Raw genomic sequence first — 72,089 nt, forward strand, 5'->3', positions numbered from 1 at the left:
ATGAAACCAGAACTCTGTAAAGTAATGAAACCAGAACTGTGTAAAGTAATGCAACCAGAACTCTGTAAAGCGATGAAACCAGAACTCTGTAAAGTAATGAAAACAGAACTCTGTAAAGTAATGAAACCAGAACTCTGTAAAGCAATGAAACCAGAACTCTGTAAAGTAATGAAACCAGAACTCTGTAAAGCAATGAAACCAGAACTCTGTAAAGCAATGAAACCAGAACTCTGTAAAGTAATGAAACCAGAACTCTGTAAAGCAATGAAACCAGAACTCTGTAAACTAATGAAACCAGAACTCTGTAAAGCAATGAAACCAGAACTCTGTAAAGCAATAAAACCAGAACTCTGTGAAGTAATGAAACCAGAACTCTGTAAAGCTATGAAACCAGAACTCTGTAAAGTCATGAAACCACAACTCTGTGAAGTAATGAAACCAGAACTCTGTAAAGTCATGAAACCAGAACTCTGTAAAGTAATGAAACCAGAACTGTGTAAAGTAATGCAACCAGAACTCTGTAAAGCGATGAAACCAGAACTCTGTAAAGTAATGCAACCAGAACTCTGTAAAGCGATGAAACCAGAACTCTGTAAAGTAATGAAAACAGAACTCTGTAAAGCAATAAAACCAGAACTCTGTGAAGTAATGAAACCAGAACTCTGTAAAGCTATGAAACCAGAACTCTGTAAAGTCATGAAACCACAACTCTGTAAAGCAATGAAACCAGAACTCTGTAAAGTAATGACACCAGAACTCTGTAAAGTGATGAAACCAGAACTCTGTAAAGTAATGACACCAGAACTCTGTAAAGTGATGAAACCAGAACTCTGTGAAGTAATGAAACCAGAACTCTGTAAAGTAATGAAACAAGAACTCTGTAAAGTAATGAAACCAGAACTCTGTAAAGTAATGAAACCAGAACTCTGTAAAGTAATGACACCAGAACTCTGTAAAGTGATGAAACCAGAACTCTGTAAAGTGATGAAACCAGAACTCTGTGAAGTAATGAAACCAGAACTCTCTAAAGCAATGAAACCAGAACTCTGTAAAGCAATGAAACCAGAACTCTGTAAAGTAATGAAACCAGAACTCTGTAAAGCAATGAAACCAGAACTCTGTAAAGCAATGAAACCAGAACTCTGTAAAGCAATGAAACCAGAACTCTGTGAAGTAATGAAACCAGAACTCTGTAAAGTAATGAAACCAGAACTCTGTAAAGTAATGAAACCAGAACTCTGTGAAGTAATGAAACCAGAACTCTGTAAAGCAATGAAACCAGAACTCTGTAAAGCAATGAAACCAGAACTCTGTAAAGCAATGAAACCAGAACTCTGTGAAGTAATGAAACCAGAACTCTGTAAAGTAATGAAACCAGAACTCTGTGAAGTAATGAAACCAGAACTCTGTAAAGCAATGAAACCAGAACTCTGTAAAGCAATGAAACCAGAACTCTGTAAAGCAATGAAACCAGAACTCTGTAAAGCGATGAAACCAGAACTCTGTGAAGTAATGAAACCAGAACTCTGTAAAGTAATGAAACCAGAACTCTGTAAAGCAATGAAACCAGAACTCTGTAAAGTAATGAAACCAGAACTCTGTAAAGCAATGAAACCAGAACTCTGTAAAGTAATGAAACCAGAACTCTGTGAAGTAATGAAACCAGAACTCTGTAAAGCAATGAAACCAGAACTCTGTAAAGCAATGAAACCAGAACTCTGTAAAGTAATGAAACCAGAAATCTGTAAAGCAATGAAACCAGAACTCTGTAAAGAAACCAGAACTCTGTAAAGAAACCAGAACTCTGTAAAGCAATGAAACCAGAACTCTGTGAAGCAATGAAACCAGAACTCTGTAAAGTAATGAAACCAGAACTCTGTAAAGCAATGAAACCAGAACTCTGTAAAGCAATGAAACCAGAACTCTGTAAAGCAATGAAACCAGAACTCTGTAAAGTAATGAAACCAGAACTCTGTAAAGCCATGAAACCAGAACTCTGTAAAGCAATGAAACCAGAACTCTGTAAAGTAATGAAACCAGAACTCTGTAAAGCCATGAAACCAGAACTCTGTAAAGTAATGAAACCAGAACTCTGTAAAGCAATGAAAACTCCTCTTCCTCTCCTTTTCTTTCTCTCAGCTCCTCTTCCTCTCCTCTTCCTCTCCTTTTCTTTCTCTCAGCTCTTCTTCCTCTCCTTTTCCTTCTCTCAGCTCCTCTTCCTCTCCTTTTCTTTCTCTCAGCTCTTCTTCCTCTCCTCTTCCTCTCCTTTTCTTTCTCTCAGCTCTTCTTCCTCTCCTTTTCTTTCACTCAGCTCCTCTTCCTCTCCTTTTCTTTCTCTCAGCTCCTCTTCCTCTCCTTTTCTTTCTCTCAGCTCCTCTTCCTCTCCTTTTCTTTCACTCAGCTCCTCTTCCTCTCTTTTTCTTTCACTCAGCTCTTCTTCCTCTCCTTTTCTTTCACTCAGCTCCTCTTCCTCTCCTTTTCTTTCTCTCAGCTCCTCTTCCTCTCCTTTTCTTTCTCTCAGCTCCTCTTCCTCTCCTTTTCTTTCACTCAGCTCCTCTTCCTCTCCTCTTCCTCTCCTTTTCTTTCACTCAGCTCCTCTTCCTCTCCTTTTCTTTCACTCAGCTCCTCTTCCTCTCCTTTTCTTTCTCTCAGCTCCTCTTCCTCTCCTCTTCCTCTCCTTTTCTTCCACTCAGCTCTTCTTCCTCTCCTTTTCTTTCTCTCAGCTCCTCTTCCTCTCCTTTTCTTTCTCTCAGCTCTTCTTCCTCTCCTTTTCTTTCTCTCAGCTCCTCTTCCTCTCATTTTCTTTCTCTCAGCTCCTCTTCCTCTCCTCTTCCTCTCCTTTTCTTTCTCTCAGCTCCTCTTCCTCTCCTTTTCTTTCTCTCAGCTCCTCTTCCTCTCCTTTTCTTTCACTCAGCTCTTCTTCCTCTCCTTTTCTTTCTCTCAGCTCCTCTTCCTCTCCTTTTCTTTCACTCAGCTCCTCTTCCTCTCCTCTTCCTCTCCTTTTCTTTCACTGAGCTCCTCTTCCTCTCCTTTTCTTTCTCTTAGCTCCTCTTCCTCTCCTTTTCTTTCACTCAGCTCTTCTTCCTCTCCTTTTCTTTCTCTCAGCTCCTCTTCCTCTCCTTTTCTTTCACTCAGCTCCTCTTCCTCTCCTCTTCCTCTCATTTTCTTTCACTGAGCTCCTCTTCCTCTCCTCTTCCTCTCCTTTTCTTTCTCTCAGCTCCTCTTCCTCTCCTTTTCTTTCACTCAGCTCCTCTTCCTCTCCTTTTCTTTCTCTCAGCTCTTCTTCCTCTCCTTTTCTTTCACTCAGCTCCTCTTCCTCTCCTTTTCTTTCTCTCAGCTCCTCTTCCTCTCCTTTTCTTTCTCTCAGCTCTTCTTCCTCTCCTTTTCTTTCACTCAGCTCCTCTTCCTCTCCTTTTCTTTCTCTCAGCTCCTCTTCCTATCCTCTTCCTCTCCTTTTCTTTCACTCAGCTCCTCTTCCTCTCCTTTTCCTTCTCTCAGCTCCTCTTCCTCTCCTTTTCTTTCACTCAGCTCCTCTTCCTCTCCTCTTCCTCTCCTTTTCCTTCACTCAGCTCCTCTTCCTCTCCTTTTCTTTCTCTCAGCTCTTCTTCCTCTCTTTTTCTTTCTCTCAGCTCCTCTTCCTCTCCTTTTCCTTCTCTCAGCTCCTCTTCCTCTCTTTTTCTTTCACTCAGCTCTTCTTCCTCTCCTTTTCTTTCACTCAGCTCCTCTTCCTCTCCTCTTCCTCTCTTTTTCTTTCACTCAGCTCCTCTTCCTCTCCTTTTCTTTCTCTCAGCTCTTCTTCCTCTCTTTTTCTTTCTCTCAGCTCCTCTTCCTCTCCTTTTCTTTCTCTCAGCTCCTCTTCCTCTCCTCTTCCTCTCCTTTTCTTTCACTCAGCTCCTCTTCCTCTCCTCTTCCTCTCCTTTTCTTTCTCTCAGCTCCTCTTCCTCTCCTTTTCTTTCTCTCAGCTCTTCTTCCTCTCCTTTTCTTTCTCTCAGCTCCTCTTCCTCTCCTTTTCCTTCTCTCAGCTCTTCTTCCTCTCCTTTTCTTTCACTCAGCTCCTCTTCCTCTCCTCTTCCTCTCCTTTTCTTTCACTCAGCTCCTCTTCCTCTCTTTTTCTTTCTCTCAGCTCCTCTTCCTCTCCTTTTCCTTCTCTCAGCTCCTCTTCCTCTCCTCTTCCTCTCCTTTTCTTTCTCTCAGCTCCTCTTCCTCTCCTTTTCTTTCACTCAGCTCCTCTTCCTCTCCTCTTCCTCTCTTTTTCTTTCTCTCAGCTCCTCTTCCTCTCCTCTTCCTCTCCTTTTCTTTCACTCAGCTCCTCTTCCTCTCCTTTTCCTTCTCTCAGCTCCTCTTCCTCTCTTTTTCTTTCACTCAGCTCTTCTTCCTCTCCTTTTCTTTCACTCAGCTCCTCTTCCTCTCCTCTTCCTCTCCTTTTCCTTCACTCAGCTCCTCTTCCTCTCCTTTTCTTTCTCTCAGCTCTTCTTCCTCTCTTTTTCTTTCTCTCAGCTCCTCTTCCTCTCCTCTTCCTCTCCTTTTCTTTCACTCAGCTCCTCTTCCTCTCCTTTTCCTTCTCTCAGCTCCTCTTCCTCTCCTCTTCCTCTCCTTTTCCTTCTCTCAGCTCTTCTTCCTCTCCTTTTCTTTCTCTCAGCTCCTCTTCCTCTCTTTTTCTTTCTCTCAGCTCCTCTTCCTCTCTTTTTCTTTCACTCAGCTCCTCTTCCTCTCCTTTTCCTTCTCTCAGCTCTTCTTCCTCTCCTTTTCTTTCTCTCAGCTCTTCTTCCTCTCTTTTTCTTTCACTCAGCTCCTCTTCCTCTCCTTTTCCTTCTCTCAGCTCTTCTTCCTCTCCTTTTCTTTCTCTCAGCTCTTCTTCCTCTCCTTTTCTTTCTCTCAGCTCTTCTTCCTCTCTTTTTCTTTCTCTCAGCTCCTCTTCCTCTCTTTTTCTTTCACTCAGCTCCTCTTCCTCTCCTTTTCCTTCTCTCAGCTCTTCTTCCTCTCCTTTTCTTTCTCTCAGCTCTTCTTCCTCTCTTTTTCTTTCACTCAGCTCCTCTTCCTCTCCTTTTCCTTCTCTCAGCTCTTCTTCCTCTCCTTTTCTTTCTCTCAGCTCTTCTTCCTCTCCTTTTCTTTCTCTCAGCTCTTCTTCCTCTCCTTTTCCTTCTCTCAGCTCCTCTTCCTCTCCTTTTCTTTCACTCAGCTCCTCTTCCTCTCCTCTTCCTCTCTTTTTCTTTCACTCAGCTCTTCTTCCTCTCCTTTTCTTTCACTCAGCTCCTCTTCCTCTCCTCTTCCTCTCTTTTTCTTTCACTCAGCTCCTCTTCCTCTCCTTTTCTTTCTCTCAGCTCCTCTTCCTCTCCTCTTCCTCTCCTTTTCTTTCACTCAGCTCCTCTTCCTCTCCTTTTCCTTCTCTCAGCTCTTCTTCCTCTCCTTTTCTTTCTCTCAGCTCTTCTTCCTCTCCTTTTCTTTCTCTCAGCTCTTCTTCCTCTCCTTTTCCTTCTCTCAGCTCCTCTTCCTCTCTTTTTCTTTCACTCAGCTCTTCTTCCTCTCCTTTTCTTTCACTCAGCTCCTCTTCCTCTCCTCTTCCTCTCTTTTTCTTTCACTCAGCTCTTCTTCCTCTCTTTTTCTTTCTCTCAGCTCCTCTTCCTCTCCTTTTCTTTCTCTCAGCTCCTCTTCCTCTCCTCTTCCTCTCCTTTTCTTTCACTCAGCTCCTCTTCCTCTCCTCTTCCTCTCCTTTTCTTTCTCTCAGCTCCTCTTCCTCTCCTTTTCTTTCTCTCAGCTCTTCTTCCTCTCCTTTTCTTTCTCTCAGCTCCTCTTCCTCTCCTTTTCCTTCTCTCAGCTCTTCTTCCTCTCCTTTTCTTTCTCTCAGCTCCTCTTCCTCTCCTTTTCCTTCTCTCAGCTCCTCTTCCTCTCCTCTTCCTCTCCTTTTCTTTCTCTCAGCTCCTCTTCCTCTCCTTTTCTTTCACTCAGCTCCTCTTCCTCTCCTCTTCCTCTCTTTTTCTTTCTCTCAGCTCCTCTTCCTCTCCTCTTCCTCTCCTTTTCTTTCACTCAGCTCCTCTTCCTCTCCTTTTCCTTCTCTCAGCTCCTCTTCCTCTCTTTTTCTTTCACTCAGCTCTTCTTCCTCTCCTTTTCTTTCACTCAGCTCCTCTTCCTCTCCTCTTCCTCTCCTTTTCCTTCACTCAGCTCCTCTTCCTCTCCTTTTCTTTCTCTCAGCTCTTCTTCCTCTCTTTTTCTTTCTCTCAGCTCCTCTTCCTCTCCTCTTCCTCTCCTTTTCTTTCACTCAGCTCCTCTTCCTCTCCTTTTCCTTCTCTCAGCTCCTCTTCCTCTCTTTTTCTTTCACTCAGCTCTTCTTCCTCTCCTTTTCTTTCACTCAGCTCCTCTTCCTCTCCTCTTCCTCTCCTTTTCCTTCTCTCAGCTCTTCTTCCTCTCCTTTTCTTTCTCTCAGCTCCTCTTCCTCTCTTTTTCTTTCTCTCAGCTCCTCTTCCTCTCTTTTTCTTTCACTCAGCTCCTCTTCCTCTCCTTTTCCTTCTCTCAGCTCTTCTTCCTCTCCTTTTCTTTCTCTCAGCTCTTCTTCCTCTCTTTTTCTTTCACTCAGCTCCTCTTCCTCTCCTTTTCCTTCTCTCAGCTCTTCTTCCTCTCCTTTTCTTTCTCTCAGCTCTTCTTCCTCTCTTTTTCTTTCTCTCAGCTCCTCTTCCTCTCCTTTTCTTTCTCTCAGCTCCTCTTCCTCTCTTTTTCTTTCTCTCAGCTCCTCTTCCTCTCTTTTTCTTTCACTCAGCTCCTCTTCCTCTCCTTTTCTTTCTCTCAGCTCTTCTTCCTCTCTTTTTCTTTCTCTCAGCTCCTCTTCCTCTCCTTTTCTTTCTCTCAGCTCCTCTTCCTCTCCTCTTCCTCTCCTTTTCTTTCACTCAGCTCCTCTTCCTCTCTTTTTCTTTCTCTCAGCTCCTCTTCCTCTCCTTTTCTTTCTCTCAGCTCCTCTTCCTCTCCTCTTCCTCTCCTTTTCTTTCACTCAGCTCCTCTTCCTCTCTTTTTCTTTCACTCAGCTCCTCTTCCTCTCCTTTTCTTTCTCTCAGCTCTTCTTCCTCTCTTTTTCTTTCTCTCAGCTCCTCTTCCTCTCCTTTTCTTTCTCTCAGCTCCTCTTCCTCTCCTCTTCCTCTCCTTTTCTTTCTCTTAGCTCCTCTTCCTCTCTTTTTCTTTCTCTCAGCTCCTCTTCCTCTCTTTTTCTTTCTCTCAGCTCCTCTTCCTCTCTTTTTCTTTCACTCAGCTCCTCTTCCTCTCCTTTTCTTTCTCTCAGCTCTTCTTCCTCTCTTTTTCTTTCTCTCAGCTCCTCTTCCTCTCCTTTTCTTTCTCTCAGCTCTTCTTCCTCTCCTTTTCCTTCGCTCAGCTCCTCTTCCTCTCCTCTTCCTCTCCTTTTCCTTCTCTCAGCTCCTCTTCCTCTCCTCTTCCTCTCCTTTTCCTTCTCTCAGCTCCTCTTCCTCTCCTCTTCCTCTCATTTTCTTTCACTCAGCTCTTCTTCCTCTCCTTTTCCTTCTCTCAGCTCCTCTTCCTCTCCTCTTCCTCTCCTTTTCCTTCTCTCAGCTCCTCTTCCTCTCCTCTTCCTCTCCTTTTCCTTCTCTCAGCTCCTCTTCCTCTCCTTTTCTTTCTCTCAGCTCTTCTTCCTCTCCTTTTCTTTCACTCAGCTCCTCTTCCTCTCCTCTTCCTCTCCTTTTCCTTCTCTCAGCTCCTCTTCCTCTCCTTTTCTTTCTCTCAGCTCCTCTTCCTCTCCTTTTCTTTCACTCAGCTCCTCTTCCTCTCCTCTTCCTCTCCTTTTCTTTCTCTCAGCTCCTCTTCCTCTCCTTTTCTTTCACTCAGCTCCTCTTCCTCTCCTCTTCCTCTCCTTTTCTTTCTCTCAGCTCCTCTTCCTCTCCTTTTCTTTCACTCAGCTCCTCTTCCTCTCCTCTTCCTCTCCTTTTCTTTCACTCAGCTCCTCTTCCTCTCCTCTTCCTCTCCTTTTCCTTCTCTCAGCTCCTCTTCCTCTCCTCTTCCTCTCCTTTTCTTTCTCTCAGCTCCTCTTCCTCTCCTTTTCTTTCACTCAGCTCCTCTTCCTCTCCTCTTCCTCTCCTTTTCTTTCTCTCAGCTCCTCTTCCTCTCATTTTCTTTCACTGAGCTCCTCTTCCTCTCCTCTTCCTCTCATTTTCTTTCACTCAGCTCCTCTTCCTCTCCTCTTCCTCTCCTTTTCTTTCTCTCAGCTCCTCTTCCTCTCCTTTTCCTTCTCTCAGCTCCTCTTCCTCTCCTCTTCCTCTCCTTTTCTTTCTCTCAGCTCTTCTTCCTCTCCTTTTCTTTCACTCAGCTCCTCTTCCTCTCCTCTTCCTCTCCTTTTCTTTCACTGAGCTCCTCTTCCTCTCCTCTTCCTCTCCTTTTCTTTCACTCAGCTCCTCTTCCTCTCCTCTTCCTCTCCTTTTCTTTCTCTCAGCTCCTCTTCCTCTCATTTTCTTTCACTCAGCTCTTCTTCCTCTCCTTTTCTTTCACTCAGCTCCTCTTCCTCTCTTCTTCCTCTCCTTTTCCTTCACTCAGCTCCTCTTCCTCTCCTTTTCTTTCTCTCAGCTCTTCTTCCTCTCCTTTTCTTTCACTCAGCTCCTCTTCCTCTCCTTTTCTTTCTCTCAGCTCTTCTTCCTCTCCTTTTCTTTCACTCAGCTCCTCTTCCTCTCCTCTTCCTCTCATTTTCTTTCACTCAGCTCCTCTTCCTCTCCTCTTCCTCTCATTTTCTTTCACTCAGCTCTTCTTCCTCTCCTTTTCTTTCACTCAGCTCCTCTTCCTCTCCTTTTCTTTCACTCAGCTCCTCTTCCTCTCTTCTTCCTCTCCTTTTCCTTCTCTCAGCTCCTCTTCCTCTCCTCTTCCTCTCCTTTTCCTTCTCTCAGCTCCTCTTCCTCTCCTCTTCCTCTCCTTTTCTTTCTCTCAGCTCTTCTTCCTCTCCTTTTCTTTCACTCAGCTCCTCTTCCTCTCCTCTTCCTCTCATTTTCTTTCACTCAGCTCCTCTTCCTCTCTTCTTCCTCTCCTTTTCCTTCTCTCAGCTCCTCTTCCTCTCCTCTTCCTCTCCTTTTCTTTCTCTCAGCTCCTCTTCCTCTCCTTTTCTTTCTCTCAGCTCTTCTTCCTCTCCTTTTCCTTCTCTCAGCTCTTCTTCCTCTCCTTTTCTTTCACTCAGCTCCTCTTCCTCTCTTCTTCCTCTCCTTTTCCTTCTCTCAGCTCCTCTTCCTCTCCTCTTCCTCTCCTTTTCTTTCTCTCAGCTCCTCTTCCTCTCCTTTTCTTTCTCTCAGCTCTTCTTCCTCTCCTTTTCTTTCACTCAGCTCCTCTTCCTCTCTTCTTCCTCTCCTTTTCCTTCTCTCAGCTCCTCTTCCTCTCCTCTTCCTCTCCTTTTCCTTCTCTCAGCTCCTCTTCCTCTCCTCTTCCTCTCCTTTTCTTTCTCTCAGCTCTTCTTCCTCTCCTTTTCCTTCTCTCAGCTCTTCTTCCTCTCCTTTTCTTTCACTCAGCTCCTCTTCCTCTCCTCTTCCTCTCTTTTTCTTTCTCTCAGCTCCTCTTCCTCTCCTTTTCTTTCACTCAGCTCCTCTTCCTCTCCTCTTCCTCTCCTTTTCTTTCACTCAGCTCCTCTTCCTCTCTTTTTCTTTCTCTCAGCTCCTCTTCCTCTCTTTTTCTTTCTCTCAGCTCCTCTTCCTCTCCTTTTCCTTCTCTCAGCTCCTCTTCCTCTCCTCTTCCTCTCCTTTTCTTTCTCTCAGCTCCTCTTCCTCTCCTCTTCCTCTCCTTTTCTTTCACTCAGCTCCTCTTCCTCTCCTCTTCCTCTCTTTTTCTTTCTCTCAGCTCCTCTTCCTCTCCTCTTCCTCTCCTTTTCTTTCACTCAGCTCCTCTTCCTCTCCTTTTCCTTCTCTCAGCTCCTCTTCCTCTCTTTTTCTTTCACTCAGCTCTTCTTCCTCTCCTTTTCTTTCACTCAGCTCCTCTTCCTCTCCTCTTCCTCTCCTTTTCCTTCACTCAGCTCCTCTTCCTCTCCTTTTCTTTCTCTCAGCTCTTCTTCCTCTCTTTTTCTTTCTCTCAGCTCCTCTTCCTCTCCTCTTCCTCTCCTTTTCTTTCACTCAGCTCCTCTTCCTCTCCTTTTCCTTCTCTCAGCTCCTCTTCCTCTCTTTTTCTTTCACTCAGCTCTTCTTCCTCTCCTTTTCTTTCACTCAGCTCCTCTTCCTCTCCTCTTCCTCTCCTTTTCCTTCACTCAGCTCCTCTTCCTCTCCTTTTCTTTCTCTCAGCTCTTCTTCCTCTCTTTTTCTTTCTCTCAGCTCCTCTTCCTCTCCTTTTCTTTCTCTCAGCTCCTCTTCCTCTCTTTTTCTTTCTCTCAGCTCCTCTTCCTCTCTTTTTCTTTCACTCAGCTCCTCTTCCTCTCCTTTTCTTTCTCTCAGCTCTTCTTCCTCTCTTTTTCTTTCTCTCAGCTCCTCTTCCTCTCCTTTTCTTTCTCTCAGCTCCTCTTCCTCTCCTCTTCCTCTCCTTTTCTTTCACTCAGCTCCTCTTCCTCTCCTCTTCCTCTCCTTTTCTTTCTCTCAGCTCCTCTTCCTCTCTTTTTCTTTCTCTCAGCTCCTCTTCCTCTCTTTTTCTTTCTCTCAGCTCCTCTTCCTCTCTTTTTCTTTCACTCAGCTCCTCTTCCTCTCCTTTTCTTTCTCTCAGCTCTTCTTCCTCTCTTTTTCTTTCTCTCAGCTCCTCTTCCTCTCCTTTTCCTTCACTCAGCTCCTCTTCCTCTCCTTTTCTTTCTCTCAGCTCTTCTTCCTCTCTTTTTCTTTCTCTCAGCTCCTCTTCCTCTCCTTTTCTTTCTCTCAGCTCCTCTTCCTCTCCTCTTCCTCTCCTTTTCTTTCACTCAGCTCCTCTTCCTCTCCTCTTCCTCTCCTTTTCTTTCTCTCAGCTCCTCTTCCTCTCTTTTTCTTTCTCTCAGCTCTTCTTCCTCTCCTTTTCTTTCTCTCAGCTCCTCTTCCTCTCCTCTTCCTCTCCTTTTCTTTCTCTCAGCTCCTCTTCCTCTCCTTTTCCTTCTCTCAGCTCCTCTTCCTCTCCTTTTCTTTCTCTCAGCTCTTCTTCCTCTCCTTTTCTTTCTCTCAGCTCCTCTTCCTCTCCTCTTCCTCTCCTTTTCTTTCTCTCAGCTCCTCTTCCTCTCCTCTTCCTCTCCTTTTCTTTCTCTCAGCTCCTCTTCCTCTCCTTTTCCTTCACTCAGCTCCTCTTCCTCTCCTTTTCTTTCTCTCAGCTCTTCTTCCTCTCCTTTTCTTTCACTCAGCTCCTCTTCCTCTCCTTTTCTTTCACTCAGCTCCTCTTCCTCTCCTTTTCCTTCTCTCAGCTCTTCTTCCTCTCCTTTTCTTTCACTCAGCTCCTCTTCCTCTCCTCTTCCTCTCTTTTTCTTTCTCTCAGCTCCTCTTCCTCTCTTTTTCTTTCTCTCAGCTCCTCTTCCTCTCCTTTTCCTTCTCTCAGCTCCTCTTCCTCTCCTTTTCTTTCTCTCAGCTCTTCTTCCTCTCCTTTTCTTTCACTCAGCTCCTCTTCCTCTCCTCTTCCTCTCCTTTTCTTTCACTCAGCTCCTCTTCCTCTCCTCTTCCTCTCCTTTTCTTTCTCTCAGCTCCTCTTCCTCTCCTCTTCCTCTCTTTTTCTTTCTCTCAGCTCCTCTTCCTCTCCTCTTCCTCTCCTTTTCTTTCTCTCAGCTCCTCTTCCTCTCTTTTTCTTTCTCTCAGCTCCTCTTCCTCTCCTTTTCTTTCTCTCAGCTCCTCTTCCTCTCCTCTTCCTCTCCTTTTCTTTCTCTCAGCTCCTCTTCCTCTCCTCCTCTTCCTCTCCTCTTCCTCTCCTCCTCTTCCTCTCCTTTTCTTTCTCTCAGCTCCTCTTCCTCTCCTTTTCTTTCACTCAGCTCCTCTTCCTCTCCTTTTCTTTCTCTCAGCTCCTCTTCCTCTCCTCCTCTTCCTCTCCTCTTCCTCTCCTCCTCTTCCTCTCCTTTTCTTTCTCTCAGCTCCTCTTCCTCTCCTTTTCTTTCACTCAGCTCTTCTTCCTCTCCTTTTCTTTCTCTCAGCTCCTCTTCCTCTCCTTTTCTTTCACTCAGCTCCTCTTCCTCTCCTTTTCTTTCTCTCAGCTCCTCTTCCTCTCCTTTTCTTTCTCTCAGCTCCTCTTCCTCTCCTCCTCTTCCTCTCCTCTTCCTCTCCTTTTCTTTCTCTCAGCTCCTCTTCCTCTCCTTTTCTTTCTCTCAGCTCCTCTTCCTCTCCTCCTCTTCCTCTCCTCTTCCTCTCCTCCTCTTCCTCTCCTTTTCTTTCTCTCAGCTCCTCTTCCTCTCCTTTTCTTTCACTCAGCTCCTCTTCCTCTCCTTTTCTTTCACTCAGCTCTTCTTCCTCTCCTTTTCTTTCTCTCAGCTCCTCTTCCTCTCCTTTTCTTTCACTCAGCTCCTCTTCCTCTCCTTTTCTTTCTCTCAGCTCCTCTTCCTCTCCTTTTCTTTCTCTCAGCTCCTCTTCCTCTCCTTTTCTTTCTCTCAGCTCCTCTTCCTCTCCTCCTCTTCCTCTCCTCTTCCTCTCCTTTTCTTTCTCTCAGCTCCTCTTCCTCTCCTCCTCTTCCTCTCCTCTTCCTCTCCTCCTCTTCCTCTCCTTTTCCTTCTCTCAGCTCCTCTTCCTCTCCTTTTCTTTCTCTCAGCTCTTCTTCCTCTCTTTTTCTTTCTCTCAGCTCCTCTTCCTCTCCTTTTCTTTCTCTCAGCTCCTCTTCCTCTCCTCTTCCTCTCCTTTTCTTTCACTCAGCTCCTCTTCCTCTCCTCTTCCTCTCTTTTTCTTTCTCTCAGCTCCTCTTCCTCTCTTTTTCTTTCTCTCAGCTCCTCTTCCTCTCCTCTTCCTCTCCTTTTCTTTCACTGAGCTCCTCTTCCTCTCCTCTTCCTCTCATTTTCTTTCACTCAGCTCCTCTTCCTCTCCTTTTCTTTCTCTCAGCTCCTCTTCCTCTCCTCTTCCTCTCCTTTTCTTTCTCTCAGCTCCTCTTCCTCTCCTCTTCCTCTCCTTTTCTTTCACTGAGCTCCTCTTCCTCTCCTCTTCCTCTCATTTTCTTTCACTCAGCTCCTCTTCCTCTCCTTTTCTTTCTCTCAGCTCCTCTTCCTCTCTTTTTCTTTCACTCAGCTCTTCTTCCTCTCCTTTTCTTTCACTCAGCTCCTCTTCCTCTCCTTTTCCTTCACTCAGCTCCTCTTCCTCTCTTTTTCTTTCACTCAGCTCCTCTTCCTCTCCTTTTCCTTCTCTCAGCTCCTCTTCCTCTCCTTTTCTTTCACTCAGCTCCTCTTCCTCTCCTTTTCTTTCTCTTAGCTCCTCTTCCTCTCCTCTTCCTCTCTTTTTCTTTCTCTCAGCTCCTCTTCCTCTCCTTTTCTTTCTCTCAGCTCCTCTTCCTCTCCTTTTCTTTCACTCAGCTCCTCTTCCTCTCCTTTTCTTTCTCTCAGCTCCTCTTCCTCTCCTTTTCTTTCACTCAGCTCCTCTTCCTCTCCTTTTCTTTCTCTCTCCTCCTCTTCCTCTCCTCTCCTTTTCTTTCTCTCAGCTCCTCTTCCTCTCCTCCTCTTCCTCTCCTCCTCTTCCTCTCCTTTTCCTCTCCTTTTCTTTCACTCAGCTCCTCTTCCTCTCCTCTTCCTCTCCTTTTCTTTCTCTCAGCTCCTCTTCCTCTCCTCTTCCTCTCCTTTTCTTTCTCTCAGCTCCTCTTCCTCTCCTTTTCTTTCTCTCAGCTCCTCTTCCTCTCCTTTTCTTTCTCTCAGCTCTTCTTCCTCTCCTTTTCTTTCTCTCAGCTCCTCTTCCTCTCCTTTTCTTTCTCTCAGCTCCTCTTCCTCTCCTTTTCTTTCCCTCAGCTCCTCTTCCTCTCCTCCTCTTCCTCTCCTCCTCTTCCTCTCCTCCTCTTCCTCTCACATTCCGCAGCTCTCAGGTCTGTTCGGCCTGAAGATGCAACTCTGTTTTCTCCTTTTTTTTATCATCTCATTTTTTCATTTCCCCTGCAGCTCCCTCGGGTCATTCCATGGGAAAAGAAACTTTTCCTGCGGCCCGGGGAGAAATCCGGTTATTTTAGGAAAACACGTCACTGCTTTGAGCCTCAGCCCAGAAACGCTGCCTTATTTCCACCCTCCGGCTCTCCGTCTTCTCCCTCGCTGGACTTGTTGCTCAGCGCCGAGGTGTTTACCTCCTATCCGGAGTCACGCTGCTCCCAAAGTGTAACGCGGCTCTCCGTGTTGTTCCTTGACCTCGCGCACGGTGCAACATGCCTACAGCAGCGGCGGCGCGCGGCCCGGACATGCCTCATCTCGCCAGCCGCGTACAACTTGTGGATCAACCTTGCGGCGTTCAGGGCTGTTGAGGAAACGTCTGCAAGCTTTGCAGCGTGACGCTACAGCGCCTCTTTTTGCCCGTTTCCCCCCTTTATGTCTCCGTCGCGGAGGGATGAAAGGCTGAATGGATGGAGGAAGACGAACCGCTGAGCCACAGGTATTCCTTTGAGGTGAAATGAATGACAAAACGGTGATTTTTGCATGAAAATCGCCTATTTTGCGTGAAATTGTTTGTTTTTCAAGCGCCTTCATTGTGAGCGCGCGCTTATTTCTGCAAGCGTCACCCCACGTTACAGCATAAACAATAAGCCATATGATAACCTTGAGCCTGTGCCACGCCGGAGGCGACGTGGAGACAACAGGCTCATTACGCACGAGACTTTCTGCCTCCCAAATCCTGACATTTCCCCATAAAACGACTGTTTCTTTTTGTTTTTTTTTTAGCATGTTTGTCTCTGAATAGCTGTGTCAGATTAATCCTGAGCATATGTGCGTGCGTGTGTGTTTTTATTCCCCCCCCAGTGAGAGAGAGCGCGCACACGCGTCAGCTCGGGGAGGGCAAAGCCTGTTTAAAATGCAGTGAATGTGACAGCTGAGTCCAGACTACAGCGGCGCGTGGACGGGAAAGGTGTGCGTGGAGAGGTGGGGGCACAAACATGCCAGCAGAGCCAGCCCACCCGCAGACGTGACGCCCCCGCCGCAAAAAAGAAGGAGAAAGACACGCGGAAAGACACGCGGAAACGCTCAGCTGGTTTCCAAAGACGCGCCGGAGGGGGACAGAGAGGACTGAGGTGCGGGAAGCGTCGCCCTTTACTGGGGGGGAAGATGACAGTGGTGCCCGCGGAGAACCTGGATGAGACTGTGGCACTGGCCGCGCTGTCAGCCCAGGATGTGTACGACCCGGAGAGAGCCGAGAACCAAGAGTGCTGCGAGCGCGTGGTCATCAACATCTCCGGGCTGCGCTTCGAGACGCAGCTGAAGACGCTCGCGCAGTTCCCCACCACCCTGCTGGGGGACCCCCGCAAGAGGATGCGCTTCTTTGACCCGCTGAGGAACGAGTACTTCTTCGACAGGAACCGACCCAGCTTCGATGCCATCCTCTACTACTACCAGTCCGGAGGGCGGCTGCGGAGACCCGTCAACGTGCCGGTGGACATATTCATGGAGGAGATCAAATTCTACGAATTGGGGGAAGAGGTGATTGAGAATTTTAAGGAGGACGAGGGCTTTATTAAGGAGGAGGAGCGACCGCTGCCCGCGAACGAGTTCCAGCGGCAGGTTTGGCTCCTGTTCGAGTACCCGGAGAGCTCCGGACCCGCCAGGGGCATCGCCATAGTTTCCGTTCTGGTTATCCTCATCTCCATCGTGATTTTCTGCCTGGAGACTTTACCCGAGTTCAGAGAGGACCCGAGAGCGTCCGACGACCTGTTGGCCGTGAACGGAACCGCGCGCGCAAAGAAGCCAAACCCGTTCACGGACCCGTTCTTCATCGTGGAGACGCTGTGCATCATCTGGTTCTCATTCGAGCTGCTGGTCCGGTTCCTCGCGTGCCCCAGCAAACCCGCTTTCTTCAGGAACATCATGAACACCATCGACATCGTGGCCATCATGCCGTACTTCATCACGCTGGGGCTGGAGCTGGCGGAGCACCAGGGCAACGGGCAGCAGGCCATGTCTCTGGCCATCCTGAGGGTCATCCGCCTGGTCCGGGTCTTCCGCATCTTCAAGCTGTCCCGGCACTCCAAGGGGCTCCAGATCCTGGGGAAGACGCTGCAGGCCAGCATGCGGGAGCTGGGGCTGCTCATCTTCTTCCTCTTCATCGGCGTCATCCTCTTCTCCAGCGCCGTGTACTTCGCGGAGACCGACGACCCGGACTCGGGCTTCAGCAGCATCCCGGACGCGTTTTGGTGGGCGGTGGTTTCCATGACAACGGTGGGCTACGGCGACATGTGTCCGGTCACCATCGGGGGCAAAATCGTGGGCTCCTTGTGCGCCATCGCGGGGGTGCTGACCATCGCGCTGCCGGTGCCGGTCATCGTGTCCAACTTCAACTACTTCTACCACCGGGAGACGGAGCACGAGGAGCAGTTCCAGTACACGCACGTGACCTGCGGCCAGCAGCAGCCGCAGTTCGGAGAGTTCAAGAAGAGCGAGAGCAAGCCGTCCCTGTCCAAGTCGGACTACCTGGACGGCGACGACGTGGACTCCATCAAATACACCAACTGCAGCCCCCACAAAGCCGGGAAGCTCACCGACGTCTGAGCGCCGCCGGGAATTACGCGGCAGCTGCGCGCGGAGGGCACCTCAGAGCGCGAGCATCTGCGCTCTGCTTTGAGTTTAGACTGGAGCTCCTTTTTTTTCCGGCCATCAGAGGGAATCATTTCAATCACAACCAGAGGATGGGATCTAAGAATTCACCCCCACTGAAACGGTCTTCCATCACGCGCCATAAGTCAGGAAAAAGCTTAGAAATGATCAGCATATGTAGCACTTTATGGTGGTGGTTGCTTTTTTTTATTTTAGTAAACGCGTCTGTTGCTCTAAAAATCCAGGTTTAAGGTTTACTTTCACTTTTCTGTCTGAAGCAGAGACTCAGCACAGGACCAAATCCATCCAGATGAGGCCTCGCTCACACACCTGTCAGCGCGTCATCACATGATGCGCGCGCAGCTGGAGGAATCACTGAGCATATCTCTATTTCCACTTCGTCTCCGATCGTTTAAAAACTGTTGTAAATAGCCTACAAGACAAATCGCAGGACTGTAGAGGCGTCACGCGATCAGGCGCAGCTTCTCCGGACCTACAGCACCACCGTGTGGCTGACGCGCGTGCTCAGCAGATGCAGTTTCTATAGCAACCTTCCAGACTTTTCCTTACCGTCTGCCACAGGAATGAAAGAAGGCAGGAACTGAAACGGTGGAGGCCACAAACCACCATGTTGTGGAAGCCTCCATGTTGTTGGATTCCTCCAGCTGAAGCGTCCCCCCCCCCCCCCCCCCCCAGAGAACATGACTAAATTATGGTCTGCAGCTAACTGAATTATTTTGTTCTTTTAAACTCTTAAAACGCTCATAAACTCCTGTTTATAGTAAAAAAATATTCAGATTCTTTTCTGAGGATAACAGAAAGACTTAAAAGCATCAATTTCAGTGGCTTATTGATGATAAAATAGTGTTTTTGATGTTTAGAGCGCGCCCTATAATAATATATTAGAGAAGGAAAATAATTAATTAGCGATATAAAAAGATCTGAAGGAAAACATTAAAATGCATAAATGTTCTGTTTGCTGTATGGCAACAAAAAATGGCCAAAATTTTGTTTTAAATTGATATTTATTCCGTGTGTTTATAAAACTAAAATAATCAACTCATAAATCTTAGAACTAAGAGCTTTTTAATCTTAAATCAAACGTATTTCAGTGTATTTAAACATTTCAGTATCAGGATAAAGTCTAAAATTCATGAAAAAAGCAAAAAAAGCTTTAAATTCTGGTGAGATGCACCTGAAATCTCAGTTTTCAGTGAATTCGTTGCATTAAATAAACATTAAATATTAAAAACCCAGAGAGTGAACACAGACCCCACAAACCCAAAATAAGACCTGCAGATGTTCTGAATGCAGATGTTTCAGCTGCAGGGGCTGAAAACGTGAAGTGATTCTGCACCTTTTTGCTTCCTGGTTGCATCTGACCCTGGAGGAGTCCGTGAAGCTGAGCTCTCTGAGACTGCAGCACCTTATCACCTGGACTCCAGGGACCAATCACCTGCTGGAACAGAGCAGAGGGTCTAACAAAGCGATGGAATTACTGTGTTCCCACTGTGAAGGTCCTGCTGGGAGGATTACGATCTGACGATGACTCTTCAGCTCAGACCGGCACCAGATTCTGGCCCAGAGGTGAGTGAACCTTCACAGTTAAACCAACATATGAAACGTGACAGATTTTTAGAGCCAACCACACTGACACAGCGTTTCTGGAACTGATAAGTGTTGGGTTTTAAGACTGTTTGTGAGTCAGGGTGCAGTGCCTCACTTTGTCCACTTGGTGGCAGCAGAACAGCCTGAAAACATCATGCGACTCCTCACGTGTTCAAGCTTCTCCGAGTCTTTGCTGCTGATTATGATCACGTGATCATAAAGAGCAGCTTTAATGTCTGAGACACAAATTCAACTTAGAGATGCTTCAAACTGAACTTTATTGTCCTGAAACTGGAGCAGAAACAACATCCTGAGAATCTCAGACATGAAAAATGTATCGCCTCAGTATAAATGTTCACACTGCTCTACAGTTTCCTTTTGTGGGATAACTTCTAAATGAAGTCATCATTATTAAAACAAAGGTACATGCTGCCAAGTTTTCTCCCAACACAGGCGTAAAGGTTTGAGAAAACTCTCCAGAACAACTGGATGAGCATGCAGGCCAACTTCCAGAGTTAAGACAAGTTAACTTCAGGAAATCACAGGAAAATTGACTGGAAAATGACAAGAAGCAGACACAAAGTGACAACAATGACACTCAAAATGTTCAGAAATATGCTAAACAAGAATAAAGTTGCCCTAAAGTACAACAAAGCGACTCCCAGACGAACCGATTCAGAATGAACCGAAGCACAATTAGATTCCAAATGACCAAAAGCTGTGAAAAAACATGTCAAAATCAGCTGGAAACAGGCTAATTACAAAGACAAACACATTCTGAGGTCATTCAGAACCCCATCCAGACAAAAACCGAGTCCAGACTCATGAACTCTGGAGGAAAAACACACCAAACTAACTTAGAGCAGGAAATATGAAGAGCTCAGCCCAACTATAGGCACAACATGACCAAAAAAGATCAGGCAGGTGGTGCAGCTGCCATGGACATTAACTTCAAACTCCCCAGAGACGTGAAAACAACGTAGAAATGACACAGTGTGAATATAGAGCTAAAAAATATCCACAGAGATACAAAACAAGAATGAAGAAGTTCTGAATTCTCCACCTTCAGAAAGACTAAACAGAGGTATAAACCTTCAGGATCACCGTTTGACTTCAGATTCCCAAAGAGTTGGGCTCAACAAATTCAGATAAAGACAGAAATGATCCAAAGACCCTCAAAACAACAACATGGTGACCCTGGGGAGACATTTTAAAGTTGTTTTTCAGAGAGACATCTTCAACCAGACAGAAACTGACCACAGAGTCCCAAAATGGCCACAAAAGACCGCCTCAGGCTCACCAAACAGCCTCAAAGACAACCACAGATCACCTCACATCTTTATAAGTAAGACTCAGGATGCTGTAGAGTCTGAGTCATTAAAGTCTCTGATGTTTTATTTACAGCAGAATCCCAAATCTGACGAGAAACGTCACAAAACACATGAAGTGTCACTGTCAACAAAATCACCAGAAACAAACACAAAATCACTGAAATCACCAGAAACAAACACAAAATCACCGAAATCATCAGAAACAAACACAAAATCACCAGAAAATAACACAAAATCACTGAAATAATCAGAAACAAACACAAAATCACCTAAATCATCAGAAACAAACACTAAATCACCAGAAACAAACACAAAATCACTGAAATCATCAGAAACAAACACAAAATCACCAGAAACAAACACAAAATCACCAAAATCACCAGAAACAAACACAAATCACCAGAAACAAACACAAAATCACCAGAAACAAACACAAATCACCAGAAACAAACACAAAATAATCAGAAACAAACACAAAATCATCACAAACAAACAAATAATCATCAGAAATAAACACAAAATCACTGAAATCATCAGAAACAAACACAAAATCACCAGAAACAAACACAAAATCACCGAAATCACCAGAAACAAACACAAATCACCAGAAACAAACACAAAATCACCAGAAACAAACACAAAATCACTAGAAACAAACACAAAATCACCAGAAACAAACACAAAATCACCAAAATCAGAAATAAACACAAAATCATCAGAAACAAACACAAAATCACTTAAATCATCAGAAACAAACACAAAATCACCAGAAACAAACATGAAATCACCAGAAACACAAAATCACCGAAATCACCAGAAACAAACACAAAATCACCAAAATCATCAGAAACAAACACAAAATCACCTAAATCATCAGAAACAAACACAAAATCACCAGAAACAAACACAAAATCATCATGCAAAAAACATCAAAACACATGCAGTGTCACTTTCGGCCTGCAGGGGGCAGCAGCTGCTCCGTGCAGCTGCCAGGGCACAGCTGGACCTTCACTGCATCACTCACTGTGTGCAACACCTGTGAGACTTAATGCGTCAAATCAAGTTTAAAGTAAAGTTTATACACAGAAAGGTGAGCGTCACAAAATCACCAGATAAAAACAAAATCACTGAAATCATCAGAAACAAACACAAAATCACCAGAAACAAACACAAAATCACCAAAATCACCTGAAACAATCACACAATCACCAGAAACAAACACAAAATCACTGAAATCACCAGAAACAAACACAAAATCACCAGAAACCAACACAAAATCACCAGAAAAAAACAAAATCACTGAAATCATGAGAAACAAACACAAAATCACCAGAAACAAACACAAAATCACTGAAATCACCAGAAACACAAAATCACCAGAAACAAACACAAAATCACCAAAATCATCAGAAACAAACACAAAATCACCAGAAACACAAAATCACCAGAAACAAACACAAAATCACCAGAAACAAACCGAAAATCACAGAAATCACCAGAATCAAACACAAAATCACCAGAAACAAACATAAAATCACTGAAATCATGAGAAACAAACACAAAATCACCAGAAACAAACACAAAATCACTGAAATCACCAGAAACACAAAATCACCAGAAACAAACACAAAATCACCAAAATCATCAGAAACAAACACAAAATCACCAGAAACACAAAATCACCAGAAACAAACACAAAATCACCAGAAACAAACCGAAAATCACAGAAATCACCAGAATCAAACACAAAATCACCAGAAACAAACACAAAATCACCAAAATCATCAGAAACAAACACAAAATAACCAGAAACACAAAATCACCAGAAACAAACACAAAATCACCAGAAACAAACCGAAAATCACAGAAATCATCAGAAACAAAATCACTAGAAACAAACACAAAATCACTGAAATCACCAGAAACACAAAATCACCAGAAACAAACACAAAATCATCAGAAACAAACACAAAATCACCAGAAACACTAAATCACCAGAAACAAACACAAAATCACTGAAATCATCAGAAACAAACACAAAATCACCAGAAACAAACACAAAATCACCAAAATCACCAGAAACAAACACAAATCACCAGAAACAAACACAAAATCACCAGAAACAAACACAAATCACCAGAAACAAACACAAAATAATCAGAAACAAACACAAAATCATCACAAACAAACAAATAATCATCAGAAATAAACACAAAATCACTGAAATCATCAGAAACAAACACAAAATCACCAGAAACAAACACAAAATCACCGAAATCACCAGAAACAAACACAAATCACCAGAAACAAACACAAAATCACCAGAAACAAACACAAAATCACTAGAAACAAACACAAAATCACCAGAAACAAACACAAAATCACCAAAATCAGAAATAAACACAAAATCATCAGAAACAAACACAAAATCACTTAAATCATCAGAAACAAACACAAAATCACCAGAAACAAACATGAAATCACCAGAAACACAAAATCACCGAAATCACCAGAAACAAACACAAAATCACCAAAATCATCAGAAACAAACACAAAATCACCTAAATCATCAGAAACAAACACAAAATCACCAGAAACAAACACAAAATCATCATGCAAAAAACATCAAAACACATGCAGTGTCACTTTCGGCCTGCAGGGGGCAGCAGCTGCTCCGTGCAGCTGCCAGGGCACAGCTGGACCTTCACTGCATCACTCACTGTGTGCAACACCTGTGAGACTTAATGCGTCAAATCAAGTTTAAAGTAAAGTTTATACACAGAAAGGTGAGCGTCACAAAATCACCAGATAAAAACAAAATCACTGAAATCATCAGAAACAAACACAAAATCACCAGAAACAAACACAAAATCACCAAAATCACCCGAAACAATCACACAATCACCAGAAACAAACACAAAATCACTGAAATCACCAGAAACAAACACAAAATCACCAGAAACAAACCGAAAATCACCGAAATCACCAGAAACCAACACAAAATCACCAGAAAAAAACATAAAATCACTGAAATCATGAGAAACAAACACAAAATCACCAGAAACAAACACAAAATCACTGAAATCACCAGAAACACAAAATCACCAGAAACAAACACAAAATCACCAAAATCATCAGAAACAAACACAAAATCACCAGAAACACAAAATCACCAGAAACAAACACAAAATCACCAGAAACAAACCGAAAATCACAGAAATCACCAGAATCAAACACAAAATCACCAGAAACAAACACAAAATCACCAAAATCATCAGAAACAAACACAAAATAACCAGAAACACAAAATCACCAGAAACAAACACAAAATCACCAGAAACAAACCGAAAATCACAGAAACAAAATCACTAGAAACAAACACAAAATCACTGAAATCACCAGAAACACAAAATCACCAGAAACAAACACAAAATCATCAGAAACAAACACAAAATCACCAGAAACACTAAATCACCAGAAACAAACACAAAATCACTGAAATCATCAGAAACAAACACAAAATCACCAGAAACAAACACAAAATCACCAAAATCACCAGAAACAAACACAAATCACCAGAAACAAACACAAAATCACCAGAAACAAACACAAATCACCAGAAACAAACACAAAATAATCAGAAACAAACACAAAATCATCACAAACAAACACATAATCATCAGAAATAAACACAAAATCACTGAAATCATCAGAAACAAACACAAAATCACCAGAAACAAACACAAAATCACCGAAATCACCAGAAACAAACACAAATCACCAGAAACAAACACAAAATCACCAGAAACAAACACAAAATCACTAGAAACAAACACAAAATCACCAGAAACAAACACAAAATCACCAAAATCAGAAATAAACACAAAATCATCAGAAACAAACACAAAATCACTTAAATCATCAGAAACAAACACAAAATCACCAGAAACAAACATGAAATCACCAGAAACACAAAATCACCGAAATCACCAGAAACAAACACAAAATCACCAAAATCATCAGAAACAAACACAAAATCATCAGAGAGGCACAGAAAATGAAGAGATGCAAAAATCACCAACAATAGCTTAAAAATAGCAGATAAAGTTGCATTGACCACACAGAGATGTGAGATGACTGCAGAATGAAAAAAGACAGATAAACTGATCCTAACAGTGATGATGTCACAGAGCCTGAAAACGGAGCAGAATGAAAAAAGACAGATAAACTGATCCTAACAGTGATGATGTCACAGAGCCTGAAAACGGAGCAGAATGAAAAAAGACAGATAAACTGATCCTAACAGTGATGATGTCACAGTGCCTGAAAACGGAGCAGAATGAAAAAAGACAGATAAACTGATCCTAACAGTGATGATGTCACAGTGCCTGAAAACGGAGCAGAATGAAAAAAGACAGATAAACTGATCCTAACAGTGATGATGTCACAGTGCCTGAAAACGGAGCAGAATGAAAAAAGACAGATAAACTGATCCTAACAGTGATGATGTCACAGTGCCTGAAAACGGAGCAGAATGAAAAAGACAGATAAACTGATCCTAACAGTGATGATGTCACAGTGCCTGAAAACGGAGCAGAATGAAAAAAGACAGATAAACTGATCCTAACACAGTGATGATGTCACAGTGCCTGAAAACGGAGCAGAATGAAAAAAGACAGATAAACTGATCCTAACAGTGATGATGTCACAGTGTCTGAAAACGGAGCAGAATGAAAAAAGACAGATAAACTGATCCTAACAGTGATGATGTCACAGTGCCTGGAAACGGAGCAGAATGAAAAAAGACAGATAAACTGATCCTAACAGTGATGATGTCACAGTGCCTGAAAACGGAGCAGAATGAAAAAAGACTGATAAACTGATCCTAACAGTGATGATGTCACAGTGCCTGAAAACGGAGCAGAATGAAAAAAGACAGATAAACTGATCCTAACAGTGATGATGTCACAGTGTCTGAAAACGGAGCAGAATGAAAAAAGACAGGTAAACTGATCCTAACACAGTGATGATGTCACAGTGCCTGAAAACGGAGCAGAATGAAAAAAGACAGATAAACTGATCCTAACACAGTGATGATGTCACAGTGCCTGAAAACGGAGCAGAATGAAAAAAGACAGATAAACTGATCCTAACACAGTGATGATGTCACAGTGCCTGAAAACGGAGCAGAATGAAAAAAGACAGATAAACTGATCCTAACACAGTGATGATGTCACAGTGCCTGAAAACGGAGCAGAATGAAAAAAGACAGATAAACTGATCCTAACAGTGATGATGTCACAGTGCCTGAAAACGGAGCAGCATGAAAAAAGACAGATAAACTGATCCTAACAGTGATGATGTCACAGTGCCTGAAAACGGAGCAGAATGAAAAAAGACAGATAAACTGATCCTAACAGCGATGATGTCACAGTGTCTGAAAACGGAGCAGAATGAAAAAAGACAGATAAACTGATCCTAACAGTGATGATGTCACAGTGCCTGAAAACGGAGCAGAATGAAAAAAGACAGATAAACTGATCCTAACAGTGATGATGTCACAGTGCCTGAAAACGGAGCAGAATGAAAAAAGACAGATAAACTGATCCTAACAGTGATGATGTCACAGTGCCTGAAAACGGAGCAGAATGAAAAAAGACAGATAAACTGATCCTAACAGCGATGATGTCACAGTGCCTGAAAACGGAGCAGAATGAAAAAAGACAGATAAACTGATCCTAACAGTGATGATGTCACAGTGCCTGAAAACGGAGCAGAATGAAAAAAGACAGATAAACTGATCCTAACAGTGATGATGTCACAGTGCCTGAAAATGGAGCAGAATGAAAAAAGACAGATAAACTGATCCTAACAGTGATGATGTCACAGTGCCTGAAAACGGAGCAGAATGAAAAAAGACAGATAAACTGATCCTAACAGTGATGATGTCACAGTGCCTGAAAACGGAGCAGAATGAAAAAAGACAGATAAACTGATCCTAACAGTGATGATGTCACAGTGCCTGAAAACGGAGCAGAATGAAAAAAGACAGATAAACTGATCCTAACACAGTGATGATGTCACAGTGCCTGAAAACGGAGCAGAATGAAAAAAGACAGATAAACTGATCCTAACAGTGATGATGTCACAGTGCCTGAAAACGGAGCAGAATGAAAAAAGACAGATAAACTGATCCTAACAGTGATGATGTCACAGTGCCTGAAAACGGAGCAGAATGAAAAAAGACAGATAAACTGATCCTAACAGTGATGATGTCACAGTGCCTGAAAACGGAGCAGAATGAAAAAAGACAGATAAACTGATCCTAACAGTGATGATGTCACAGTGCCTGAAAACGGAGCAGAATGAAAAAAGACAGATAAACTGATCCTAACAGTGATGATGTCACAGTGCCTGAAAACGGAGCAGAATGAAAAAAGACAGATAAACTGATCCTAACAGTGATGATGTCACAGTGCCTGAAAACGGAGCAGAATGAAAAAAGACAGATAAACTGATCCTAACACAGTGATGATGTCACAGTGCCTGAAAACGGAGCAGAATGAAAAAAGACAGATAAACTGATCCTAACAGTGATGATGTCACAGTGCCTGAAAACGGAGCAGAATGAAAAAAGACAGATAAACTGATCCTAACAGTGATGATGTCACAGTGCCTGAAAACGGAGCAGAATGAAAAAAGACAGATAAACTGATCCTAACAGTGATGATGTCACAGTGACTGAAAACGGAGCAGAATGAAAAAAGACAGATAAACTGATCCTAACAGTGATGATGTCACAGTGTCTGAAAACGGAGCAGAATGAAAAAAGACAGATGAACTGATCCTAACACAGTGATGATGTCACAGTGCCTGAAAACGGAGCAGAATGAAAAAAGACAGATAAACTGATCCTAACAGTGATGATGTCACAGTGCCTGAAAACGGAGCAGAATGAAAAAAGACAGATAAACTGATCCTAACACAGTGATGATGTCACAGTGCCTGAAAACGGAGCAGAATGAAAAAAGACAGATAAACTGATCCTAAGAGTGATGATGTCACAGTGCCTGAAAACGGAGCAGAATGAAAAAAGACAGATAAACTGATCCTAACAGTGATGATGTCACAGTGCCTGAAAACGGAGCAGAATGAAAAAAGACAGATAAACTGATCCTAACAGTGATGATGTCACAGTGCCTGAAAACGGAGCAGAATGAAAAAAGACAGATAAACTGATCCTAACAGTGATGATGTCACAGTGTCTGGAAACGGAGCAGAATGAAAAAAGACAGATAAACTGATCCTAACAGTGATGATGTCATAGTGCCTGAAAACGGAGCAGAATGAAAAAAGACAGATAAACTGATCCTAACAGTGATGATGTCACAGTGCCTGAAAACGGAGCAGAATGAAAAAAGACAGATAAACTGATCCTAACAGTGATGATGTCACAGTGCCTGAAAACGGAGCAGAATGAAAAAAGACAGATAAACTGATCCTAACACAGTGATGATGTCACAGTGTCTGAAAACGGAGCAGAATGAAAAAAGACAGATAAACTGATCCTAACAGTGATGATGTCACAGTGCCTGAAAACGGAGCAGAATGAAAAAAGACAGATAAACTGATCCTAACAGTGATGATGTCACAGTGCCTGAAAACGGAGCAGAATGAAAAAAGACAGATAAACTGATCCTAACAGCGATGATGTCACAGTGCCTGAAAACGGAGCAGAATGAAAAAAGACAGATAAACTGATCCTAACAGCGATGATGTCACAGTGTCTGAAAACGGAGCAGAATGAAAAAAGACAGATAAACTGATCCTAACAGTGATGATGTCACAGTGTCTGAAAACGGAGCAGAATGAAAAAAGACAGATAAACTGATCCTAACACAGTGATGATGTCACAGTGTCTGAAAACGGAGCAGAATGAAAAAAGACAGATAAACTGATCCTAACAGTGATGATGTCACAGTGCCTGAAAACGGAGCAGAATGAAAAAAGACAGATAAACTGATCCTAACAGCGATGATGTCACAGTGTCTGAAAACGGAGCAGAATGAAAAAAGACAGATAAACTGATCCTAACAGCGATGATGTCACAGTGTCTGAAAACGGAGCAGAATGAAAAAAGACAGATAAACTGATCCTAACACAGTGATGATGTCACAGTGTCTGAAAACGGAGCAGAATGAAAAAAGACAGATAAACTGATCCTAACAGTGATGATGTCACAGTGCCTGAAAACGGAGCAGAATGAAAAAAGACAGATAAACTGATCCTAACAGTGATGATGTCACAGTGCCTGAAAACGGAGCAGAATGAAAAAAGACAGATAAACTGATCCTAACAGTGATGATGTCACAGTGCCTGAAAACGGAGCAGAATGAAAAAAGACAGATAAACTGATCCTAACAGCGATGATGTCACAGTGCCTGAAAACGGAGCAGAATGAAAAAAGACAGATAAACTGATCCTAACAGCGATGATGTCACAGTGCCTGAAAACGGAGCAGAATGAAAAAAGACAGATAAACTGATCCTAACAGTGATGATGTCACAGTGCCTGAAAACGGAGCAGAATGAAAAAAGACAGATAAACTGATCCTAACAGTGATGATGTCACAGTGCCTGAAAACGGAGCAGAATGAAAAAAGACAGATAAACTGATCCTAACAGTGATGATGTCACAGTGTCTGAAAACGGAGCAGAATGAAAAAAGACAGATAAACTGATCCTAACAGTGATGATGTCACAGTGCCTGAAAACGGAGCAGCATGAAAAAAGACAGATAAACTGATACTAACAGTGATGATGTCACAGTGCCTGAAAACGGAGCAGAATGAAAAAAGACAGATAAACTGATCCTAACAGTGATGATGTCACAGTGCCTGAAAACGGAGCAGAATGAAAAAAGACAGATAAACTGATCCTAACAGTGATGATGTCACAGTGCCTGAAAATGGAGCAGAATGAAAAAAGACAGATAAACTGATCCTAACAGTGATGATGTCACAGTGCCTGAAAACGGAGATAAACTGATCCTAACAGTGATGATGTCACATTGTCTGAAAACGGAGCAGAATGAAAAAAGACAGATAAACTGATCCTAACAGTGATGATGTCACAGTGTCTGAAAACGGAGCAGAATGAAAAAAGACAGATAAACTGATCCTAACAGTGATGATGTCACAGTGCCTGAAAACGGAGCAGAATGAAAAAAGACAGATAAACTGATCCTAACAGTGATGATGTCACAGTGCCTGAAAACGGAGCAGAATGAAAAAAGACAGATAAACTGATCCTAACAGTGATGATGTCACAGTGCCTGAAAACGGAGATAAACTGATCCTAACAGTGATGATGTCACATTGTCTGAAAACGGAGCAGAATGAAAAAAGACAGATAAACTGATCCTAACAGTGATGATGTCACAGTGCCTGAAAACGGAGCAGAATGAAAAAAGACAGATAAACTGATCCTAACAGTGATGATGTCACAGTGCCTGAAAACGGAGCAGAATGAAAAAAGACAGATAAACTGATCCTAACAGTGATGATGTCACATTGTCTGAAAACGGAGCAGAATGAAAAAAGACAGATAAACTGATCCTAACAGTGATGATGTCACAGTGTCTGAAAACGGAGCAGAATGAAAAAAGACAGATAAACTGATCCTAACACAGTGATGATGTCACAGTGCCTGAAAACGGAGCAGAATGAAAAAAGACAGATAAACTGATCCTAACAGTGATGATGTCACAGTGCCTGAAAACGGAGCAGAATGAAAAAAGACAGATAAACTGATCCTAACACAGTGATGATGTCACAGTGCCTGAAAACGGAGCAGAATGAAAAAAGACAGATAAACTGATCCTAACACAGTGATGATGTCACAGTGTCTGAAAACGGAGCAGAATGAAAAAAGACAGATAAACTGATCCTAACAGTGATGATGTCACAGTGCCTGAAAACGGAGCAGAATGAAAAAAGACAGATAAACTGATCCTAACAGTGATGATGTCACAGTGCCTGAAAACGCAGCAGAATGAAAAAAGACAGATGAACTGATCCTAACAGTGATGATGTCACAGTGCCTGAAAACGGAGCAGAATGAAAAAAGACAGATAAACTGATCCTAACAGTGATGATGTCACAGTGCCTGAAAACGCAGCAGAATGAAAAAAGACAGATAAACTGATCCTAACAGTGATGATGTCACAGTGTCTGAAAACGGAGCAGAATGAAAAAAGACAGATAAACTGATCCTAACAGTGATGATGTCACAGTGCCTGAAAACGGAGCAGAATGAAAAAAGACAGATAAACTGATCCTAACAGTGATGATGTCACAGTGCCTGAAAACGGAGCAGAATGAAAAAAGACAGATAAACTGATCCTAACAGTGATGATGTCACAGTGCCTGAAAACGCAGCAGAATGAAAAAAGACAGATAAACTGATCCTAACAGTGATGATGTCACAGTGTCTGAAAACGGAGCAGAATGAAAAAAGACAGATAAACTGATCCTAACAGTGATGATGTCACAGTGCCTGAAAACGGAGCAGAATGAAAAAAGACAGATAAACTGATCCTAACAGTGATGATGTCACAGTGCCTGAAAACGGAGCAGAATGAAAAAAGACAGATAAACTGATCCTAACAGTGATGATGTCACAGTGCCTGAAAACGGAGCAGAATGAAAAAAGACAGATAAACTGATCCTAACACAGTGATGATGTCACAGTGTCTGAAAACGGAGCAGAATGAAAAAAGACAGATAAACTGATCCTAACACAGTGATGATGTCACAGTGTCTGAAAACGGAGCAGAATGAAAAAAGACAGATAAACTGATCCTAACACAGTGATGATGTCACAGTGTCTGAAAACGGAGCAGAATGAAAAAAGACAGATAAACTGATCCTAACAGTGATGATGTCACAGTGTCTGAAAACGGAGCAGAATGAAAAAAGACAGATAAACTGATCCTAACAGTGATGATGTCACAGTGTCTGAAAACGGAGCAGAATGAAAAAAGACAGATAAACTGATCCTAACAGTGATGATGTCACAGTGCCTGAAAACGGAGCAGAATGAAAAAAGACAGATAAACTGATCCTAACAGTGATGATGTCACAGTGCCTGAAAACGGAGCAGAATGAAAAAAGACTGATAAACTGATCCTAACAGTGATGATGTCACAGTGCCTGAAAACGGAGCAGAATGAAAAAAGACAGATAAACTGATCCTAACAGTGATGATGTCACAGTGCCTGAAAACGGAGCAGAATGAAAAAAGACAGATAAACTGATCCTAACAGTGATGATGTCACAGTGCCTGAAAACGGAGCAGAATGAAAAAAGACAGATAAACTGATCCTAACAGTGATGATGTCACAGTGTCTGAAAACGGAGCAGAATGAAAAAAGACAGATAAACTGATCCTAACAGTGATGATGTCACAGTGCCTGAAAACGGAGCAGAATGAAAAAAGACAGATAAACTGATCCTAACAGTGATGATGTCACAGTGCCTGAAAACGGAGCAGAATGAAAAAAGACAGATAAACTGATCCTAACAGTGATGATGTCACAGTGTCTGAAAACGGAGCAGAATGAAAAAAGACAGATAAACTGATCCTAACAGTGATGATGTCACAGTGCCTGAAAACGGAGCAGAATGAAAAAAGACAGATAAACTGATCCTAACAGTGATGATGTCACAGTGCCTGAAAACGGAGCAGAATGAAAAAAGACAGATAAACTGATCCTAACAGTGATGATGTCACATTGTCTGAAAACGGAGCAGAATGAAAAAAGACAGATAAACTGATCCTAACAGTGATGATGTCACAGTGTCTGAAAACGGAGCAGAATGAAAAAAGACAGATAAACTGATCCTAACAGTGATGATGTCACAGTGCCTGAAAACGGAGCAGAATGAAAAAAGACAGATAAACTGATCCTAACAGTGATGATGTCACAGTGCCTGAAAACGGAGCAGAATGAAAAAAGACAGATAAACTGATCCTAACAGTGATGATGTCACAGTGCCTGAAAACGCAGCAGAATGAAAAAAGACAGATAAACTGATCCTAACAGTGATGATGTCACAGTGTCTGAAAACGGAGCAGAATGAAAAAAGACAGATAAACTGATCCTAACACAGTGATGATGTCACAGTGTCTGAAAACGGAGCAGAATGAAAAAAGACAGATAAACTGATCCTAACAGTGATGATGTCACAGTGCCTGAAAACGGAGCAGAATGAAAAAAGACAGATGAACTGATCCTAACAGTGATGATGTCACAGTGCCTGAAAACGGAGCAGAATGAAAAAAGACAGATAAACTGATCCTAACAGTGATGATGTCACAGTGTCTGAAAACGGAGCAGAATGAAAAAAGACAGATAAACTGATCCTAACAGTGATGATGTCACAGTGCCTGAAAACGGAGCAGAATGAAAAAAGACAGATAAACTGATCCTAACAGTGATGATGTCACAGTGCCTGAAAACGGAGCAGAATGAAAAAAGACAGATAAACTGATCCTAACAGTGATGATGTCACAGTGCCTGAAAACGGAGCAGAATGAAAAAAGACAGATAAACTGATCCTAACAGTGATGATGTCACAGTGCCTGAAAACGGAGCAGAATGAAAAAAGACAGATAAACTGATCCTAACAGTGATGATGTCACATTGTCTGAAAACGGAGCAGAATGAAAAAAGACAGATAAACTGATCCTAACAGTGATGATGTCACAGTGTCTGAAAACGGAGCAGAATGAAAAAAGACAGATGAACTGATCCTAACAGTGATGATGTCACAGTGCCTGAAAACGGAGCAGAATGAAAAAAGACAGATGAACTGATCCTAACAGTGATGATGTCACAGTGCCTGAAAACGGAGCAGAATGAAAAAAGACAGATAAACTGATCCTAACAGTGATGATGTCACAGTGTCTGAAAACGGAGCAGAATGAAAAAAGACAGATAAACTGATCCTAACAGTGATGATGTCACAGTGCCTGAAAACGGAGCAGAATGAAAAAAGACAGATAAACTGATCCTAACAGTGATGATGTCACAGTGTCTGAAAACGGAGCAGAATGAAAAAAGACAGATAAACTGATCCTAACAGTGATGATGTCACAGTGCCTGAAAACGGAGCAGCATGAAAAAAGACAGATAAACTGATCCTAACAGTGATGATGTCACAGTGCCTGAAAACGGAGCAGAATGAAAAAAGACAGATAAACTGATCCTAACAGTGATGATGTCACAGTGTCTGAAAACGGAGCAGAATGAAAAAAGACAGATAAACTGATCCTAACAGTGATGATGTCACAGTGCCTGAAAACGGAGCAGCATGAAAAAAGACAGATAAACTGATCCTAACAGTGATGATGTCACAGTGCCTGAAAACGGAGCAGAATGAAAAAAGACAGATAAACTGATCCTAACAGTGATGATGTCACAGTGTCTGAAAACGGAGCAGAATGAAAAAAGACAGATAAACTGATCCTAACAGTGATGATGTCACAGTGCCTGAAAACGGAGCAGAATGAAAAAAGACAGATAAACTGATCCTAACAGTGATGATGTCACAGTGCCTGAAAACGGAGCAGCATGAAAAAAGACAGATAAACTGATCCTAACAGTGATGATGTCACAGTGCCTGAAAACGGAGCAGAATGAAAAAAGACAGATAAACTGATCCTAACAGTGATGATGTCACAGTGCCTGAAAACGGAGCAGAATGAAAAAAGACAGATAAACTGATACTAACAGTGATGATGTCACAGTGCCTGAAAACGGAGCAGAATGAAAAAAGACAGATAAACTGATCCTAACAGTGATGATGTCACAGTGCCTGAAAATGGAGCAGAATGAAAAAAGACAGATAAACTGATCCTAACAGTGATGATGTCACAGTGCCTGAAAACGGAGCAGAATGAAAAAAGACAGATAAACTGATCCTAACAGTGATGATGTCACAGTGCCTGAAAACGGAGCAGAATGAAAAAAGACAGATAAACTGATCCTAACAGTGATGATGTCACAGTGCCTGAAAACGGAGCAGAATGAAAAAAGACAGATAAACTGATCCTAACAGTGATGATGTCACAGTGCCTGAAAACGGAGCAGAATGAAAAAAGACAGATAAACTGATCCTAACAGTGATGATGTCACAGTGCCTGAAAACGGAGCAGAATGAAAAAAGACAGATAAACTGATCCTAACAGTGATGATGTCACAGTGCCTGAAAACGGAGCAGAATGAAAAAAGACAGATAAACTGATCCTAACAGTGATGATGTCACAGTGCCTGAAAACGGAGCAGAATGAAAAAAGACAGATAAACTGATCCTAACAGTGATGATGTCACAGTGCCTGAAAACGGAGCAGAATGAAAAAAGACAGATAAACTGATCCTAACAGTGATGATGTCACAGTGCCTGAAAACGGAGCAGAATGAAAAAAGACAGATAAACTGATCCTAACAGTGATGATGTCACAGTGTCTGAAAACGGAGCAGAATGAAAAAAGACAGATAAACTGATCCTAACAGTGATGATGTCACAGTGTCTGAAAACGGAGCAGAATGAAAAAAGACAGATAAACTGATCCTAACAGTGATGATGTCACAGTGCTTGAAAACAGAGCAGAATGAAAAAAGACAGATAAACTGATCCTAACAGTGATGATGTCACAGTGCCTGAAAACGGAGCAGAATGAAAAAAGACAGATAAACTGATCCTAACAGTGATGATGTCACAGTGCCTGAAAACGGAGCAGAATGAAAAAAGACAGATAAACTGATCCTAACAGTGATGATGTCACAGTGCCTGAAAACGGAGCAGAATGAAAAAAGACAGATAAACTGATCCTAACAGTGATGATGTCACAGTGCCTGAAAACGGAGCAGAATGAAAAAAGACAGATAAACTGATCCTAACAGTGATGATGTCACAGTGCCTGAAAACGGAGCAGAATGAAAAAAGACAGATAAACTGATCCTAACAGTGATGATGTCACAGTGTCTGAAAACGGAGCAGAATGAAAAAAGACAGATAAACTGATCCTAACAGTGATGATGTCACAGTGCCTGAAAACGGAGCAGAATGAAAAAAGACAGATAAACTGATCCTAACAGTGATGATGTCACAGTGCCTGAAAACGGAGCAGAATGAAAAAAGACAGATAAACTGATCCTAACAGTGATGATGTCACAGTGCCTGAAAACGGAGCAGAATGAAAAAAGACAGATAAACTGATCCTAACAGTGATGATGTCACAGTGCCTGAAAACGGAGCAGAATGAAAAAAGACAGATAAACTGATCCTAACAGTGATGATGTCACAGTGTCTGAAAACGGAGCAGAATGAAAAAAGACAGATAAACTGATCCTAACAGTGATGATGTCACAGTGCTTGAAAACAGAGCAGAATGAAAAAAGACAGATAAACTGATCCTAACAGTGATGATGTCACAGTGCCTGAAAACGGAGCAGAATGAAAAAAGACAGATAAACTGATCCTAACAGTGATGATGTCACAGTGCCTGAAAACGGAGCAGAATGAAAAAAGACAGATAAACTGATCCTAACAGTGATGATGTCACAGTGCCTGAAAACGGAGCAGAATGAAAAAAGACAGATAAACTGATCCTAACAGTGATGATGTCACAGTGCCTGAAAACGGAGCAGAATGAAAAAAGACAGATAAACTGATCCTAACAGTGATGATGTCACAGTGCCTGAAAACGGAGCAGAATGAAAAAAGACAGATAAACTGATCCTAACACAGTGATGATGTCACAGTGCCTGAAAACGGAGCAGAATGAAAAAAGACAGATAAACTGATCCTAACAGTGATGATGTCACAGTGCCTGAAAACGGAGCAGAATGAAAAAAGACAGATAAACTGATCCTAACAGTGATGATGTCACAGTGCCTGAAAACGGAGCAGAATGAAAAAAGACAGATAAACTGATCCTAACAGTGATGATGTCACAGTGCCTGAAAATGGAGCAGAATGAAAAAAGACAGATAAACTGATCCTAACAGTGATGATGTCACAGTGCCTGAAAACGGAGCAGAATGAAAAAAGACAGATAAACTGATCCTAACAGTGATGATGTCACAGTGCCTGAAAACGGAGCAGAATGAAAAAAGACAGATAAACTGATCCTAACAGTGATGATGTCACAGTGCCTGAAAACGGAGCAGAATGAAAAAAGACAGATAAACTGATCCTAACAGTGATGATGTCACAGTGTCTGAAAACGGAGCAGAATGAAAAAAGACAGATAAACTGATCCTAACAGTGATGATGTCACAGTGCCTGAAAACGGAGCAGAATGAAAAAAGACAGATAAACTGATCCTAACACAGTGATGATGTCACAGTGCCTGAAAACGGAGCAGAATGAAAAAAGACAGATAAACTGATCCTAACACAGTGATGATGTCACAGTGCCTGAAAACGGAGCAGAATGAAAAAAGACAGATAAACTGATCCTAACACAGTGATGATGTCACAGTGCCTGAAAACGGAGCAGAATGAAAAAAGACAGATAAACTGATCCTAACAGTGATGATGTCACAGTGCCTGAAAACGGAGCAGAATGAAAAAAGACAGATAAACTGATCCTAACAGTGATGATGTCACAGTGCCTGAAAACGGAGCAGAATGCAGACGAATGAAAACCTTTCATTCTTTCAGGCTGAGATGAAGGCGATGTTCAGGAAAGGAAACCATGTTCACAGCCTGTTGTTTGACCGTCTTACGTAACCCGGCATCATGTCACACTGACAGCCTGCCCCCGGGGGGCTTTTTACTCCAGTGGACCCCCCCATCCTGCTCCTCCTGCTCTGTGTGTCCTGGTGAACATATTCAGGCAGCCGGAGGTAAACAGGTTTCCCCGGACAGAGCAGAGCTTCACTCTGACAGCTACTGTTAGCACTGCTGAGGGGGGGGGGGGGTCTGTTTCACACCCCCATGCAACGACTCTCTTTTCCACTTCAGACAAACCAGAACACATGAAAGCAGCAGGAGGTAGGAGGTGGAGGTAAAGATGGATGCAGGAGGCTCTGAGTTAAACCTGCTTTGTGTTTATTATTGAGCCACCTGATGACATCATCCTGATGACATCATCCTGATGACATCATCCTGATGACATCATCCTGATGACATCATCCTTCACCACAGCAGAGGAAATGTGGCTGAAAGCTCTGCTTTGAGTTGGGATTTTATCCAAAATGTGTTGCATGGTTGGAGCAGGTTTCAAGATACCCAACAACAACAAACCCCCCCCCCCCCCCCCCCCAGATAAAAGCAGGCAACGGGTTTGCTTTCCCAGAGGAGTGACTGGCTCCTCCTGCAGGACGCTGGGCAGAAGAAGCAGTTAACAGGCCAACAAACGGCTGAAACTGGTGCTGGAATAACGAAAAGCTTCCAGATCTTTCAGACCCACCCTGCTTTACCCCTTGCCTTGTTCATGTTGTTAATTCCAAGCATGTTTTCTGTAAACTGAACCAGAAAAGTGCCAAAATTAGTTAAAAAACGGCTGCAGTCAAGCACACATTCGAACATAAATGAATTTCCTGACTGACTGCTCTTCGAAGGCTTCGTGTCAGCACCCTGCTCAAATAAAAAAGAGCCTCAGATCGTTGCATCACACTGAAACAGTTTGCCTTGAGATCCACCAGAGGGCGCTCCAGTATCTGCTCGAGCTAAAGCATATCCTGGTAACCTTTCAGTCAAATAACTCAAAGCTAAATTCGCTGCGTTGCTACCAAACATGGAGGGAACCAGGAAGTAACCAAATAATCTGATCTGGCACCGTAAATGTTGTAGTGACGAACAAAGATGAGGCAGTTTGTAAACTTGGTCAGGTTTTTCCACCTGTTGGGCAGCAGAAATAAGACTTATTTAGGAAAATACACACAAAGAAAGCGACTGCATGTGTGCATCAAATGAAAAGAGAATGAAAGGAAGTCAAGTAATCACAGCAGTCCTCATAAACGGGGGCAAAATAACCTTTTATATTAAGAAAGGTTAAGAATAGTACTTAAAATATTAATAATATCAATATCAACTTCTTTAGTGTTGCCACGGTAACGCCAGAAACAAACACAAAATCACCAAAATCATCAGAAACAAACACAAAAATAACCTTTTATATTAAGAAAGGTTAAGAATAGTAATTAAAATATTAATAATATCAATATCAACTTCTTTAGTGTTGCCACGGTAACGCCAGAAACAAACACAAAATCACCAAAATCATCAGAAACACAAAATCACTGAAATGATCAGAAACAAACACAAAATAAACCTTTTATATTAAGAAAGGTTAAGAATAGTACTTAAAATATTAATAATATCAATATCAACTTCTTTGGTGTTGCCACGGTAACGTCAGTTTAGGTTTCCCCTTAAAGCTGAGGTTAAATTATTCCCCATTAAGGTGAAATGTCACCTTTTACGGAGGTGTGGGCCCTATAAAGCTGGCAGGTAGCTGCTGGACATGCCAGAACAGGAGGATTAAACCTTACACACCTGGTGTGTTCAATGTTTGTGTGTACATTTGTGTTGTGTTCCAGCCTGAAATGAATGACGAGCCCTGACGTCTGCGGGGGGGGGGGGGTCCATTTATCACCCGTGTCATGTGACATGTCCATTCAGGTCGAAGGTTGCCGTTATTTAAAGACACTTGATGAATTACAAGCACGAGGGCCTTAAACTATCAGTGACAGCAGCTGCTGGGCTCCCGTTTCCACGGCGACGGGATCACAACATCCACATAACATCACGCTGAAGGGTTTAAGACTGTTTACACCGCGGCTGGACGTCCCAGAGGGGTTCACCTCAGCTCTCTGCAGCGCCCCCTGCTGAATAAAACAGCCTCCAAACAGCCAGACATGCCTTTCAGACCAGAAGAGGTTAAAAACACCCCAAATACACACTTTCTACTCCAGTATTTAGGGAATTTTCCACAGGTTTACAAATTATTAACCATAAAAACTGTCACGTGCACTTTTAAAGGCGTCTGGTTGCGTGATGCTCACCTCAGACGTCACCAGACATTAAAAACAGAAGTTAAAGGAACAGAAACAGAGGCAGGTGACCACAGACACCTACTGGCTCTCAGATGTTGCCATGGAAACTGCAGATACTGCACTCTGAGTGGCTGGAGTCGTTCCACAGCTCCTCCTGCAGGAAGTTATTCTGACACCCATCAGTGTACATGATTATAATCAATCAATCAATCAATCAATCAATCAATCAATCAATCAATCACTTTTCATACAAAAATAATTGGAACACAAAGTGTTTTACATATAATACCAATAATATTAGATACAAATAATCAGATAAAAGTCAATATCTGTTAACAAACATAATTTCTACACCTCAGACCTGCAACATCCCATAAAAGATCAGAAAACAGTGAATCTTTTCCCACTTTGTTTCCTTCTGCCAACACTTAAAGCCGCTCTGACTCTGAGGAAACCAGGTGAAGCAGAGTTCCTGCTGTTATTTTGTCCCATTCTTCCTTAAACAGGTCTGAATACCAATAATGACCAAATTACACCAAATAATGATCAAAATATACCAAATAATGACCGAATTACACCAAATAATGATCAAAATATACCAAATAATGATCAAAATATACCAAATAATGATCAAAATATACCAAATAATGACCGAATTACACCAAATAATGACCAAATTATACCAAACAATGACCAAATTATACCAAATAATGATCGAAATATTCCAAATAATGACCAAACACTTTGTGTCCTTCTGCCAACACTTAAAGCCGTTCTGACTCTGAGGAAACCAGGTGATGCAGAGTTCCAGCTGTTATTTTGTCCCATTCCTCCTTAAACAGGTCTTAAGGTGTGCAGCAGTGCGGGGGGGTGGTTGTTTCTCTGCTGGGGACAGGTCAGGACTGCAGGCAGCCAGTCCAGCACCCGTACCTCTTCTTCCTCAGCCAGGCCTTTGGACTGTGGCAGAATGTGGTTTTCCATGGTCTGCTTGAACAATGCTGGGACGTCCCAGGAAAAGATGTGGCCTTGAAGGCAGCATATGTTGCTGTAAAATCTCAGGGAACTTTTCTGCATTAATGCTGCCGTCACAGAAGTGGAAATGAGCTTTGCCCCCTGATCCAACCCCATACCATCACAGAGCCTGGCTGCAGGGACTGGCTGCTGACAGCAGGCTGGATGCTGCTTTTGCTCTTTGCTCCATTTCTTCCAACAAAGATGTGGAATACTGATGGGTCTGACCACAGCACACGTTTCCACCGTGTGACGGTCCATCCCAGACGCCTCCGAGCCCAGAGAAGTGGACGAGGTTAACATCAGGCTTCTTTTCTGCACAGTAAAGCTTGTGAATGGAACTCTGTATTGTGGTGCTTGACAAAGGTTTCCACAGTAATCCCTTGTCCATGTGCTTCTATCAGCTGCTGATGAATGACGGTTCTTGATGCAGCGTCTGAGGGGTCAGAGGTCACGGGGTCCAGCTTAGGCTTGCTCCCTCGTCCTTTACACCGAAACTCCTCCAGGTTCCCTGAATGCTTTAATGATATTCTGCTCTGTAGAGGCAGAAATATGCAGATCCCTTCCAGTCTTTCTCTGAGGAACTTTGTTTTAAACACAAACTGGAGCTTCTCTGCCCAGTCATCAGTCTTATGGAAAAGAAGGAGAACCATATGAACCTAAACTTTACGTTCTACATGCCATCTGTAGCTACGGCTTCTCTTCCTGGAGAACAGCAGTTTTAGTGGTTACTCCACGGATGATGTGCAGTCATGCTGAAAGACGCCAGCTGATAATACCTGGCAGGATGTGCAGGGAAGCTCAACACAACAGAGAGCAGTTTACTGGATTACTTTACAAATGACACGCAGAACACAGCTGGTTCCTCCGCTGCTGTTTACAGTCCAGCTCACCAGCTGCCTGCTTGTCCTGGTTCAACTTCAGTTTCTGTCTGGAGAAGCTTTCCGCACTTTTCCCGCCTGAGTCATGAGTTTGGCAAGGCTCCTGGGTGTGTTTGCACTCAAAAGGCCCCCAGCTCTCCTGTGGGAGCTTGGGTGTCCCCCAACGTCAGCCTTATCCTAAAAGCTACTGTCACAGCTCCTCATTACTTTCTATCTGAAGGTGTTTTCTGCTGACCGATTGAGTTCATTTATTAGCTCCATTCCTCTGATTTACTGCAGCTTTGTTTTGTTCAAACAACTTTGATCCAGAGAAATCTGCTCACGAGTTTCAGGTTTGGATGCTATACTTCAGGTTTGGATGCTATACTTCAGGTTTGGATGCTATTCTTCAGGTTTATACTTCAGGTTTGGATGCTATACTTTAGGTTTGGATGCTATTCTTCAGGTTTGGATGCTATTCTTCAGGTTTAGATGCTATACTTCAGGTTTGGATGCTATACTTCAGGCTTGGATGCTATTCTTCAGGGTTTGGATGCTATACTTCAGGTTTGGATGCTATACTTTAGGTTTGGATGCTATTCTTCAGGTTTGGATGCTATTCTTCAGGTTTGGATGCTATTCTTCAGGTTTATACTTCAGGTTTGGATGCTATTCTTCAGGTTTAGATGCTATACTTCAGGTTTGGATGCTATACTTCAGGCTTGGATGCTATTCTTCAGGGTTTGGATGCTATACTTCAGGTTTGGATGCTATACTTCAGGTTTGGATGCTATACTTCAGGTTTGGATGCTATTCTTCAGGTTTGGATGCTATACTTCAGGTTTGGATGCTATTCTTCAGGTTTGGATGCTATACTTCAGGTTTGGATGCTATTCTTCAGTTTTGGATGCTATACTTTAGGTTTGGATGCTATACTTCAGGTTTATACTTCAGGTTTGGATGCTATTCTTCAGGTTTAGATGCTATACTTCAGGTTTGGATGCTATACTTCAGGTTTATACTTCAGGTTTGGATGCTATTCTTCAGGTTTAGATGCTATACTTCAGGTTTGGATGCTATACTTCAGGTTTATACTTCAGGTTTGGATGCTATTCTTCAGGTTTGGATGCTATTCTTCAGGTTTATACTTCAGGTTTGGATGCTATTCTTCAGGTTTAGATGCTATTCTTCAGGTTTGGATGCTATTCTTCAGGTTTATACTTCAGGTTTGGATGCTATTCTTCAGGTTTAGATGCTATTCTTCAGGTTTGGATGCTATTCTTCAGGTTTATACTTCAGGTTTGGATGCTATTCTTCAGGTTTAGATGCTATACTTCAGGTTTGGATGCTATACTTCAGGCTTGGATGCTATTCTTCAGGGTTTGGATGCTATACTTCAGGTTTGGATGCTATACTTCAGGTTTGGATGCTATACTTCAGGTTTGGATGCTATTCTTCAGGTTTGGATGCTATACTTCAGGTTTGGATGCTATTCTTCAGGTTTGGATGCTATACTTCAGGTTTGGATGCTATTCTTCAGTTTTGGATGCTATACTTTAGGTTTGGATGCTATACTTCAGGTTTATACTTCAGGTTTGGATGCTATTCTTCAGGTTTAGATGCTATACTTCAGGTTTGGATGCTATTCTTCAGGTTTGGATGCTATTCTTCAGGTTTATACTTCAGGTTTGGATGCTATTCTTCAGGTTTAGATGCTATACTTCAGGTTTGGATGCTATACTTCAGGTTTATACTTCAGGTTTGGATGCTATTCTTCAGGTTTGGATGCTATTCTTCAGGTTTATACTTCAGGTTTGGATGCTATTCTTCAGGTTTAGATGCTATTCTTCAGGTTTGGATGCTATTCTTCAGGTTTAGATGCTATACTTCAGGTTTGGATGCTATACTTCAGGCTTGGATGCTATTCTTCAGGGTTTGGATGCTATACTTCAGGTTTGGATGCTATACTTCAGGTTTGGATGCTATACTTCAGGTTTGGATGCTATTCTTCAGGTTTGGATGCTATACTTCAGGTTTGGATGCTATTCTTCAGGTTTGGATGCTATACTTCAGGTTTGGATGCTATTCTTCAGTTTTGGATGCTATACTTTAGGTTTGGATGCTATACTTCAGGTTTGGATGCTATACTTTAGGTTTGGATGCTATACTTTAGGTTTGGATGCTATACTTTAGGTTTAGATGCTATTCTTCAGGTTTGGATGCTATACTTTAGGTTTGGATGCTATACTTTAGGTTTGGATGCTATACTTCAGGTTTGGATGCTATACTTTAGGTTTGGATGCTATACTTTAGGTTTGGATGCTATACTTCAGGTTTGGATGCTATTCTTCAGGTTTAGATGCTATTCTTCAGGTTTAGATGCTATACTTCAGGTTTGGATGCTATACCTCAGGTTTGGATGCTATACTTCAGGTTTGGATGCTATTCTTTAGGTTTGGATGCTATACTTCAGGTTTGGATGCTATACTTCAGGTTTGGATGCTATACTTCAGGTTTGGATGCTATACTTCAGGTTTGGATGCTATACTTTAGGTTTGGATGCTATACTTTAGGTTTGGATGCTATACTTCAGGTTTGGATGCTATACTTCAGGTTTGGATGCTATACTTCAGGTTTGGATGCTATACTTCAGGTTTGGATGCTATTCTTCAGTTTTGGATGCTATACTTTAGGTTTGGATGCTATACTTCAGGTTTGGATGCTATACTTCAGGTTTGGATGCTATTCTTCAGGTTTGGATGCTATACTTCAGGTTTGGATGCTATTCTTCAGTTTTGGATGCTATACTTTAGGTTTGGATGCTATACTTCAGGTTTGGATGCTATACTTTAGGGTTGGATGCTATACTTCAGGTTTGGATGCTATACTTTAGGTTTGGATGCTATACTTTAGGTTTAGATGCTATTCTTCAGGTTTGGATGCTATACTTCAGGTTTGGATGCTATACTTTAGGTTTGGATGCTATACTTCAGGTTTGGATGCTATACTTTAGGTTTGGATGCTATACTTTAGGTTTGGATGCTATACTTCAGGTTTGGATGCTATACTTTAGGTTTGGATGCTATACTTTAGGTTTGGATGCTATACTTCAGGTTTGGATGCTATACTTCAGGTTTGGATGCTATACTTCAGGTTTATACTTCAGGTTTGGATGCTATTCTTCAGGTTTGGATGCTATTCTTCAGGTTTATACTTCAGGTTTGGATGCTATTCTTCAGGTTTAGATGCTATTCTTCAGGTTTGGATGCTATTCTTCAGGTTTATACTTCAGGTTTGGATGCTATTCTTCAGGTTTAGATGCTATTCTTCAGGTTTGGATGCTATTCTTCAGGTTTATACTTCAGGTTTGGATGCTATTCTTCAGGTTTAGATGCTATACTTCAGGTTTGGATGCTATACTTCAGGCTTGGATGCTATTCTTCAGGGTTTGGATGCTATACTTCAGGTTTGGATGCTATACTTCAGGTTTGGATGCTATTCTTCAGGTTTGGATGCTATACTTCAGGTTTGGATGCTATTCTTCAGTTTTGGATGCTATACTTTAGGTTTGGATGCTATACTTCAGGTTTGGATGCTATACTTTAGGTTTGGATGCTATACTTTAGGTTTGGATGCTATACTTTAGGTTTAGATGCTATTCTTCAGGTTTGGATGCTATACTTTAGGTTTGGATGCTATACTTTAGGTTTGGATGCTATACTTCAGGTTTGGATGCTATACTTTAGGTTTGGATGCTATACTTTAGGTTTGGATGCTATACTTCAGGTTTGGATGCTATTCTTCAGGTTTAGATGCTATACTTCAGGTTTGGATGCTATACCTCAGGTTTGGATGCTATACTTCAGGTTTGGATGCTATTCTTTAGGTTTGGATGCTATACTTCAGGTTTGGATGCTATACTTCAGGTTTGGATGCTATACTTCAGTTTTGGATGCTATACTTTAGGTTTGGATGCTATACTTTAGGTTTGGATGCTATACTTCAGGTTTGGATGCTATACTTTAGGTTTGGATGCTATACTTTAGGTTTGGATGCTATACTTCAGGTTTGGATGCTATTCTTCAGGTTTAGATGCTATTCTTCAGGTTTAGATGCTATACTTCAGGTTTGGATGCTATACCTCAGGTTTGGATGCTATACTTCAGGTTTGGATGCTATTCTTTAGGTTTGGATGCTATACTTCAGGTTTGGATGCTATACTTCAGGTTTGGATGCTATACTTCAGGTTTGGATGCTATACTTCAGGTTTGGATGCTATACTTTAGGTTTGGATGCTATACTTTAGGTTTGGATGCTATACTTCAGGTTTGGATGCTATACTTTAGGTTTGGATGCTATACTTTAGGTTTGGATGCTATACTTCAGGTTTGGATGCTATACTTCAGGTTTGGATGCTATTCTTCAGGTTTGGATGCTATACTTCAGGTTTGGATGCTATTCTTCAGTTTTGGATGCTATACTTTAGGTTTGGATGCTATACTTCAGGTTTGGATGCTATACTTCAGGTTTGGATGCTATACTTTAGGTTTGGATGCTATACTTTAGGTTTGGATGCTATTCTTCAGGTTTGGATGCTATACTTCAGGTTTGGATGCTATACTTCAGGTTTATACTTCAGGTTTGGATGCTATTCTTCAGGTTTGGATGCTATACTTCAGGTTTTAATGCTATACTTCAGGTTTGGATGCTATTCTTCAGGTTTGGATGCTATTCTTCAGGTTTGGATGCTATACTTCAGGTTTTGATGCTATTCTTCAGGTTTGGATGCTATTCTTCAGGTTTATACTTCAGGTCTGGATGCTATACTTCAGGTTTGGATGCTATACTTCAGGTTTGGATGCTATACTTCAGGTTTGGATGCTATTCTTCAGGTTTGGATGCTATACTTCAGGTTTGGATGCTATACTTCAGGTTTGGATGCTATACTTCAGGTTTAGATGCTATACTTCAGGTTTGGATGCTATACTTCAGGTTTGGATGCTATACTTCAGGTTTGGATGCTATACTTCAGGTTTGGATGCTATACTTCAGATTTGGATGCTATTCTTACCTTGGCTCTGCATCTTCAGCATGATTCTTGATGGGATGATGGAGGATGGCCTTGAGTGTGTGCACTGGGATTACTCATGTTGTGGGGACAATAATCTTTTCACACAGTCCCACTGTGGCATCAGGTGGATTTGAATATCCTTTATAGATGGGATGTGGGGATGGGTAGATCTTTAGGTTTCATATTTAGAATAAACAAATCATACAAACATTTAAAATAAGCACCAAGTCAATCAAAAAGAGACAGAATACTGATACTGACTTGGAAAAACAACAAAGAAACCAGAGAAAAATATGCAAAACAACCCAAAAGAGAGACAAAACATCTAAAATAATAATAAAAAAAGACCACAAATATTATCAAGACACCAACTCTCCAGTAGAAACACCAAAAAACAAGCCCAGATGCAACATAACCAAAAGTAAAGGTGTGTGAGACGACTATACATGATGCAAACCGTAGAAACACAGAAGCAGGCCAGGCAGCCACAACACAAACAAGGTGTGTTTAAAAGCGACCTTTAACCTCAGAGCTACTAAGTGATGTGAAAATGAAAAATATCTACCACTTTGTAATAAACTGCCTCTTTTTCTGCAGTGAAGAGATCAAACCATAAGAGTACGACACCCCTGCTGTCACGCCGACCCTCTGCTCCTCTGCCGAAGGTGAGATACAACGAACCCTGGATGAAAACTTTCACAGGAGCAACAACAAACCTTTCCGTTCCAAGACCGATCTTTGCACAGAGCGAAACAAAGACTCTGAGGTACGAGGCAAACCTTACTTGAATCACCGGCTACATCCTCTGCAACATGTCCTGCATATCCACGAATAGATATTCTTTGGAAGTTGCTCCTGCCTCTGCAGAGAAAAGAACTTGTGAGTCCTGTCTGTACGTCGCTTATCATAATCAAACCAAATCATTTAACAGCATGCTTGGAAAGTAGAGCATGTGGCACAGAAGAAAATGTGGGAACAGCATCAACAGCTCATCGATAGTATGAAATATTTCTGTTTCACAGATGAATCTCTATTTTTTAAAGTATCATACTGTATATGTTTTCTATGAAGAGGAATTGGTTAACTCGGTGAATTATTTTGTAGATTTTTAACATTTTTGCGAATATGTTTGGATTTGTTTTTGTTCATTTTTGCCTTGGTAAAAACAAAGCAGCTTCCACAGAAACGTCTGCCCCTACGTGAAGAATGTCGGTGCAGGAAAAGGGCAGAAGAAGACCGTAAAATGCATAAATCACAGATTATCTGAATGTTTCTGGCTGTGTTTCTGATCAGAATGCTGTATATCTGTTGTATCAATAACATCTACCTCAGTGTCCGCTCGTTATCGACTGAAGCTTTAACACCTGAGAGACGTTGGCGTAACACCTGAAGTTCAGTGAACCCAAACTGCCGATTCACACCTTCAGTCGGAACAATGAACAGGTGATCGAGACGCAACATCTGAGGTAGAGCTGAACATATCCAGCCTGAGTGAAACAGCCTTTTTTGCACATTTTGTTAACTTATTTGTGGATTTTTAAGTGCATGTGATGGAATGTGAGCGTTTCTGCATCAGTTGTTGATTTGAGATGACGCAGTCCGGCAGTTTTAACGGGACTTTCAGGCGTAGAACTGGTGAAAGGAAACTCTTCTTCTGGTTTCCCAGAGTCAGAAGCTATAGTTTTAAAGAGGTTAAGTTCAAATATGGACTACTTTGGGAGCTGGTACATGGGGATTAGCTGGAGGTGGAGATGTTTTCTTGAGTTTCATCACAAAGTTTCTTGAGCCATTGGCCTCTAATCTGGTTTTAGCAGCAGTTGGCGTCAGAGCTGCTGCTGTTGAAATGATCCAGACGGGAAAAACTACTGAACTGAAACACTGAAACAACAGAAATAAGCCTGAAAGTAATAAGCTGTGCTCTCGTCTGAATAGAAATGGAACATTGGAGTACGGTCGTATATTTGGGAGAAGTGAAATCTTTTTAAACGTTTTAGCAAATAAATGGTGTTCAGCATGTCAAAAGCACAAATGCAATCCCACTTTTCCTTTGCTCCATTTGGTGCTTTTAAACACATTCTTCTGCAGCTTTGCTGAGCAGTGGATCCATTTCTTATTGCATCCATGGTTCTGACTCTGGTAACCGGAGCTATAAAATAGTTTTCTCCTCTAAACAAACTAATAATCCCTGTTCAGTTCATGCTTTGCTGAACAACACGGTGCTTCAGTACTGCAGCTGGTGGACTGGTCACATGCTGGGCTCTGACTCTGGGGAAGATGACGAATATGTTTCCCAAATTGCTGGACTGCAGATGATCGCGGTGATGCAGCCACTCTGCAGTTTGTTAGAATTCTTCTTGGCTAAAGCATAAAAACAGCCGAGGGAGTTTTGTTTGACCGAGGCACTGATGAGCTGTGACTGATGATTAATGTGTTCTGCATACTGTATATGCAATTATAACGCAGCATTTCCCCTGCAAGTGCAGCAGAGTCCCGGTGACTAAAGACTAAAGTCACTCCGGTCACAGCTCCACATGCCGAGCCATCGACTTTCATGTTTTCATCCTTTAGTATCAACTCATTCTCATTCACAAATAAGAAAAGCAATAGAGATTCCAGTAATGTGGGAAGTTCTGCGTGGAAAGAAAAAGCATTAGGATTTCTTCTGTTTTTGATTTCTACTTATTGATGCCATGTTTATTTTGACAATCTTCAATTGTGATCTATTTTTGATAAAATAAATCTTTAATCCTGATCAATCCGTTTGATCTGCTTCACACAACGGCACATGCAGATGTGTTTTCTGTCTCCTGTGTGTGTTTATGAGTCACTGAAGAGCAAAGCTTGGATTTAAACCGACGAGTGTTTGTTTTGTGCTGAATTCCCTTCGTCCTGTGGTCCATCAGTAGCAAAAGATTTGATGTCCGTCTCAAAAACAGGAATGAAATTGTCCTCAGTGGCACTCGGGGCTAGAAAGTATGACAATAAATGAAAGAGAACATTTCTAAAGGACGGGCATCTTAAAACTGGCACAAAGTACACTGCTTAAAGTCTTTTGGAGAAGCTCTTTCTTTGGTGAGCATTTATTTCAACATGTTGACATAGTTCAGCTGTGGAAGCCCATTTCTACCAATGCTAACCTGCAAGCCAACAGAAGGTGAAACCAGTTCCTCAGAGTTTTAGAAAGAATTTAATAAGGATGACAAAAAAGTCATATTGTAATAACTCAAAATGATTAAAAATAATTATTTACAGGATCTTTTTTTACATTGGCAGATATGGCCTTCCATACAATCAATAAATTAAAAAGGCACATTTTCAGCCTCTCTATCTTTATTATGGGTCATTTATTGTGTGATTCATCCATTTCTGGCACCAACAAAAACAATTAAACTGATCTTTGCAGTGTAATATTTCCTGCCTCAGTCTGGACTCTGGCAGCTCCTAGATAAACAATTCTGGTCTCCAGATCCTACTCGGCATCTCATGACCCATAGTGAGGTCCCAACCCCAATTATTTAACTTATGAGCTAACTTTTTGGAAAGCTGTAAGAAACTTTTGTGAGCAGATATCTCATGACTGCCTGCTCCACTGAATCTGTGGAACTAACGTGAAGTGCGAGGTTAGAAAATTCAGCTGGTTGAAACAAATGGGAATCATCACTGAAGGTTTAATAAAGAAGGTGACGTGTTTTCATTTGACCAAAAAATGTCCCTGAACGCTATCAAGGTGCATTTGTTTTTCTAAATCCAAATTCAGATTAGGGATGCCGACCACTGAACCACACATTCTCCAGCCAACTCTGCAGCTCATAAAGGGGGGGATTTAATTAATTTAAAGTGAATATGCCTCTGAACATAACCAGAAAACCAATAAGATGAGAATTTGGTATTTGTTCCAACTCTTTGGCTCCCCCTACAGTCGTGGGATGTGCACCACACCACAAAAACAAATCTTCATGTGAGCCCTGCACATGTACAGCCATACACATCGATTTGTTGCCATGTTGAAGCAATTAACAGCCCATAAAAATGGAAAGTGAAAGGAAAACCAAAGTGGTGAATCAGGGCAGTGGGTCAGGATTCACAAACTAATGTTGCTTTAAGACTTAAAGGAAGAATTACAAGTGTGCAGAAATCTCACATCATTAAAGTCTTATTTCACACACGATGTAGACAGCTACAGCTTGTATAAAGGTACCAGGAAGTGCATGAAGGGAACATGCTTTCTCTGAAACTAAACCCTCCGTTTTCATCCAAGTTTCTCATCAAGATGGTAAGAGCAGTGGTGTGTGAAGTTGAGTTTGTTGAAATGTTGGGAACGCACTGTGGACTGAAAACCAGCAAATATTAATTAGAAAGATGTTGTACCTGCAGTTATTCATCAAGAAGCAATAATGCATACAAAGTACAATATCATCAGCAAATGTAATTTGTCGGGTTGTTCATATCTGTGCATACAAAGTTTATAGTGCCTTAATCATAAGCTGAATTGGTTCAAAACCCTTGGAAATGCATCTGTATTACTATAGAGGAAGGAATTGTGTATTTATATTAGCACTGTAGGGATGCAACTGACTGGTTGTTCATAGAAATAATGTATTGTAGATTAATGTATTGAATGTACAGTAAGAAGTCTTTCTGGTTAGTATTTTGAGAGAACTAATGATGAAAAAAGTAAAATACTGTAGAACCTCAGAGAGGACAAGAGTCTTACATATAAGTCATATTAGAGGATTTATTTTTTTATCATTTGGAGCCCTGGTAAATATTTCTTTTTAGAAGTTTGTAAAACTGGGATTCTAAGACTGAAAATGATTAGCAGCCATGCCCTCTCAGATTTTATGCATTTTAGTTCATGAACAACAGCTTTTTAGAGCTCATGACCACCAAATTGTGTCAAAAGCAGTTTGCTGCAATACTTTGTTTACAAAATACATCAACGCTCTGGTTATGCCATGTAAAGTATTCCCCTTCCAGAATGTGTGTGTTTCACTGTCTGCATTTCGGTACGTTCACTATAACAGCTGAGTATGTATTTTTCCTGTTAAACTAAATCGTCATTGAAGAATTCCAAAAGTGGCTGAAGTTATACCACAGAAAATGCATTTCTGAGGTTTCCATTGAGGTAACAGATTGACAAAATGAGGTGAGATGTGTCAAAAATATGAACTTTATGGTGAACTGCCTCCTCCATTTGTTCTGTTATCTGATAATGATGTTATACTGTGTTGTACAAAAAAAAAACTCCTAAACCCGTACAGGCATGAGTGTAAAAGCTTCAGTGTGATTCCATGTACAAGAGGCTGGTTCTATTTTTATTTAATTAACTGAACTGTGTGTATGTATCATGATGTTTCTGATGTATCATGATGTATCGTGATGTTTCTGATTTATCATGATATTTCTGATTTATCAGGACATTTCTGATTTATCATGATGTTTCTGATGTATCATGATGTATCAGGATGTTTCTGATGTATCATGATGTTTCTGATGTATCATGATGTTTCTGATGTATCAGGATGTATCGTGATGTTTCTGATTTATCATGATATTTCTGATTTATCAGGACATTTCTGATTTATCATGATGTTTCTGATGTATCATGATGTATCAGGATGTTTCTGATGTATCATGATGTTTCTGATGTATCAGGATGTTTCTGATGTATCATGATGTATCGTGATGTTTCTGATGTATCATGATGTTTCTGATGTATCAGGATGTTTCTGATGTATCATGATGTATCAGGATGTTTCTGATGTATCATGATGTTTCTGATGTATCAGGATGTTTCTGATGTATCATGATGTATCGTGATGTTTCTGATGTATCATGACATTTCTGATTTATCAGGACATTTCTGATTTATCAGGACATTTCTGATTTATCATGATGTTTCTGATGTATCAGGATGTTTCTGATGTATCATGATATTTCTGATTTATCAGGACGTTTCTGATATATCATGGTGTTTCTGATGTATCGTGATGTTTCTGATGTATCGTGATGTTTCTGATGTATCATGATGTTTCTGATTTATCATGATATTTCTGATTTATCAGGACATTTCTGATTTATCATGATGTTTCTGATATATCGTGATGTATCAGGATGTTTCTGATGTATCATGATATTTCTGATTTATCAGGACATTTCTGATTTATCAGGACATTTCTGATTTATCATGATGTTTCTGATGTATCAGGATGTTTCTGATGTATCATGATATTTCTGATTTATCAGGACGTTTCTGATATATCATGGTGTTTCTGATGTATCGTGATGTTTCTGATGTATCATGATATTTCTGATTTATCAGGACGTTTCTGATTTATCGTGATGTTTCTGATGTATCGTGATGTATCAGGACGTTTCTGATGTATCATGATATTTCTGATTTATCAGGACGTTTCTGATGTATCAGGATGTTTCTGATGTATCGTGATGTTTCTGATGGATCATGATGTTTCTGATTTATCATGATGTTACTGATTTATCATGATGTATCATGATGTTTCTGATGTATCAGGACGTTTCTGATGTATCATGATATTTCTGATTTATCAGGACGTTTCTGATGTATCGTGATGTATCAGGATGTTTCTGACGTATCATGATATTTCTGATTCATCATGATGTTTCTGATGTATCATGATGTTACTGATTTATCATGATGTATCATGATGTTTCTGATGTATCATGATATTTCTGATTTATCATATTTCTGATTCATCGTGATGTTTCTGATGTATCTGATGTATCGTGATGTTTCAGATGTATCTTGATATTTCTGATTTATCATGTTTCTGATTTATCGTGATGTTTCTGATGTATCATGATGTATCAGGATGTTTCTGATGTATCGTGATGTTTCAGATGTATCAGGATGTTTCAGATGTATCAGGATGTTTCTGATGTATCGTGATGTTTCTGATTTATCATGATGTATCATGATGTTTCTGATGTATCAGGACGTTTCTGATTTATCGTGATGTTTCTGATTTATCATGATGTATCATGATGTTTCTGATGTATCAGGACGTTTCTGATTTATCGTGATGTTTCTGATTTATCATGATGTTTCTGATGTATCATGATATTTCTGATTTATCGTGATATTTCTGATTTATCGTGATGTATCAGGATGTTACTGATTTATCATGTTTCTGATGTATCATGGTATTTCTGATTTATCGGGATGTTTCTGATGTATCATGATGTATCATGATGTTTCTGATTTATCGTGACGTTTCTGATGTATCACGGTTGTTTCTCTGCTTCTGAGTCCTGCTAAAAAAAACTGAGGAAAAAAAAATCTGTCTGCAAAATATCAACTTGTGTCCTCAGTGTTAAAAATCTCCAATAACACATTTTATTTTTGTTAACTTGATATGTGTGTGTTGCTGTATGACAGGTATAAATTAAACAGAATAAAAACAAGCTTTTCATAATGTAACATATGTATGGCTTAAGATCGTACATACTGTATATGCACAACGGAGTCATTCTGAATACTGGTTGTGACAATGTTTAATGTGGCCTTTTCTTTCTCTTTTATGTGCTGCAATGTTGTAAATGATCTGTACAAGATGGCATTATGTTTATCAAAGCTAACGCTTTATGTTTCTACCACTTATGTTTAATAAATAATGAACTGTGCTCAATTGCATAACCTCATTTTTGTTATATGTATGTTACAAGTTGTTATTATCTATAAAGTTCAAGTTAGCGCCTGATATTTAAACTATTTTAAAAAATAACTTAATAAATAGTTTACCATATCACAACGAACATGTCAGACTCAGCTACCACTTTCAGCCATTTAACATGTTAGCTTCTGAGGGGCAACAGATGCTAAAAGATGCTTTAAAAAGGAAAAGCTGTTAATTGAATTTTCAGACTCTGGCACCCTTTAAAAGAACATTTGAATGCAAGTAATAAAAACAATAAAGTCATCGGAAAGAAAATACAGGAGATAAAACTTGAGGAAAATCAACATAAATAATATTAAGAGCATTAAAATGGAAATAAACGTACAAAAAAAGAACAAATTAAAGACAAAACAAACCAATCAATAAATAGAATAAACATTAAGTGCATTTTTTAAAAAACTGGCTTTCAATTCTTTAGCCGAAGAAGCAGTAGAAGTTACCTGATGTTCGCTAGCTAGCTATGCACGGTCGTAACAACGTAGCATCATTGGAACAAACATGGAGACGTTGGCAGCGGCTGCCAACATTAAATTAATTCAGAGTTACCTCTGAGCAGTGTTTGATCATAAACATTTTTCAAATGCTGATTGATAATATAAGCTAACAGAGCTAGAAAGGTGGACAGCTAGCTAACAGGTCTGTGGAATCAGCATGTTTCTGCGTTAGAATATCTACAGTTCAGTGTTGCACTGAAGCTCCACGTTGGACCCTGATGCTAAGCAGCTAAAGTGGGTGTCAGAGGGAATTTTACACCACATTACTTTTGCATTAGACAGCAATTTTATCACTATTTTCATGACCAGAAAACATTTGTGTTTACTACAAGTCATCACAAGCACTGTGGCTCTGCATCGTATCTTGCTGGTCAGCTGTGACTCACAATTCTGCAGATATAGTGTAGAAAAAGCAACCACTAGACATTCAAAATGAGGAAAAAGCCTTGAAAAACCCATCAGTGGTAGGATAAGTTGGGCAGCCAGCATGCATGCAGTGACACGAAGCAACACACATGTTCTTATAGTGACAAACAACTGTAAAAGTCCTTATATACTGAACAGCTTTGGGTGTCAAATGGTGTGAAATTTCAAGATTGAGTCATTGTAGAGTCGTGTAGCTTCTTGAGTCACGACTCCTCAGAATAATCAGTTCTTTGGTCATGACTCCCTCTGAAAATTTCTATCCCTCCGGGGTTCTGACGCCGTGGTTGAGAAGCATGGTTTCAAAATGCTGGTCCTCTGGATCCAACGCCCTCCATATTTCAGACATGTCCCTGCTTCACACCGTGTTAAAATGAATATATCAACACCAGCTGTCTGCAGACAACTGAAGGCAAGCTGATGTAATCCATTCATTTGAAACACCTGTGTCGGGGCAGGATATATCCCAAACATGCAGGGCAGTGTGTTCTGAGGACCAGGATTGGGAAACACTTCTTAACCCTAACCCTAAAAGGAAGGGTTAAAAACATTTAGCTCTCTCTGGCCACCACAAAAACACACCAGTTCAAAGGTGAGAATGTTGAATAATGTTGTCCATGTTTGGTAGATACCAAAAGATCTGGCGCTTGGTGCATTATCAGCGAAGGTCAATGATATATTTAGCCTTTTATTAATGAATATAACCTAAATTTATCTAAATTTAAACGTCCACCAAGACAAATTAAATTTGGTTTGTAAGTTTTGTGCATAATTGAGTCTTTGTCCTTGTTTGTGATGTTGTTTTTAAACAGATTTTGGATGCTTTTTGTCATGGAGAATAAAAATATTTAAACCTTTTTGAACAGAAATGGTTCGTGCAAACATTGATTAATTGGCAGTGAACACAATCCAGTTGAGGCGGATGTTTCAGGCTCCTGCAGACTCCTCAGTAATCCTGGCACAGCAGGCAGGGAGTTTTAATACAAACTGAGCCAAATCCCTCTGTGAATATTTTGCCAGCTGAAAGTAGCCAAGGTCTCCAGAGGTGACACAATGCTTTGTTTGCAGATTCCTTTGCCCCGACTTGTCATTGAGCTGCTTATTTCACTTAAACAATATAATCGGGATCAACTGAGAGGCGAACTAAGGTGAAGAGTTCACCAAAGGCTCAGCTTGATGTTAAAAGAGAGTCTGTCTGACGACTAATCTTCACACACAGCCTTCACTGGGCTTTGTGATGCCCACAAAGTTCTCTCATCTTTCAAATCTCAGCCCGGATAAGCCAGTAATCCAACGTCATTCCCGTCCATTTGAAGATGGCTAGTAGCTGCTGGTCATTAATCTAGGCCAGGCCGGCGTCATCACATTACCCTGAGATCACCGGGCATCGTCTGCATCTGGAATCACAGGGAGATTTCCTCTCTGTGGAGGCAGTAACGCTCCAATGACTGGGAGCACAGCACTACTTTAATGGAGTTTTACCTGTAATCCACACACCTTTCACTGGATTATGATTACAATGAACTGAACTCCAATCGGCTTGAATTGGACTATATTATTGAAGTGCCTTGAGGTGACATTTGTGGTAATTTGGCGCCATATAAATAAAACTGAATCGAATTGAATTGAACCTCAAAGGTAACCAGACTGTTCTTAATAAGAGTTCCTCAAAGTTATATTTTAATTAATAGAAGGCCCATTAAAAATGGATTTAAATGGAAAATGAATGATCAGTATTTTTCTAACAGCTGGTCCAAACCTAAAGGCAAATCGATTCCTCTTAAACAGGAATTATTTATCTAAAAAAAGAGATATTTTTTAATAATATCTAGGGTTGTACCATTATTAAAAAGCACAGGGGGGAGGAGAGACAAGTTAGCGTGTCGTAGACTTCAGTGACGTTAGAACTCCAATCGGCTTGAATTGGACTATATTATTTAAGTGCCTTGAGCTGACATTTGTGGTAATTTGGCGCCATATAAATAAAACTGAATTGAATTGAACCTCACAGGTAAGAGTTCCTCAAAGTTATATTTTAATTCATAGAAGGCCCATTAAAAATGGATTTAAATGGAAAATGAATGAATCGATTCCTCTTAAACAGGAATTATTTATCTAAAAAAAGACATTTTTTAATAATATCTAGGGTTGTACCATTATTAAAAAGCACAGGGGGGAGGAGAGACAAGTTAGTGTGTCGTAGACTTCAGTGATGTTAGAACTCCAATTGGCTTGAATTGGACTATATTATTTAAGTGCCTTGAGGTGACATTTGTGGTAATTTGGCGCCATATAAATAAAACTGAATTGAATTTAATTGAATTGAACCTCACAGGTATCCAGACTGTTCTTAATAAGAGTTCCTCAAAGTTATATTATGGCTTCCAGAAGCTAATTCATAGAAGGCCCATTAAAAATGGATTTAAATGGAAAATGAATGAATCGATTCCTCTTAAACGGGAATTATTTATCTAAAAAAAGACACATTTTTTAATAATATCTAGGGTTGTACCATTATTAAAAAGCACAGGGGGGAGGAGAGACCAGTTAGTGTGTCGTAGACTTCAGTGATGTTAGAACTCCAATTGGCTTGAATTGGACTATATTATTTAAGTGCCTTGAGATGACATTTGTGGTAATTTGGCGCCATATAAATAAAACTGAATTGAATTGAATTGAACCTCACAGGTATCCAGACTGTTCTTAATAAGAGTTCCTCAAAGTTATATTTTGGCTCCCAGAAGCTAATTCATAGAAGGCCCATTAAAAATGGATTTAAATGGAAAATTAATGATCAGTTTTATTCTAACAGCTGGTCCAAACCTAAAGGCAAATCGATTCCTCTTAAACAGGAATTATTTATCTAAAAAAATACATATTTTTTAATAATATCTAGGGTTGTACCATTATTAAAAAGCACAGGGGGGAGGAGAGACAAGTTAGTGTGTCGTAGACTTCAGTGATGTTAGAACTCCAATTGGCTTGAATTGGACTATATTATTTAAGTGCCTTGAGGTGACATTTGTGGTAATTTGGCGCCATATAAATAAAACTGAATTGAATCGAACCTCACAGGTATCCAGACTGTTCTTAATAAGAGTTCCTCAAAGTTATATTTTGGCTTCCAGAAGCTAATTCATAGAAGGCCCATTAAAAATGGATTTAAATGGAAAATGAATGATCAGTATTATTCTAACAGCTGGTCCAAACCTAAAGGCAAATCGATTCCTCTTAAACAGGAATTATTTATCTAAAAAAAGACACATTTTTTAATAATATCCAGGGTTGTACCATTATTAAAAAGCACAGGGGGGAGGAGAGACCAGTTAGTGTGTCGTAGACTTCAGTGATGTTAGAACTCCAATTGGCTTGAATTGGACTATATTATTTAAGTGCCTTGAGGTGACATTTGTGGTAATTTGGCGCCATATAAATAAAACTGAATTGAATTGAACCTCACAGGTATCCAGACTGTTCTTAATAAGAGTTCCTCAAAGTTATATTTTGGCTTCCAGAAGCTAATTCATAGAAGGCCCATTAAAAATTAATGATCAGTATTATTCTAACAGCTGGTCCAAACCTAAAGGCAAATCGATTCCTCTTAAACAGGAATTATTTATCTAAAAAAAGACACATTTTTTAATAATATCTAGGGTTGTACCATTATTAAAAAGCACAGGGGGGAGGAGAGACCAGTTAGTGTGTCGTAGACTTCAGTGACGTTAGATTCCGTGCACGCATGCATCAATTTACATCCCTCACTGCCTTAATTTCTTAATCTGTCACGCAGTGGAGGCTAAACCACTGCATTTTCTCCCTTAGCGTGCCAAACTAAGCCCCCCCCTCCCACCTTTGGATGTTAAATGGTGCAGACTATCACGACCTGAAGCAAAAATAGAGCTCAGAATCCCTTAAAGAAAGACAAGCTTTCTAAAAATAGCCCTCACAGGAAGAGAGGAACTGGCTGAAGGATGCAGGAATCCCCAGAAGGCTGCTACACATTCAGATGAAATGCACAAACATAAGCTGCATTGTTCTTCCTGTGCTTGAATTCATGAATATTCTTAACATATTAACACTTTGCGCCGTTTAGCATTAATCAGGAATACATAAACAATTAGCTCGTGACTCTAATTATTATCTAATTATATAGATATTTCCTCACGAATCAATCCACGCTGAAAAGACGATTTAAGGATCTTTAAAGTGAAATTTTGGCGGCAGTTTCGGGTCTACTTTGATAAATCTTTAGGGTTTTAATGGAGAGTTTATCTCATCCTTTCTGCAAAGCCTTTTACGCACCATCAGATTAAAGGGAAGCATCTGAACTCCATCTTTTAGCCTCACAGATTCCTGAGTAGTCAGACTTTTTCTGAAGCCTCTTTAGTTCAGTGTTGGCTGTTCATTCAGCTCATTGTGCGGCTGAGAGTTGAACCATCAACCAGCCTCAGGTTTATGGGACTGAATCTTTGACCACTGTGCCTCACCAGGGGGTAAATAGTTGATAATCAGAGGGTTGTTGAATAAAAGTGTTTTTCTATCATTTCTTACATAGTAAAATAGTCTTTTGCTTAGGAACCCTTCTGCCTGAGTAAAATAACCCGGAGGTTTGTGTAGCAGTCATAAATACTGAGGAAAAGAGCTCCAATCCTTCCTTAAAGATCTCCTTTAGCATATGACGCACCGGACCAGTTGGGCTCAATTACTTTCATCCTGTCGCACTAACTGTGATTTATGAGGATGAATAAGAGAACAGCAGGATTCTTTTTTCAGTTCAGTAAAAATGGACGAAGAGGTTTGGAGAATAGATAAATGATGGAATACTCCTTTCTATTCAATTCAACTTTATTTATAAAGCGCCAGATTACAACAATTATCATCTCAAGGCACTTAAGTAATAAAGTCCAATTCAAGCCAATTGGAATTCAATTAATTGTAATCATAATCAAATTAATTCATATGGAGCCAATTCAAAAATAATATCCGAGCTAAGGAAACCAACAGATTGGACCGAAACTTGTCTTCAGTCCAATCTCCTGAGTCCTGAGTCCTGAGTCCTGAGCCTGAGGGACTGTGGAAAGGAACGACTCCCTTTAACAGGAAGAAACCTCTGGCAGAACCAGAACCAGGAAGAAACCTCTGGCAGAACCAGAACCAGGAAGAAACCTCTGGAAGAACCAGGAAGAAACCTCTGGCAGAACCAGAACCAGGAAGAAACCTCTGGCAGAACCAGAACCAGGAAGGGTGTCCATCCGCCTGGACCAGCTGGGGTTTGAGAAGACAGAAAAGAGGGAAAAGAGGGGGGAAAAACACCATAACACCATTCAAAGGATACCTGCTGGAACAGAGAAACACAAGTTAATAACCACAATAATGTCACATGGACATAAAATCAATTGAGAAATTAAACAGGGGGAAAAGAGAGCAAAGAGAGGAAAGGTGTGACAGATGAGGTCCCCCGGCAGGCTGGGCCTATAGCAGCAGAACTATGGGATGTTTCAGGGTTGATGAGACCCTTCTTTCGTAGAGACCCAGCGTTTCAAAGTTTTTATTCTATTTAACAGTTTGAAGCCACTGTAATGATGGGAAAACTTTAGAAATGAGCTCATACTCTTCTTCTTATCCGAGGTCTACAAAGACTTCTGACTTTATCAGCTCCTAAACACAGTTTATCTCTTTTTCAAACTCAAATTTTGCCACTGATGGAATTTTACTTTAAGATTTCATTTAAAAGAAAAATGCAAAGCATAACTTGTTTGATAGAAAAACTAAGTGGATAAAATTCTACTAAAAGTCATTATGGTGTCAGGTTTTAAGTATCACTCCATCTCCACCCAGTTGTCCAAATATAGACACTTCTGGCTCCCAACCCTAAGAGATAGATGGCCAAATCGTGAAGGATGACATCATCGTAGTAAAGTTCACCTATGATCAATATTTCAATTTATTAAATAACTTTTGATTTTTGGATTTTGAATCACATGCATATTTTCAAACAATCTTTTCACTTTGCTATTTTGGGTTAATTAGGTTCATGTGGAAAAATATTGTTACTTTAGTTAAATCCACAACCCAATAAATGCATAAATTAATAGATCAAACCGATAGCTGTCAAATACAGACGTTTCTAAGGTGTTATATTTGGTCTCAGCTATATGCTCCACTATTTCCAGGTTTTTCAAAGCTGTGGTTTGACTTATTTTGTGACTCAAAACTTTTTACGGCCAAGCTAATATTTCCCTATGCTTCCAACATGCTTGCTAAGCTAAAGCTAATATGCTAACTCTTTGGACATCTTGCAGATCCAACCCATCCTGACTGCAGTGGCATGTCTACTGACTAGTTAAAGCAGACAGGATCCTTTGATAGTCCTCCAGTTAAGGGGGGGGGGGAGGTCTGTCTTGAGGACTGCTGCTCGGGCCTCATTAAGTGCTGCTGTGCGCTTGCTTCACTACACTCAAATATGACGCACTTTGGGAGACAGTTCAAATAAAAAGTGGTGAGTTCTAGACCTTGACAGCTGATGATGTGATGTTTTCTGATGTATTTCCTGTGGAAATAATATCTACGCTGGACTCTCAGTGGATCCAGATGGTTCAATAATCACACTAATGAAGGAAGTTGGAAGCAAAAGCTGCAGTTCCCAATCCGAGGATCAGAACTCTCTTCAGGGGTTTCTGTGATAAATCTTATTGGTCACAAGAAAATGATTAGGTCAGTAACTCAGAAAGCACCAAACTATACTCCTCACAAATTTCAAAAGACATTTTGATCTTTTTGTCAGCCTTGTATAGCACTTGGGCCACTTTTGGTTTGAAAAGATATTTCTGGAAGATGGGGGGGGGGGGGGGTGTTAACTTGTAAATTGGGCAAAATAAGAATATAATTTAGTGTGGCCAACGATCGTAATTATTATATCATATATTAAGATGGATTGATGGACACTTTTCATTGTAACAATGGTCTGAAATATCTATAGGGAGCAGCATGTAGAATTCAGTGACATCAATTAAGCTCCAGTTTTCAAACTAACACCAACCTGCCAACCTACGAGAGGCCGTTTGGGAAATAATTCATATTTGCTCTCACGTGTTACATCAAACTCTCTCACAAACACTACTATAGTCAATAATAGTAAGTATGTGAGAGAGTTTGATTGAAACGGAAGTCAACTTGAATTTTCAGTTTCTGATTGGCTCATCATGGGTTTAGGTACCGGATTAGTCTCTCCAGTGGGATCTCAAGGACCATCTCCTGCCCAGGCATAACTGTACCAAGGCATAACTGTACCCAGGCATAACTGTACCCAGGCATAACTGTACCCAGGCATAACCGTACCCAGGCATAACCGTACCCAGGCATAACCGTACCCAGGCATAACCGTACCCAGGCATAACTGTGCCCAGACATAACTGTGCCCAGGCATAACTGTACCCAGGCATAACTGTACCAAGGCATAACTGTGTCCAGGCATAACTGTGTCCAGGCATAACTGTGTCCAGGCATAACTGTGTCCAGGCATAACTGTACCCAGACATAACTGTACCCAGACATAACTGTGTCCAGGCATAACTGTACCCAGGCATAACCGTACCCAGGCATAACCGTACCCAGGCATAACCGTACCCAGGCATAACCGTACCCAGGCATAACTGTGTCCAGGCATAACTGTACCCAGGCATAACTGTACCCAGACATAACTGTTCCCAGGCATAACTGTGTCCAGGCATAACTGTGTCCAGGCATAACTGTGCCCAGACATAACTGTGTCCAGGCATAACTGTGTCCAGGCATAACCGTACCCAGGCATAACCGTACCCAGGCATAACCGTACCCAGGCATAACCGTACCCAGGCATAACTGTGTCCAGGCATAACTGTACCCAGGCATAACTGTACCCAGGCATAACTGTACCCAGGCATAACTGTGCCCAGGCATAACTGTGCCCAGGCATAACTGTGCCCAGGCATAACTGTACCCAGGCATAACTGTACCCAGGCATAACTGTACCCAGGCATAACCGTACCCAGGCATAACCGTACCCAGGCATAACCGTACCCAGGCATAACCGTACCCAGGCATAACCGTACCCAGGCATAACCGTACCCAGGCATAACTGTACCCAGGCATAACCGTGCCCAGGCATAACTGTGCCCAGGCATAACTGTACCCAGGCATAACTGTACCCAGGCATAACTGTGTCCAGGCATAACTGTGTCCAGGCATAACTGTGCCCAGGCATAACTGTACCCAGGCATAACCGTACCCAGGCATAACCGTACCCAGGCATAACTGTACCCAGGCATAACTGTACCCAGGCATAACTGTACCCAGGCATAACCGTACCCAGGCATAACCGTACCCAGGCATAACTGTACCCAGGCATAACTGTGTCCAGGCATAACTGTGCCCAGGCATAACTGTACCCAGGCATAACTGTACCCAGACATAACTGTACCCAGACATAACTGTGTCCAGGCATAACTGTACCCAGGCATAACTGTACCCAGGCATAACTGTACCCAGGCATAACTGTACCCAGGCATAACTGTGTCCAGGCATAACTGTACCCAGGCATAACTGTACCCAGACATAACTGTACCCAGACATAACTGTGCCCAGGCATAACCGTACCCAGGCATAACCGTACCCAGGCATAACCGTACCCAGGCATAACTGTGCCCAGACATAACTGTACCCAGGCATAACTGTGCCCAGGCATAACTGTACCCAGGCATAACTGTGCCCAGGCATAACTGTGTCCAGGCATAACTGTACCCAGGCATAATTGTGCCCAGGCATAACTGTGCCCAGGCATAACTGTGCCCAGGCATAACTGTACCCAGGCATAACTGTACCAAGGCATAACTGTGCCCAGGCATAACTGTACCCAGGCATAACTGTACCCAGGCATAACTGTACCCAGGCATAACTGTGCCCAGGCATAACTGTGCCCAGGCATAACTGTACCCAGGCATAACTGTACCCAGGCATAACTGTGTCCAGGCATAACTGTACCCAGGCATAACTGTACCCAGGCATAACTGTGCCCAGGCATAACTGTGCCCAGGCATAACTGTACCCAGACATAAGACAAGCATGCAAAAAGACTAGTGCATAATGTTTCCAAACATTCATTCATGCGGTTCTTTTGCCAAAACAGTTTCATGGTAAAACGTGAAATAGCCTAAAAAATAGAAATTTAGAAAAATTGTAATGAACCTTTTCATTGTAACAATGGTCTGAAATATCTATAGGGAGCATTATGTAGAATTCAGTGACATCAATTAAGCTCCAGTTTTCAAACTAACACCAACCTGCCAACCTACGAGAGGCCGTTTGGGAAATAATTCATATTTGCTCTCACGTGTTACATCAAACTCTCTCACAAACACTACTATAGTCAATAATAGTAAGTATGTGAGAGAGTTTTCAGTTTCTGATTGGCTCATCGTGGGTTTAGGTACCGGATTCGTCTCTCCAGTGGGATCTCAAGGACCATGTCATGCCTCCTCCAAGATGACCAATTTGCATGGATGTAACGCGTGGAAATGGTCGGCCGGGACCGTGTCAATAAGGCAATTGGACTTTTAAATAACATTTTAACCTCTTCGTAATGTGAGAACAACAAATCTTCAGACCTGGAGCAACAGGTGTATCAGGGCAGAGCGGATCCTCTCAAGCTAACCTTAATGGCAACCAAGCAAATCAACCTGGATTTCAAACACAACAGTACTTTGGTGGATTGGCTTCCAGCAGATCAAGGAGGAGGTGAGGTCCTTTCATAAAGTGGATTATTAGAGCCGTATGGACTGCTTAATAACATTAACAGCACGAGCTCGGGTTCACGTGGGTCTGGTTTGATGTCTAGGTCTACTTTCATAGAGCAGCGATGTTTCTGCTGCCACATTAAAACCTTTAGCTAGTGTTTAGTGTAATAATACCCGAGGATCGGACCGTGCAGTGTGAGCATCAAACAGGAACGTTTACCAGGCTTTAGAATCGCTCCACTTCCAGACAATCATCTGAAAGTGAAACATAAGCTTACCCATATATCAAGATGAAATTATTCACCATCATGTACAAAAAGAAGGATTTTTTTCCAGGCCTGACACCCAGAACCATCCTCCTACCCCACTCTGCATGGGATGAAGTCTGTAAACACAAAACAAAAAGAAAACTTCATGAGAATAGCTTCATTCTAAGTGCCTTTGAGATTAGGGATGTGGGACGACAGTCATTGCAGAGATTCGAGAGATCAATAATATGTGTCGATGCTGGCAACACACTGCTAGCCCTCTGTAGCCAATTGGCCGGCCCAATTGACCCTTCGTTAAGCCCCGCCCCTTCGCTACTGTTGCTACGCCAGTCAAGCTTTCCCTTCTGAGCGAGAAACATGGAGTTTTTGCCGGTCAAGGGTTAGTTTTAAGTCATATTCCTCAGGAAATATCAGACATTTTCTAGCAAAATTCTTCAGAGCTGTCACAGAGAAGCAGACAAAAATATTTCCAGTGTTTGAAAGATACATTCACCAGATTAAATGTTGGCACAGTTCAAACGAAGAGGAGCTCTATCTCAATGTAAGCGCCAGGCACCACACGTGTTGACACTTTGAATAAAAAAAACTAGCACATACAAGAACAACAATGTTGTCCTACAGCAGGGTAACTCGATATATGGTTATATAGTATCTATCATTCTGTTTGCCAATTTCTTGCTGAAATAAACTATCTTGCATTTGTTTACAGTGTGCCAGGATATTGCTAATAAATAATAGAAGTCTAATTTAGTTGATAATGATGCACTGAATATACATTTGAAGGTTTCCTGCTACCTCCGTGATGTTCCCTCCTTGAGGAAGAAAAAGAAAGAGCAGCCACAGGATTTGGGAAGTCAGTTGTAGGGTGTCCCTTCACAAATGCTAAAACGTCTCTTTCTGTTGGAATTTTATTTTGCTTAAATATCACACAGTGGCTTAAGGTTTAACAGAGACGTCTTTGTTGACGTCATCACACAAAGCTGTGGTTAGCTAACGTTAGCTAGCACTTATTGATTTTGGAGTGATTCAGCTGCTCGTGTGGTCTTCCACACTGCTTTATCTTTTTTGTTCTTGGGCTGGGGAAGGGAAATAATTCAACACCACCCTCCAAACTTCTTGGATAACAACTGTCGGACTTGCAAGTCCCGCATACACACCGCTTCGACATATTGCTTTCTGCCGAAAGCTGGACTGGCCTCTTGTGCATAGTTACGGTTGCTAACGTAGGATTGGACAGAAGCTGTAGGTGGGAGGGGCTTAGCGAAGGGTCAATTGGAAGGAATTTAGAGAAGAAAAAAAAACATGGCGGACCGTACCGGCCCACATTGGGTCAACGGGACGATGCCCGGTGTGCCAGATGGGCCAGATGAGCCCCTGTTGTTCGACACATCCTTCAAACTGCTGGCTTAAGAAGAAAATTGTCCGCGTTTATCCATTAATCTCAAAGAATAACCGATCCAAAATCATGCTGTCATATCCACCTGTCAGTTTCCCTTACAATGTGCTGAAGGCACCTCAATGCATTCGTGAAAAAAATCCTAATACTCTCCTCATCACCATTTACTGCTAACAAAAAGTTAAATTAGTGGGAAAATCATATTTGCTACTTACAAAATGATAAAGTTGCCTTCTGGATTTCAGTTCTCCCGCACAGCTTCTAATCAAGGAATGAGGCTTTATACTATTTCCTGTTTAAACAAACTAACTTCCTGTTTTAGTAATTGTGAGTATGATAGTATGTGTGTGTTACTATAGTTTATATAGTTTATGTTTATAAGAGAGTACGATGTAACATGTGAGAGCAAATATGAATTATTTCCTAAATTATCTCACATACCAACCTGTTAAGCATCAAAGAAAAAGATATTTCAGTGATTCAAACTCAAAGATTACAGATCAGCTTTTTAAACAAACCAAACTGCTTCAAAAATTGGTAAAAAATGTTGAAAACATATGATATGATGATCTAGATTAAAGTCTTTCTCTGTAGAGAAACACAGATGGTCTGTGCTGAGACATAAGATTTAACTGCGATTAATCTATTTTTTTCACTTAAACAGAATACAGGCAACAAATGGCTGTTATTTTACATGATTACATAAAATACAATTATTTTTTTGGAACCAGGGGGGTGGGGACATACTATTGAAGCTGTGGAAGCCCTAAACCGCCTTGTTCCTCGACTATTCAACAGCCCTCTGAAGGATTCGTACGATTGGTTGTGTCAAAAAGCTTTGTCAAAAAGGAAAGTTTTAAGCCTAATCTTAAAAGTGGAAAGGGTGTCTGCTTCCTGGACATTTACTGGCAGCTTATTCCACAGAGAGGGGCCTGATATCTGAAGGAATCCCACTGCAAGTTCTGGAGAAATGTCAGGGTGCAGTTTTTTAATTTCTCCTGAACTAGCTAGAAATTTAAAGAAGAAAATAAAGCCAATCAGAATCATGGGGTCATTTCTCCACCTGAATCCTCTTTGTTCACCTGAGTGCTTTTCTTTACCTGTATTTATGTGTTGTATAAGCTGCTAGATGCCAAGAACGTCCCTCGGGATGAATAAAGTATCTATCTATATCTAATATTGTTATTTCATGACAATGAATCACATGAATCCCATACAGTAAGTGTATATTGTCACCAAGCATTTCTATAAAACAACATTTTCATTGATGCTTATGCTTTTGTGTCAGAGAGACAAGACATTTCTCATAAAGTCAAAGGTCAAATTTGCTGGCCCTGCATCAGATTCCCATCTACGAGGTCAGCAATACTCTGATATGACCAAGAACCTCCTCTGAATAGAACTATTTAACTGGAATAAGGTCTTACAATGATCAAAATAACCTACTGAATGTAAACTTTTTAGTTAGGCTTTAGACGAACCAGGCTTGTTTTTAAGAACACAGCTGCTTGTTACAGACTTATTTACATCACGAGAGCTGGCAAATCATCAAGGATGCAGTAGAAAGATGCTGATTTTAGGGGAGAAATCAGAGAGATAAACCTCTTTGGATGGGTGTAAACATGGTAACTACGCTCTGTGACATGGAAACGAGATTATGAAGGGAATTTTTAGTGTTTTTAGGCAAGTTTATCAGTGTAGAACAATTCAACAACAAGGTGATTCAAAGTGCTTCACAGAGACATTAAAACAGAAGAAATAAAAAATAAAAAGCATGATTTAAAATTTAAGCAAAAGAAAGAAATAGGAACAATAGATAAAATCAGAAAAGATTATATATATGAAAGATAAAATCAGGAGTTAAAATATGTTTTGAAACTCAAGCTTATTCAAAAGCAGCTGAAAATAGATGTTTCTTCAGCCTGGACTTAAATCCTGAGTGTTTCAGCTGATCTGAGGCTTTCTGGGAGTTTGTTCCAGACATGTGGAGCATAGAAGCTGAATGCAGCTTCTCCAGGTCTGGTTCTGACTCTGGGAACTGATAAAGAACCGGATCCAGATGACCTGAGGGGTCTGGGAGGTTCATAGTGGGTCAGGAGGTCACTGATGTATTTTGGACCATTCAGAGCTTTATAGACCAGCATCAGAACTTTAAAGTCTTAGTTTAAAGTTTTAGTCTTTAGATTACTGCCAATAGTCACAATTTGTTGGTGTTTTTAGGCAAGTAGAACAATTCAACGACAAGGGGATTCAAAGTGCTTCACAGAGACATTAAAACAGAAGAAATAAAAAATAAAAAGCATGATTTAAAATTTAAACAAAAGAAAGAAATAGGAACAATAGATAAAATCAGAAAAAAATATATATATGAAAGATAAAATCAGGAGTTAAAATATGTTTTGAAACTCAAGCTTATTCAAATGCAGCTGAAAATAGATGTTTTCTTCAACCTGGACTTAAATCCTGAGAGTTTCAGCTGATCTGAGGCTTTCTGGGAGTTTGTTCCAGACATGTGGAGCATAGAAGCTGAATGCAGCTCCTCCAGGTCTGGTTCTGACTCTGGGAACTGATAAAGAACCGGATCCAGATGACCTGAGGGGTCTGGGAGGTTCACAGTGGGTCAGGAGGTCACTGATGCATTTTGGTCCTACAGCATCAGAACTTTAAAGTCTCAGTTTAAAGTTTTAGTCTTTAGATTACTGCCAATAGTCCGAATATTGCTGCCCATGTACCCAGAGATCAGCATCCTGAATACATGATGTTCAGCTTGGATTCTGACTGACCTCAGATGAACAATCTGCTGAACAACAGAAAGCAAACTCATCAGCAGCCAGACAGCAGGAAGTTAGTGCAGCAGCAGTCATCAACGTGTTCTGATCCCACTGATTACAGAACCAAGCTCTGCACTTTCTAAATGTTTCATCTTTTTTTCCAGATCATTAATACTTCATGTTTTTTCATTTTGAATAATGAAAATGTTGCTGTGGAATCAAAGTGCTGGAGGAGGTTTTATGCATTTCCCTCCACGCTCCCTTGTTTAATTCATAGTTTTCTTTCCTTCAGTCTGTTTGAAATGTCCTCTCTGCAGCTGTGATCCCACCCAGCTGTTATTCATGCTGCTCTCAGGGAGGCAGAGGCTGGCCGTGTCAGACAGGAAGACTCTCCATCCTCCTGCTGCACAACTTCATGTCCCTCACATCTTTTATTCATGCAGCAGAACTGAGAGCCTGCGACCCCCTGCTGCTGGCCTCCATTATTGTTCCAGACATGTGGATCGAAGGGAAGGGAGCTCCTGCACAACCTCCACAAGAGATAAAGAGAATGCCTTCACAAACATTTCAGACACTGCTGAAAGAACAAATGAACCCGAGTAAACATTGTTCAGCTTATGGCTGAGGAAGCTGAGGTCTGCAGGGACTAAAGTCCTTTATTTATACAGCGCTTATCACAGATAAAATCACAGAGTGCTGTACAATGAATAAGAACAGACAAACAAGCCCATAAAAGCAAGATAAAACAAACATATCCATAAGAGGATAGCATCACTTTTGCTGGTTTAACCAGGGAATCCAGGTGAGAATAGAAGCAAAAGCCAGAAAAGATGAACCATAATTACCAGATTCAGAGAAAGCAGAAGACAAAGACACTGTGTGGTTTGAGGAAATTGAGAACAGGTGGAACTCGAGGAACGTTCTTCTTCTTTTAAGTTTATCGGTGGCTGGTTAAAGGTGCATTACCACCACCAAGTGGACTGGAGTGTGGCTCAGGAGATATCTCAGGAAAACTATATTCTTTCAATAAATCAGTTTCATTTAAAAACCTAACGCCAGAAATGATCTTATCTTACCTAAAAGGTCAGTTTTGTCATCTTAACTGGTTGAAGAAAGTGCTTCCTTTCTGTATTATGTGTCCTACATGGAGGAAGAATATCTACCTTCACTGTTTCTGGCTCAAAAAAAAATCAAAGAATATCAAAGGTGCAAAAGAAAAATACTGAAAGTAAAACTCACCACGACAGGAAAGTCTTTTAAACTATAGCAGGAAACTTATGGGCCAACTGAAATGTAACAAGTCAACATGACTAACTTTTATATTACTCAGATGCTGTTTCCTTTGGACATTTTCTGCTTTTTCCTTCATTTTTAGTCCTTGTTCCTGAACATTTTCAGTGTTTTTTCTTTGTTCAGCCACTTAACTCTGACCTTTGACCCATTCAGGCAGAAAAAAGGCTCCTAACTCAAGGGATGAACCAGTGTTGTGTCGACACAGAACAGACAACTTAGCAAAGAAGCCATTTTAAACTGGATCTTTAGGCACTTTGTCACAAAGACACATCATTTGTTCCCATTTCTTTAGCTGCATCTATGAAAAACAGCAAAGAAAACACAGTTTGACAGACAGAAAATAGGATTTCTGCAGCAACAAGGTGATTCCCAAAGAGCTATTAGCTGAAAACTTGGCATATCTCAGCATGGTGTGCAGTGTGTCCTTAAAACATTTGAGGAAACTGGACAAGTGGAGGACAAAAGAAGAAGTGTCAGGCCTAAAAAACTATCTCCAGCAGATGAACAGGATCTGAAAGTGATGTCCTTAAGAAAGAGGAAAAAATCCAGCTGTGACCTGACAGGACCTGAGAGATGCATCTGGACCTTCAGCTGATCCATCTACTGTTGGCCCAAGCCTCATCAGAAATGGTCTCCATGGAAGGGTGGCTGTCAAGAAGCCGTTCTTAAGGAAGGGAAACAGGGAGAAAAGGCTGAGCTGTGCCAAATGACACAAGAAGTGGACTGAAAATCAGTGGCAACAGGTCTTATGGAGGGATGAATCCTCCCCAGAGCCCGGACCTCAACATTATTGAAGCAGTGTGGGATCATCTGACAGAGAACGGAACAAAAGGCAGCCCACATCCAAAGAAGAGCTTTGGGATGTCCTTCAAGAAGCCTGGAGAACTATTCCTGAAGACTCCTTAAAGAAAGGACAGAAAGCTGGTCTCAGAGGGTTCAGGCTGTGTTGGAGAATAAAGGAGCTCAGACCAGAGATTCACTTTAAAGCTGCTGAGAACTGATAAAAAACTCTGGTTCTGCCTCAGATTCTGGGTTTATGTTCAGGTTTAACCAAGTTTTAAAGAAATACCTGCACTTATTTTCCTGACATGTGAAGAAACACACAGTTGTGTATGAAAAATATTTGTCAGACTGTAATAAATTCCACAAACTTAATCATCTTTTACATGATCTAAATCATTCTGTATAACATTAAAGTAAGATCTTATGTTTAAAAAGCTTATCTGGATAAAAATATTTAAAAAAATGTACAAAGAAATGAGGGCTGGGCCAAGACTTTAGCAGAATGCAGCACCTTTTCTCCGTCCTTCCTCCTCTGTTTCGTGTTATTTGAAGACACAGATCAGCAGTCATTCCTCCTCATTCTGCCTCAGTGCTGCTGACTTCCTGCCCTCCAAAGTAACGGCATTGATCTGCTCATTGATAATGTGCCTCCCTCGGGTCAATGTTATGATGATGAAAGTGCAGTTTGGCCATTGACGCGGTCATCTTATGTTTCCTTTATTTACAACCCTGACGCTTTATGTCGCGCTGACGGATCGTAAATGATTTTTAACCGACAGCACAGCTGTTAGTGCACCAAATAACGATGATTTAGTGCCTGCAGGGCCTCTGCAGGTTAAAGGCTGTGAGATCTGAGACGTTTAAAGCCCTTTTTAAAACAGCACGATGGAGTTTAAGACCTCAAAGCAAAATATCCAAGAAGGTGAGTGCAGAGTAAACATGACCCACGGCTATTGAAGGAAAAACAGCAGCATGAAATAAACCAGAAGGTGTCACAGTCTGCTCTTTCTATCGGTCACAGTTTATGTTTAATCATGGTTTCAGTTATGTTCTAGTCCTGTTTTTCCCCTGCAACTCATTCACTGATCACTCCCTCCACAGTATTTAGTCTCCTGGTTTCCTTTCAGTCGCTGCAGAATCCTCACCTCACTTTATGCCACACAGATAAGTCTCATTTTGCCGATCTCAGTCTTGTTTTGTGTTCCTTTGCTTATTCATAGTCTCCTTTTTGTTTCATAGTTAAGTATTTTTGATCCGGCTCTGCCGCGCTTTATGTTTTTTGGTCTTGTTTTTTTGTTCTTGCTCCCTGTTTTTTGTTAATAAACCTTGTTACTTTTGGAAGAACTGCATCTGGGTCCTACCTCTACCTATCCGAACCGTGACACATCCAAATGGCATGAGGTTTGAGCGTGTAAATTATGTTATAATTGGCTTTGTTCTTACATATTATTATGTATTCATATTCTGTATTTTACTAAATAACCTATGTTCCTAGCTGGTACTTTTTCACTCTGTAATGTATGTCCTTGAATGATCCAAGACTTTAGGACGACATAGATTAGATACAAGCCTAAAACAACACTCACACACACATTGTTTCTCACATCCAAAGAACACGACAAAGACGGTGGTTGGCCTGCTCAGGTCA

At 41.3% G+C, this 72,089-nt stretch overlaps 1 protein-coding gene across 1 annotated transcript; it reads left to right on the plus strand.

The window, feature by feature from the left end:
- Positions 1-14,064: 14,064 nt before the first annotated feature.
- On the plus strand, positions 14,065-51,057 carry LOC140283019 (shaker-related potassium channel tsha2-like). Its single transcript, XM_072377641.1, has 3 exons — positions 14,065-14,426; positions 14,792-18,163; positions 46,125-51,057. Exon 2 carries the CDS (start codon positions 15,095-15,097, stop codon positions 16,529-16,531), a length of 1,437 nt encoding a protein of 478 aa, XP_072233742.1. The 5' UTR covers positions 14,065-14,426; positions 14,792-15,094; the 3' UTR covers positions 16,532-18,163; positions 46,125-51,057.
- The last annotated feature ends 21,032 nt before the right edge of the window (positions 51,058-72,089 follow it).

Source organism: Leuresthes tenuis, unplaced genomic scaffold (assembly GCF_036924035.1).
Source record: "Leuresthes tenuis unplaced genomic scaffold, fLeuTen1.0.hap1 SCAF_23, whole genome shotgun sequence".
Classification (NCBI taxonomy): Eukaryota; Metazoa; Chordata; class Actinopteri; order Atheriniformes; family Atherinopsidae; genus Leuresthes; species Leuresthes tenuis.

Coding starts and splice junctions, on each gene's coding strand:
- LOC140283019 (XM_072377641.1), top strand. CDS start 15,095: ATGACAGTGGTGCCCGCGGAGAACCTGGATGAGACTGTGGCACTGGCC.